Here is a 72,089-nt window from a genome sequence, read left to right as displayed (position 1 = left end):
TCATGAATTAAAGGACCTTCAACGGAGGAGAAACATGGTTTTTCAACAGATCAATACAATTAGACAGCAACTGAGTAATACTCTTAGCCCAAAAGATTTCATTAAGGTTGGCAAGATCCATGAGAAAGATTTTAAGTTTGTTTTTTCAATAACCAGGAAAGTGCATGTAGACAAGCTAGAAAAACTTAAATTTGAGAAATATGTTACTAGGGTTACACATAATCCTAGAGTGTCACAAGGTCCAGCAGTCATCAATTTAAGTCAACAAACATTTGACCAAAAGAAATTAGACATTCTTTCAAAAGGATGGGAATTTTCTATCCCCCCAAACATTTACCAGTAGAAGAAATCATCTCCAATGTAGAGTCAGCTTTAATTCTAAACAAGAAAACAATCAATGTTGATCCACAAGATATTAGAAGCTTGGTTTATAATACCCTCAGAAAAGCTTTGTCCAAAAAGAAACATATGGAGGAGAATCTAACAAGAGATGAAATGAAGGTCCTCACAGATCTCAAAAAAGATACCAACATCATAATTACCAAAGCTGATAAAGGTAATACAATAGTAATCCTCAATGAGACCGAGTACGTCAGCAAATCATTAAGCCTCCTGAATAACAACAAAATACATGAAAAATTTAATGTCATTGCTGTAAAGGTTGCTTATTATATTATAAAAAGACCTTTGGATAATCTTATTCTCACAAATAGGATTAATGATCAACTTTATCAGACACTCAGTCTTGTCAAACCGGTCATTCCTAGATTTTACGGTGCACCCAAAATTCACAAACCAGACATTCCCCTTAGACCTATTGTGTCAACAATAGGTTCAGCTACACAAAAGTTGGAAAGGTATTTGGCTGGTATTTTAAGATCCATAACTCTTAGCAGTCAACACACAATAAGAAATACCAAAGAAGCAGTTGAAAGGCTAAAAAGCATCAACATCTTGGATAATACCACAATGTGCAGTTTTGATGTTGTATCTCTGTTTACTAGCATACCCTTGCCCCGACTTATACCAGCTTTACAATCAGCTTTGGAAAATGATGATTCCTGGAAAGAACTGACCATCTTAGACACCACAGACATCATTATTCTCACGTCTTTATGTCTGACCAATGCTTAATTCACTTTCAGGCATCAAACCTACAAACAGAAGTGGGGCATACCTATGGGATCAGCCTTGGCACCAGTTCTTAGTGAGGTGTTTCTACAATATATCGAAAATAATATCTTCAAGCAGGACTTCAAGGATCTCCAACTCTACATGAGATATGTAGATGATTGCTTAATAATTTGGAATGGGACAGAAGACAAATTAAGATCCTTTCTCAATACTTTTAAACAGCAGGATCCAGATATAAAGTTCACCATTGAACTTGAAAATAACCACAGTTTACCGTTCTTAGATGTTCTCATTACCAAATGGGAAACTAGGTTTGACTTGAGTGTACATAGAAACCCAAATCATAGTGATAGATTTCTGAGATATGACTCTTATAACCATCCAATAATTAAAAATTCTGTAGTCTATTCTCTGGTTGATAGAGCGTTTATAGTGTGTTTCTCTGATTTGGAGCTGAAGGCTGAACATGATTACATAAAAGATGTTCTTATAGGCAATGGCTACCCCCAATAAGTCATTGATAAGGTTATCTCCAGGAGAAAGATTAGCACAAAAACCAAGAGCTCCCCTAAGACTGAAGAAGATAAACCCTTTTCGTCATTACCTTATATTAAGGGGATTACTGACATTTTAAGCTCCAAACTCACTAAGCTAGGCCTTAAGGTGTTTTTTCCTTCTGGAATGACCGTCTTCTCCTTCTTAAACAAAGGCAAAGATAAGATCACTTCAGATTCACCAGGAGTATAAGAGATTCTTAGCAGTTGTGGTGATACCTATATAGGTCGTACCATGAGATCTCTACATCACCGATTAAAAGAACATGCTGATTCCATTGATGCCTGCCTCAAAAAGACAAAGCTTAAGGAGGAAGATAATTTTTCTGCACTGGCCCATCATATATTTGAAAACCCTTCTCATTCCATTGATTTTGACCAGGCTCAACTTACTGCTATTGTTCCACAATTCTTAAAGCAGAAAATGAGAGAAGCTCTGGAAATTGCTAAAAACAAACCAGCACTTAATAAGGACTATGGAGAGTTTCGCCTCAGTGAAATTTTTGAACACATTACCCATAGGCTAAGAACTCACAAAAAACACCACCCTACTTCTATAGATCCAAACTTTTTGAAACATAATAGGATAGCAGCCATCAATACCTCTACCAAACTCCGGGCCATATTACAACAATAATTCCTGGTTCGACTTATTATTAGTGTTTTCCAGTGATTTTAGTTTTATTTTATTTAGAGATTTTATATTCTGGCAAGAGTCTTGAATTTGAACCTGATGATGACAGGCACAGGTCCTGTCGAAATTATCGTTCCAAGATAACACAATACCTGACATCCATAGCTAAGGTAAGCTTATTACCATTATCATGAAAAATAATAGCCCAAATCAAGATTAAATTCCTCAAAGATTTTGTCCGTATTTTTGCACATAATGTCTGACAGAGTTAACACGTCACTCGACAAATACAGCTTGCAGTATTCAAACCCATTTTTACACCCTCCTTCTGCCCAAACTGTTTTTAGCACAACTGTATTCATCGGAGGTGCAAATACGATCATGAAGACTATCGTAAAACGATTCAATCGATGCGATAGTTTCCTCGGCAAATCTCGACATGGAACAATAATAATCATATATATATATGCCCTTGACTGTCAACATATCGTATAAACCATTTGGAAATTGTTGCTTGAGAAGGGGGAAAGCATTGCAGCCGTCATCGTTTTTCTGCACTTGAATAAATTAACTGAATGATTTAGGAAAAAAACTGTAGGAATCTAAGAAGCGAATTTTATTCGTGTACTCAACGTCGGCTTCAACAAATTTCCAAATGAATTCCAAAACAAGCAACTTTTCTGATGATTTAGGAATGATTTTGTACGTAAAGCTGGCTATCACCCATGCATCATCCACTCTTCCATTTCTTTGAAGATGTGCCAATGCTGGTAGCACATACTTCAGATCGTAGTTAGAGTTATTTATAAAAACCGGAAGAAAAAGTTGATGTTTAATTTTTAAATTACATGAATTGTGAGCCCACCCCCGAAAGTTACTTTTTCCCGTTGAATTGGGATCAATAAGGGGGTCGTGATCCTAAACTGCGTCTTTTGGGGCAAGAACACTTCTACAAACCCAGCAAATCGTCCCCTTTTCTAATGCCAGTTGCTCTTTATCCGACAATGTCATTTGGTAGTTGGTGTGACGTAATCGTTAAATTGTGCCATTTGCTGTTTCTATTAAAGATACCAATAACTTTTCCATGCTACCCTCCTCATCCATAGCCAAAAAAAACTTTTCCAACTGCATTTTATTGTTGGAATCGCGACGGGCGTGTGCGTAGGAACACGCAACTAGTTTGTGTTCCTTGACTATATTTGGCCTTGATGGGTCTGATACCTCAACCAGTCTTGATTCACAATCTAAAGATATTTTATCAACTTGTAGCAGGGATCTTTGAAAATTTTTAAATTATAAAGTATCTTTGCCTACTATCGGCAGTTCAAGTCGTTGAGTGCCCGGATTTTTGAAATGGCTCCTTTGGTCTAAGACTATTTATTCAGTTTTAAATGGAGAAAGGCAACTGTAGCAAAAGAGATGTTCCCCTTTTTTCACACATAGAGCTCGGAGTCGACTTATTGCTGTAACGGGAAAAAAATGACCATAGGAATTTACATCTTTGGGAGGCTCGTAAATAAACCAAACCCAACTTTTAACGTAATCCACCATCGATGGATCCTCACCGAATACAAAACCCCCTTTTTATTTGGTTTTTTCCCCCATCTACAAATTCAGTGTCATACTGGAGAACACCCCCCCCCCCCACAAGAATTTAATTTTCGTTCACGAAAATTGTTATTTATTTAAAGGACACCCGAAACATACTCTCTAAACAATAAAAATTTAATTTAGGGAAATATTTTCCGCCATTATCAGCAAGGCTATCGAGATTTTTCATAGACGATTCTTTTTTTAATGTTTTATGGGCTGCTGCTAAAAATACATATTTAAAGCATTGTAGCCCCGTGTCAAAATTGAAACCCTGAACGCCTTTGGTAGCCGAAAAATTAGGGTGACAATTCATTTTGTTACCCCGCCCTGCCCCCCTTCAAGTAAAGTTTTTTTTTTTAATCTACTGAGATTCAGATCCGTATGTTCAATCTATAAAATTTTGGGCCCGCTCCCCCTCTCGTTGAACGTGTCCAAAGTTGATATTAATTTATTTACCCAGCTGAAAAAGTTATCCTCAAATTCGTTTAGAGATCGGTAAAAAGTCTGGTTGCCAGTAGAAAAATGAAAATAAAAAATATCCCCAGATGCTCCCTTTTGTGAATAAACTTTTTTATTAACTCATGCCTTAACCCCTCTTTGGACCCCCCCGTTCTGAATCTGAATCTCCATTTGCGCTTAAATTCTGTCGCGGTCGCTAGGGAGAAAATTTACCGGGGCAGCTAAAATAATGCCCCCGTCAATCGCGTTTTCCTCGGGAGGGTCAAAATCTACTCTATATGTTTGTATGTGACTTAGAGCAGAATTTAACAAATAAAATGCACGTAATTTCGAGGACTTAGCACTATTTTCACGTCCTGTGCCATTTTTTACGGGACCCAATTCATTAATAGTAAAGTTGTCGTCAAAAATGTCCCCAGAAAATTTAGGCTTAACAATTTACATTGTTTTATCATTAAGCGGAATGGTGGGGGGTGACATAGAATTGTCAATACCTCCAGTCTGTTCAACTGCAATGGTTGCAGATGGCATGAGGTCCCCTAGTACATATTCCAAGGTGTTTGGGGACAATTGATCAAGCCAGCCTGTATTGTCCTGCGAGGTAATTTCTTTATGAGGATCCCGTTCACTTGCACTAGTAAAATCGCCTACATTTTCATGCATAAATCTATCTACCCAGTCTAGATCTTTTATCACATAGATATCACAAGTTAAATCGTCTAAGCTAACTATGTTTCGCAAAGAACGTCGTTAAGAAAACCCCCTTGCCATTCCATATTATCTACAACTAATGTAGGTTCGTCTGTGAGTTCCATTGGCGGTGATAATATTGGTTCTGTAAATTCAGTTGTTTCATCATCCAAGGGCAGTGCTATTTCATGAATTTCTAGAAAAAATGTTTTATTTTCTATGTGAAATAACCATTATTTTTATAAAGTTAATAAACTATGTCAATTTTTCATAGTCATTGTCCCACCACCTGAACAATTAAAAGAAGAAAAAAAAAGTTACATTGGCATATGGTTTTCATAATGACAACTGAACATGTTAAAAATATATATTGTTTTAGTCAGGAAAATGAAGTCTTATTCTTAGAGGATAAGTTAGAACAAGAGAATGATGTATAAAACTAATGGTTTTATTCAAAAAAAAAAATTTCAGAATAAAAATATAAAATTGGGATCCAACTCTAAAGCCTCTCCCTCTTGATTGTAATTATCAATAAAACCCGAACATCTCTCAACCGATGCAGTATATTCTATGAAGCACTGCTCTTCAGCTCTAGTTAATCGGCATGCACCCCATATCTTGGTTGCTGGTGTTGGTGTAACTTTCTCGACAATCCATGTTTTCCAATGTCCTTTGGCAAAAGATTTGATTGAAGTGCTGGACGTAGTTAACCTTGACTAAATAAATCATTGTAAGTGAAGAACTTTTTTTCTCCTTCTATATAAACAATTAAAGTGCAATGAAAAAGATGGATGGTCCTTTTGAGAGCTCCGGGGAGGACCTTTGGGGATCGGGTGCGTCCTTCAGGGTAGTAGAATCGGAGCCCCCTCGAGTTGGGGTAGAGTACTTCACAACACTGTTCAAATAGAACTTGTTTGTTATAACGACCCTAGAGTTTCAGCCTCAAATCATTTTTGAAAACATATTCTAAAATCATCTTTTAAAATGTCTCTAACTGTTTCGCCGAAATAGTTGCCTAAAATGTCTAAAACGGTTTCATCCAAATGATGTTTTTGACAACACTGCGTTGTCACATTTTAAATTGTTAAGAATCCTTTTTCCTGTGTTAATATCTCTTCATCTAAGATAAAAACATCCGGTTATTTGAAACCCACTTTGTAACGAGCGATTAACATTCAAATTATACCTGTCGTATTAATATTCAACCTTCCCGATGGCTTATTTTGATAAAGGATTAAATATACACAAAGCTAAGTGCAAAAACATATCCCAGTTTAAGAACGTTTGTTCAATCGTCAACTGTGAAATAGTGATTTGTTTATATATAGAGTTTGCTTAATGAAATAATTGGATTTTTGCATTGAAAACATCTTGCTTAAAAGAGAAATTAGAGGTAAGGTTTATAAATCTATAGAAAAGTATGATAAGCTATTTGCTACTTCTGTATTATAGCCACTCTTATATATACTGGTAATTTGGTTAATGGTAGTAAAATAGGATTATTATAGAATAGTTTAGAAACAAATTTAAGTTTTACTTATCAGAAGTTATGAATTTGAGAAAATTTGCCTTATTTTTGAAAATACGGAAAGAAAAAAAAAATATACATTTACTAATTCTGACTGCACTTGTACATCTGAAGTCCCTGGCAAAGCATGAAGAGGAGTGTCCTCCCGATCTTGACCAGATGAGATTGATACATTATGAGAATCTATCCATTCTCTCTTGAATTTTCTGCCAGGTTGCATAGAGGTTTGTGCAGAGCTGACACTGGCTTGAGAGGCTCCTGCCTGGTCCATCGAACTTGTATTGGAACTAGCATATCTGATGACTGATGGTCTTACAGCTTGCATCGTCGTGATATCATCCCATCTTGGTCTCTTTTCGGAGTGAGGGTAATTGCATGAATCCACTACGAAATTCTTAAAAAGAAGAAAAATTTATAAATGGAATATTTAAAATGAAAAGGCTTAAAAGTAAAATTTTAGAGAATTCTGAGTTTCGAGGGAAGGGGGAATTCCACAACATCCCCCCCCTCCCTAGCATATATTTTTATAAAAACCGCTTAATCATCTGCGAACTCCATTTGCTTTCATCAAATACAATTGAAAAAAAATATCCGTCCAATTTGAACAAAAACAAACTAAGAACACCCAGAATTTGGCATCATTCCATCTTGCCCCCTGTCAATTCTGAGTTTCCGACTAGAATTAGACAAAGCCCCCCCCCCCGTCTTAATCACAAACCTTTTTTTATATTAACTCCGATAAGACGCATGTCAAATGTTGTTTTGCAATTATAGCCTCTTGTAAAAAGGTTAAACACAGGTGGTTATATTTAAGCTGATAAAGAAAGCTCATTTTAAAAACACGATGGGAAAATGACATTTTTTTTTTAGTGAAAAGAACTGTTTCAAGACATTTACAATCGTAACCAAAGGAGAGGGGAGGAGAGATTTTATTTAAATGGAAAAAAATAGCATACTTTGCGTTTTCTGTCGAATATATTCATTATATTTTAAGATTTTGTATTGTTGGAGGGGAGGGGGGCTAAGTCCCTCTGAAATTTTGAATTTATTAGTAAAACGATTTTTTTTATGCAAAGCTTTTAAAACTTATCTACCTAAATTACGAGATACTTAAGATCACAGAAAACGTAAGAAAAAGACTCCTCGACATAGCCTAAACTAAAAAATATTGAGTATATAAAGGGTTCGTCCTCTAGCCTATATCTCACCCTATACGCTTAATTTTTTTTTAGCATTTTCAAAAGAGTCAGAATATTAACGGAGGGCATTAGGCCTTCAATTCCATAGTATCAAACAGGAAAAGTTGACAATTATATATTTTTTTATATATGTAAAGATTTTAAAACTCATGTACCTAAATTACGAATATCACGGTACTAAACCCCCAAAATTTCAAATAAAAAAATGACAAAATTTAATTAGCTAGCTCAATTCTTACTTATTCAGAATATTAACGGAGGGCATTAGGCCTTCAATTCCATAGTATCAAACACGAAAAGTTGACAATTATATATTTTTTTTATATGCAAAGCTTTTAAAACTTATATACCTAAATTACGAAATACTTAAAATCACAGAAAAAGGAAGAAAAAGACTCCTGGACATAGCCTAAACTACAAATTATTGAGTATATAAAGGGTTCGTCCTCTAGCCTATATCTCACCCTATACGCTTAAGTTTTTTTTTTGCATTTTCAAAAGAGACAGAATATTAACGGAGGGCATTAGGCCTTCAATTCCATAGTATCAAACACGAAAAGTTGACAATTATATATGCAAAGTTTTTAAAACTTATATACCTAAATTACGAGTATCACAGTACTAAACCCCAAAAATTTGAAATAAAAAAATTACGCAATTTAAATAGCTAGCTCAATTCTTGCTTATTCAAAATACTAATAGAGGGTATTGGACCCTCAATTCTATAGTATCAAACACGAAAAGTTGACAATTATATTTTTTTTTATATGCAAAGCTATTAAAACTTATATACCTAAATTACGAAGTACTTAAAATCACAGAAAAAGTAAGAAAAACACTCCTGGACATAGCCTAAACTAAAAATTACTGAGTATATTTAGAGTTCGTCCTCTAGCCTATATCTCACCCTATACGCTTAAGTTGTTTTTTTTTAGCATTTTCAAAGGAGATATCTATTCTACCCCTCTTTTTTTTGAATATTTACTAAAATTGAAATACATGGACTGTTTAATATTTGAAATAATGAATCTTTTTAAAAGAGCTAACAGCACAGTGAAAAAAAAAGCGTAAGCATGGAAATTCTTCATTAACTTAATGACGAGACAAAAAAAAAATAGATTTCTTTTTATTATAATAATGAGAAAATTTTACTCACCAGAAGTCGCTTAGAATATTCCATATCTATGTAATTGATTGCAAATAATTTCTGAGACCACACTGGCTAATCATAATAAACAAAAAATCGCGAAGAAAGGAAACGAGGACAATTAACAGCCAATGAAAAAATTGAAAAATTATGCAAATATTTCGGTCAAGACCTCCGCTTGACCGTCCTCAGTGCAGAATAAAACTGATAAAAATGTAAAAACCAAACCTTAAAATAAAAACACCAAACTAAAATTGGACGACCCTTTCCTAGTAACGGTGAAAGGGTAACTGAGTTACCCTTTTACCGTTACTAGGAAAGGGTCGTTCAATTTTAGTTTGGTGTTTTTATTTTAAGGTTTGGTTTTTACATTTTTATCAGTTTCATTCTGCACTGAGGACGGTCAAGCGGAGGTCTTGACCGAAATATTTGCATAATTTTTCAATTTTTTCACTGGCTGTTAATTGTCCTCGTTTCCTTTCTTCACGATTTTTTGTTTATTGTAATTGATTGCAAAAATATTGATACTGGTAGAATGAATGAACTATTCAAACTGTAGAAAATTCTAATCTGAAACTTGAATATATACAAAAAAATAATTGAATATATTGGCTGCTAAACAAGACGCACCGGTTTTCTGACACGCATAGCTCTGAATCTCTTTGAAAAGGTGTAGAGCTTCTATAGAATAACGTAGAAATTGCTATATGTCTCCTAGAAGTATAAGGCCATGTGGGAGGATACTCACTCTCTTTGAAAAGGTGAAGAGCTTCTATAGAATAACGTAGAAATCTCTATATGTCTCCTAGAAGTATAACCTTGATTACTACTCACAACCAGACGGGTTTTTGAGGCGACACCCATTTTTGTAGGGTCAGTCAGAGAGTGCGGAGGTTACTCAATATACGATAACTTGATTGGTAATCGGATACGAGTAAAAGGAGTGATCTTCATTCGCCCTTGAGATTTTGTATATACCTGACATGCGTTATGATTAAATTTTCATAAAGTTCTAAGACACCATGGATAATGCTTCTGATATTATTTACTTGGAAGCTTTGGCTACAGCTATTTATAATGTGAGTTCGGTTTAGTAAATTTTCGTAGTTTATTTCCAAATAAAATCATTTTACATATTCACCCCTCCAGTGAATTCAAACTCAGGGTATACCCCTCCCCCCTCCCCCCACAATACAAACTCCACTATATGATGTTTATACTCGAAAGAAAGCGTAAAATACACTATTTTTCCATTACGTGAACCCCATCTTCCATCCCCCCTCTGTTTACGACTTTAATTCATTAATTAGAAATAATTCTTTCGCTCAAAAATGTCATTTTCCCATCAGGCATTTAAAATGAACTCTCTTTGCAGTCTAGATATGACCATGTGTGTTTAATTTTCTTACAAGAGGGTGATTTTCATAAAAAAAACTTCACACGCGTGTTATCGGAAATGATTAATGCCACATGCTTTTGCGTGATTCCAGACGGTTTGAAAAAGGGATGAATTATTGTAAAATTCAACGAGATATTCTATTTTCAAGTGTATTTGATGAAAGCAAATAAAGTTTCAGTTAAATCTTCAAAGTTTTATCTTCACAGAAAGGAAGGGGGAGGGGGTTTAAGAAAAAGATACATAGGTTTATTATGCGTAAATTGAATAGCATTTTTACCTATGATCGCAAATTTTAAGCCTGTAAGCTTTTTTATCTTATTTAAAGCCTATAGACTGGAACATTTAAAAAAAAATTTCTAAATGGTAAAAAAAAATAGAAACATTGATCTCTATCCTAAGACTACAGACTACTGTTTGTCAAGATTTATTTTTCACAAGTCATGCAATAAAACGTTTGATTTCTAAGCCTTGTATATTTCTTGCAAATTTTTACTTTTTGCTTTGCTGAAAAGAGGGGAGAGGCTTCTTTGCGATAAATGCTTTCTAGACAAAATTCTGGTTATGGGGCGTAGGGGGGGGCACTAATTTCTCTTCTGTAAAAGAGGGATCATTATTTCATACTAAATTTTTCTTCTTTTTTAAGGAGGATTCCGAAATACTCTACCCCCGAAAAGAGAGCCAGAGGGGGCGATGCAAAACCGATATAAGCTGCAAGGCCTTCTGTCATAAAACACTCTGGTTCTTTTCCAGAGGCCTTAAGCCACCAATTGGCCCCTCACCTTTTAAGAACCGACGCCTCTCTCTCCAGTGCTAGCTCTATGCTACCTGCGCAAAAACATGTGCAAACTGGCAGAAAACTGAAAAGAGAGTGGGCGGCTTCTCATAATGCCTCAGCCCCGTCTACTCAGGATCGTTAGGTTGCCCCCCTTCATGCTTTGCCAGTGCCTTCAGGCACACAAGTGCAGTCTGAATTTGGAAATGTAAGCAATTTTACCTCTAGTTTCTACCTGGTTATAGAAATATCTACCTTTTTCTTTCCAACTTTTTTTTTAGCCTTTTTTTTCGCTATTTTTTCAACACTGTAAAAGTGTATGTCAGAGATATTAAAATTTTATTTTCGCTATAATATTAATCCCTCACCCCAACCATTGTTTTAAATTTCTCTGATCCCCCCCCCAGAGATACCTAAATATAATGTAATTTTTTTTTGCTTGTCAAAGGAACCACTCTTTTGCTATTAGTCAAAACATTGCATTGTCTATGCCACACCAAACCAGCGAATATTCATTGGGGGGAGGGGGCTTTTTAGGTGTTCATTTTGTTTAGTGTAATTAAAAAAAAATAACTAAGTTCTATTTTGGCTACTTTATATGAAGTGTGGGGGCAAGTATTTAGTTAAAATAAAGCTAGGAGGGGGAAATTAAGTTTTAAGGGAGGTGTAAAAATGCTACTTATTTAATACCCCGGTAAACATCTGAATTGAAATGCTTCAGGATAAATAGGGTATTGCTTCTTTCTGAACTTTCTGGGGGTGGAGGCAAGTATTTAGTTTAAATAATGCTAGGAGGGGAAATTAAGTTTTGAGGGGGGGGTGTAAAAATGTAAAAATGATACTTATTTAATACCCCGGTAAACATCTGGCTTAAAATGCTTCAGGAGAAATAGGTTATTGCTTCTTTCTGAACTTTCTTTGGGTGGAGGCAAGTATTTAGTTAAAATAAAGCTAGGAGGGGAAATTAAGTTTTGAGTGGGGGTGTAAAAATGATACTTATTTAATACCCCCGGTAAACATCTGGCTTAAAATGCTTCAGGAGAAATAAGGCTATTGTTTCTTTCTGAACTAATCACAGTTCCTTGACACATATTTTTATATTGTACTTTACATTATTGCTATTACAAATAGTAGATTTGTAAACGGGTAGATTTGTAGGAAAAGGAATCTGCTTCTAGTCTGATCGCTATTTTTTATGGATGGCTAGATTTGTAGGAAAAAGAGTCAGTTTTTTTTAATGAGTTATTAATACAATAATTGAGTTGATATTTTTACAGTATTTTATTGCTATTAGTCAAACGTTGCGATGTGTGCGTGAGTTTGTGTGTGAGCGTGTGCGTAAGAGTCAGTTTTTCAGTTTTTTTTAATGAGGTATTAAGAAAATTATTGAGTTGATTTTTTTTATGTATTTTATTGCTATTAGTCTAACGTTGCGATATGTGTGTGAGATCGTGTGCGAGTGTGTGTGTATGTTTGTGTGTGTGTCTCTCCGTGTGTCTGTGTGTGTGTGTGTGTGTCTGTGTCTGTGTGTGTGTGTGTGTGTGTGTGTGTGTGTGTGTGTGTGTGTGTGTGTGTGTGTGTCTGTGTGTGTGTGTGTGTGTGTGTGTGTGTGTGTGTGTGTGTGTGTGTGTGTGTGTGTGTGTGTGTGTGTGTGTGTGTGTGTGTGTGTGTGTGTGTGTGTGTGTGTGTGTGTGTGTGTGTGTGTGTGTGTGTGTGTGTGTGTGTGTGTGTGTGTGTGTGTGTGTGTGTGTGTGTGTGTGTGTGTGTGTGTGTGTGTGTGTGTGTGTGTGTGTGTGTGTGTGTGTGTGTGTGTGTGTGTGTGTGTGTGTGTGTGTGTGTGTGTGTGTGTGTGTGTGTGTGTGTGTGTGTGTGTGTGTGTGTGTGTGTGTGTGTGTGTGTGTGTGTGTGTGTGTGTGTGTGTGTGTGTGTGTGTGTGTGTGTGTGTGTGTGTGTGTGTGTGTGTGTGTGTGTGTGTGTGTGTGTGTGTGTGTGTGTGTGTGTGTGTGTGTGTGTGTGTGTGTGTGTGTGTGTGTGTGTGTGTGTGTGTGTGTGTGTGTGTGTGTGTGTGTGTGTGTGTGTGTGTGTGTGTGTGTGTGTGTGTGTGTGTGTGTGTGTGTGTGTGTGTGTGTTTGTGTGTGTGTGTGTGTGTGTGTGTGTGTTTGTGTGTGTGTTTGTGTGTTTACGTGTGTGTGTGTGTATACGTTTGTGTGTGTGTGTGTGTGTGGGTGTGAACGTGTGCGTGTGTGCTATTAGCAAAATTTGTAATTTATTATGCTCATGTTTTATAAATAATGCTATAAGCAAAAATTTGTAATTTATTATGAATTTGTTTGATAAATACGAATCCAATTAAGAAAAAAACAACATTTGTTTCATAAATAATATGAATACAAATCCGACTAAGAAAAAAAAATTGTGTGCTATAATTGTGATACAACTTTCCTCAAAGAAAAAAAACTCAATCCATTCATTTTAGTTTCAGGGGGAAGCTACAAAAACAACTGCCTTCCCTGGCCCAGAACTTCAAAATACCATGGGTAATTGTCCACTGTCGCCGGATGATTTTAGTGAAGGTACGTCGTGTACTATTCCCCCGGATTTCCAGCTTACAATGGAAGAAACGAATAGCCTTATGGAAATTGTTGGATCTAATGTTTCCGGGGACATTTTTGACGAAGACTTCATTATTAGTGAATTAGGTCCTCTGCAAATAGGTGCAGGACATGAAAATAGCGTAGCGTCCTCAGAACTACATAATTTTATTTGTTGGAATCTACTCTTGGTCACATGTAAACTCATAGTGTATATTTTAATCCTCCCGAGGAAAACATGATTGACGTGGTTGTCATTTTAACAGACTCAGTAAAGATTCTTCATACATACATCGACCTAATTTGAGCCCTTATTGACATTCAGATTCAGAATTGGGGGGGGGGGGGGGTCAGGGAGGGCTTAAGGCATCAGTTAATAAAAAAGTTTATTTACAAAAGGGGACATTTGGGGACATTTTTTATTTTCATTTTTCAACTGGCAACCAAACTTTTTACCCTGGTCTAAATGAATTTGAGGGTAACTTTTTCAATTGGGTCAATAGATTAATATCAACTTTGGACACGTTCAACGAGAGGGGAAGCGGGTCCACCATTTTATACATTGAAAATATGGATCTGAATTTCAGTAGATTAAAAAAAAACTTTAGTTTAAGGGGGGCGGGGGTGTGGAGTAGTCAACGAATAAAATGCCACCCAGATTTTTCGACTACAGGGGGGGGGGGTTCAGGGTTTCAGATTTGAAACAGGGCTGCAATGCTTTTAATATGCATTTGTAGCAGCAGCCAATAAAAAATTTAACAAATATTTAACAATAAAAAATATTGACGGACTTGCTCGTAACGGCGGAAAAAATTTCTATAAAGTACATTTTGATTGTTTAGAGGGAAAGTATCCGGTGTCGTTAAAAGAGATAGCCATATTTGAAAAGCAAATGAAAATCTTGGGTTAGGGGTGGTTGTCCTCCAGTATGACACAGATTTTGTAAATGGGGGAAAGAAACCGAATAAAAAAAGGGGTTTTATATTCAGTTAGGATACCGTTGGTATATAATGTTATAAATTGGGTTTGGATTATCTATGAACCTCCCAAAGATATAAATTCCTACGGTCATTTTTTCCCCGTTACGGCAATAAGTCGACTCTTATCCCAAGGAGTGAAGAAAGGGGAGCGTCACTATTGCCCCATGTGTCTTTCCCCATTTACAACTGAATGAACATTCACGGATCACATGTGATATTGGAAAGTTCATGGCAATCAAAGAATAGAAATGCCGGCAGAAGGCAAAGATACTTTACAATTTAAAAACTTCCAAAATTCCCTGCTACAGGTTGATAAAGTATCTTTAGATTGTGAATCAAGACTGTTGGAGGTATCGGACCCATCAAGGCCAATTATAGTCAAGGAACACAAACTAGTTGCGTGTTCCTATGCCCATGCCCATCGCGATTCCAATAATAAAATGCAATTGGAAGAGTTTTTTTGACTATGGATGAGGAAGGTAGCATGGAGAAGTTATTGGTGCGTATAATAAAAACAGCGAACGGTGAAATTCCACGATTGCGTCACACCAACTACCCAATGTCATTATCAGATAAGGAGCAACGGGCACTAGAAAAGGGGACAATTTGTTGGGTTTGTAGGGGTGCTCCTGCCCCAAAAGACGCTGTCCAGGATCATAATCATCTTATTAACCCCAATTCAACGGGGAAAAGTAACTTTCGGGGGTGGGATCACAACTCATGTAATTTTAAAATTAAACAGAAACTCTTTCTTCCGGTTTTTATACATAACTCTAACTACGATCTGAAGTATGTGCTACCAGCAATGTCTTCAAAGAAACATCTTCAAAGAAATGGAACTGTGGATGATGCATGGGTGATAGATAGCTTTCCCTGCAAAATCATTCCTAAATCATCGGAAAAGTTGCTTGTTTTGGAATTTATGTGGAAATTTGTTGAAGACGACGTTGAGGACACGAATAAAATTCGCTTTTTAGATTCCTACAGTTTTTTCCCCAGATCATTGAGTGAATTAATTCAAGTGCAGAAAAACGATGACAGCTGCAACGCTTTCCCCCTTCTCAAGCAACAATTTCCAAAAATTTATATGATTTGTTGACGGTCAAGGGCATATATCCTTATGATTATTAATGTTCCATGTCGAGATTCGCGGAGGAAACTGTTCCCTCGATCGAATCGTTTTACGACAGTCTACACGATCGTTGGTGGACCCCTGATGAATACAGTTTTGCTAAAAAAGTGTGGGCAGAGGGAGGGTTTAAAATGGGTTTGACTACTGCAAGCTGTATTTGTCGAGTGATGTGTCAACTTTGTTAGACATTATGTATAAAAATACGAACAAAATATATGGGGAATTTAATCTTGAGTTTAGGATATTATTTTTCATCTCCTCATCTGGTAATGGACATCCTCCTAAAAGTTAGCGGGGAAAAAATCGGGCTATTCACCGACATCGATCAGCACCTTTTCATCGAGAGGTCAATGAGGGGTGGATACGTTTTTCACGGGGATCGTATCTTGGAAACTTATCCAACTGGAGAAAAGACGGGGAAAAAATCAGATGCAGTTTTCCTTTATATGAATTCCCTCTACCCCTCGGCCATGTCCCGTTATGCGCTACCCTGCGATGACTATAAATGGCTCAATGACCCTCAAGCCTCCACTTTCCCCAATATTGACAGTGTTGAGGAGAATGGGCCAGTCGGATGTTTTTTTATATCGATGGGGAGATACCAGTTGAGCTTCACGATTCGGTAAAGGACTTTGTTGTTCCATGCATCAATAGATCTGTGTCCAGGGACTCTTTGAGCCCTCGCAACAGACGTTTGATTGAGGTGGACGGATTGCATTGGTCACCTTCAAAACAAAACCTTATTGCCGACCTTCTGCCGAAGAAAAATATTGTTGTACATCATGTGGCTTTAAAATGGATGTGCAACATCAGTTTCAACGTCACAAAGGTTCATAGAGCCCTCCAGTTTAGTCAAAAACCCTATCAGAAAACGTTTGTTGACACTTTTGTCAAGAAACTATCTGGAGCGCGGACAAAAGCCGAAAAAGAAATCTATAAGCTCATTTTAAATTCGGCTTTTGGTAAAATTTGTGAAAGTGTTCGCAATAGGAATTGTTGTGACGTCATGACCGATCCCGAACAATGTGCTCGAATTATTGCCGATCCAAATTACACTTCCTTTACAATCATTGGCCCGGTCATGGTACTATTGAACAGGAAAAAAAGAAGCATTGTCCTAAATAAAAATATTGCTGCAGGCAGTGCAATCTTGGAGATCTCTAAAAAGCTAATATTGGAATTCTACTACAATGTGACTAGGGTACAGTGGCCGGAGAAGGGGCAAGTAGAGGTCTGCTACGGGGTTGCAGATTCTCTATTGCTAAAAGTAAAAACCCCAAACCTACTTGATGATTTGGCGCACGGCGAAAGCATCAGCTCACGGATAGACTACACCAATTGGAGTAGGCTTTAACCAGAGCTAGTGAAATGTCGGGCACCAAATCAGCTTCTTTTTTTTAAATCAGAAACGGGAAGCGACATGATTTCCCGTGGTAAGTTTGTAAGTCCGAAGGTGTTACTTTATACAGGCACACGACGAGGAAATCAAAAAACGTTGCAAAGGAGTACCCACGCGATATGTGGATAATAATTTCGACTTGGACATCTATAGGAATTGTATTGTTGAAAATACAATTCCACGAGCAAAATTGTTGGCAATTCGTTCGCTGAACTACAGGAACTTCACTGTAAATATATAAAAAATTGCCATGAGTACTATTGCTGACAAGGTCTATGTTTGTCAAGACGGTGTGACTGCCCTCCCCCTGGGGCATTATTTAACTTCCGACCGAGCCGAATGTGTTAGCCATAGGGAAAGTCTCGGTTTGAGTAAAGTACAATAAATTTCCCAAAACCTTGGGGGGCCTGCGGCATGGGGGGGGGCTCGTGGCCGGGGGGCTCGTGGCTGGGGGGGGGGCGCCAGGCTGGCCGACAGCGGGGGGGGCGCCACTACCAAAGGTATTTCTTTTTACTTAGAGCAGATTTTTTTTAAATATACATGTTGCATTCAAATTAAAAATAATTTAAAAAAGGGATATTATTCTAAGTGTATTTTTTCATGAAATGTTGTTTTTTTATAAATAAAGTATATTTATTAAAGTGCTTTTTCTAGTGCATTTTTTAAAGAAATGTTTTTTATTATAAATAAATTAAAAAAAAATCAAGTGTATTTTTCTGTAATGTATTCTGCCCTCGGTTAAATTTAAAGAAAGCTTAGATATTAGATTAATAAATTCTTTTTCAATGCCATGTTTGAGTATGGCTTTCCTAAGTAATGGTTTTGAAGTGCTTAGAACGGAAAATAAGTGTCTATTTTCATGCAGTTTCTTCCGTGTCATGCTGGCAACTAATAGCTTTTTTTACTGTTCAACAGAAGATATACTGTAATTTCATTGTCAAAATATCTTTGAATACCCGCAAATCCTTGGGTGCATCATAGGCAGCGCAATCGCGCTGCCTAAGTAAAGAACGATGTTGGCATAATGTATTACTTATTTTTTCTTCCATACCAGAGCTCTTCGTATCGAAGGAGTTGTCATAGAAACTTCGAAAAGGGCTCATTCGGTTGGAAATTGTAATGGCTAGTGACCCTTTTCAATAGTCGAAAATGACTGGAAGGCAGCTAACAACCCTTCCACGCCAACCATTTCCCCTAACACATCCAATCAAAATTTAGGGATAGCCAGTTTGTTCAGCGTAGTGGATTTCCAGATAAAAAATGTGTTTTTGAGGAGTACACTCCCCCACAACCCTCAGGGCAGGGATTGTAAGTTATGCCCTGGGGGCATATAAGGTTTTATATAAGGCGTTGTCGTAGAAACTTCAAAAAAGGCTAAATTCGATTAAAAATTCAAAGGGCTAGTGCCCTTTTTAATAGACGAAAGTGATTGGACTATTAAAAAGGGCACAAGCCACTCCAATTTTCAATTGAATGAGCCCTTTTGGAAATTTCTACGACAACTTCTTCAATACGAAGTTCCCTGGTCTAAAGGAAGAAATTATAAATAATACATTGTGAGAACATCGTTCTTATATGGCCCAGGGGCATAGCTTAAAACCCTTTTTCTGAGGGCTATGGGGGAATATCCTCCTCAAAAACATAATTTCTATCTGGAAATCAACTACGCTGAACAAAATGGCTATCTCAAAATTTGTATTGGATGTGATAGGGGAAATGGTGGGCGTGGAAGGGGTGTTAGCTGAGAATTGGAGTGGCTTGTGCCCTTTTTAATAGTAGAAAGTGATTGAAAGGCAACTAACACCCCTTCCACACCCACCATTTCCCGAAACATATCCAATGAAAATTATGAGATTGCCATTTTGTTTCAGCGTAGTTGATTTCTAGATAAAAATTATGTTTTGAGGTGGAAACTCCCCCAGAGCCCTCAAGGCTAGGGTTGTAAGCTATGCCATGTGGGAATATAAGGTTCTTATATAAAGCGTTGTCGTTAAAACTTCAAAAAAGGGTCATTCGATTGGAAATTCAAAGGGCTGGTGCTCTTTTTAATAGTCAAAAGTGATTGGACGGCAACTAACACCATTCTCAAGCACATCCAATCATAATTTTGAGATAACCATTTTGTTCAGCGTAGTTGATTTCCAGATAAAAAATGTGTTTTTGAGGAGTACACTCCCCCACAACCCTCAGGGCAGGGATTTTAAGTTATGCCCTGGGGGCATATAAGGTTGTATATAAGGCGTTGTCGTAGAAACTTCAAAAAAGGCTCATTCGATTGAAAATTCAAAGGGCTAGTGCCCTTTTTAATAGACGGAAGTGATTAGACTATTAAAAAGGGCACAAGCCACTCAAATTTTCAATTGAATGAGCCCTTTTGGAAATTTCTACGACAACTTCTTCGATACGAAGTTCCCTGGTCTAAAGGAAGAAATTATAAATAATACATTGTGAGAAAATCGTTCTTATATGCCCAGGGGCATAACTTAAAACCCTTTTTCTGAGGGCTATGGGGGAATATCCTCCTCAAAAACATAATTTCTATGTGGAAATCAACTACGCTGAACAAAATGGCTATCTCAAAATTTTATTGGATGTGTTAGGGGAAATGGTGGGCGTGGAAGGGGTGTTAGCTGAGAATAAGAGTGGCTTGTGCCCTTTTTAATAGTCGAAAGTGATTGAAAGGCATCTAACACCCCTTCCACACCCACCATTTCCCGAAACACATCCAATGAAAATTATGAGATTGCCATTTTGTTTCAGCGTAGCTGATTTCTAGATAAAATTATGTTTTGAGGAGGAAACTCCCCCAGAGCCCTCAAGGCTAGGGTTGTAAGCTATGCCATATGGGAATATAAGGTTCTTAAAGAAAGCGTTGTCGTAAAAACTTCAAAAAAGGGTCATTCGATTGGAAATTCAAAGGGCTGGTGCTCTTTTTAATAGTCAAAAGTGATTGGACGGCAACTAACACCATTCTCAAACACATCCAATCAAAATTTTGAGATAGCCGTTTTGTTCCACGCAGTTGAAAGTTCTGAAAATTATGCCCTTGAGCAGGACACTTCCCCACAGTCTTCGGTGCAGGAATTTTAAGTCATGCCCTGGGGGCATATAAGGTTTTTATTGAAATCTTTGTCGTAGAAACTTGAAAAAGGGATCATTCGAATAGAAATTCAAAGAGCTAGTGCCCTTTTTAATAGTCGAAAGTGATTTAAGGGCACCTAACCCCCCTCTCAACTCAAGCCCACCTTTTCCCCAAACACATCCCATTACAATATTTAGATAGCCATTTTATTCAAGGTAGTTGAGAGTTTTGGAAATTAGGTTTTTAAACATGACAACCCCTCCCCCCCCCCACAGCCCTCAGGGTAAGAGTTGTAATTTATGCCCTGGGGCATATAAGGTTTTTGTAGAAAGCGATGTTGTAGAAACTTCAAAAAGTGCTCATTCAACTGGAAATTGAAAGGGCTAGTGCCCTTAATAGTCCAATCAAAATTTTCCACAACCAATCAAAATTTTGAGATATTTATTTTGTTCAACGGTGTTGAAATTTCTGGAAATTAGGTCTTTTAGGTTGATAATCCCCTCAGAGCCCTTAGTGCAAGGCTTGTAAGTTATGCCCTGTGGGCATATAAGGTTTATATAGAAATCTGTTGCAGAAATTTCAAAAAGGGCTCATTTGATTGGAAATTGAAAGGGCTAGTGTCCTTTTTAATAGGCGAAAGTGAGTGGAGAGAATACAACCCTCTTTTCACGCCCACCATTTCCCCAAAACCTTCAATCAAAGTTTAGAGATAGCCATTTTCTTCAACGAAGTTAAAAGTTCTTGAAGTTATGTATTTGAGGATGACAAACCACCAAAGGGCTCCCAGGGCAAAGGTTGTAAGTTATGCCCTGGGGGCATATAAGGCTTTTATAGATGGCTTTGTCGTAAAAACTTCAAAAGGGGCTCATTCAATTGGAAATTGAGAGGGTTAGTGCCCTTTTTAATAGTAGAAACTGATTGAATTGTAACTAACCCCCCTCTCACGCCCACCATTCCGCCAAACACATCTAATCAAAATTCTCAGATAGCCATTTTGTTCAAAATATTAGAAAGTTCTGGTAATTACGTCTTTGAGGATGACATCCCCCTGCCCTCAGGGCAAGGGTTATAAGTTATGCCCTGGGGGCATATAAGGTTTTTATTGAAAGCGTTGTCGTAAAAACTTCAAAAAGGCTCATTTGATTGGAAATTGAAAGGGCTAGTGCCTTTTTTAATAGTTGAAAGTGTTTAGAGAGCAACTAACGTCCCTCTCACGCCAACCATTTCCCCAAAAATATTCTATCAAAATTTTGAGATAGCTATTTTGTTTAACTTAGTTGAAAGTTCCTGACATTAGGTCTTTGAGGATGACAGCCCCCCTCACAGTCCTTAGGGTAAGGGTTGTAATTTATGCCCTGGGGGCATTTAAGGTGTTTATTTAAAGAGTTGTAGTAGAAACTAAAAAGGGCTCATTTGATTGGAAATGCCCAGTGCCCTTTTAATAGTCAAAAGAGATTGGAAGGCTTGGCATTTTTATAGTAAAGATCGATGTGAGTACAATATATTATTTTTTTTTGTTTAGACCAGGGCACTTCGTATTGAAGAAGTTGTCGTAAGAACTTCGAAAATGGCTCATTCGATTGAAAATAGAAAGGGCTGATGCCCTTTTTTATAGTGGAAAGGGATTGGAGGGCAACTAATCCCCCTCCCGTGCCCACCCAACCATTTGCCCATTATGTTTAAAAACTAAATGTTTCCATAAGATTAAATCAAAATGCACTGTGTTAATGCTAATTCCCAGTAAGGCATCTAACCGGTATCTCAAGAACGACTGAGGGTATTATGTTCAAACTCTTGGGGCTACTTCTGCTCTTAAAATTTAACCAAATCAAAATAGTGTAAGTGTATCCAAGCTATCAAAGGAAGTAATCAGATTTTTTTGTGAATGATATCAAGTTTTCTACTTCAGGTCAAGTAGAGGAGATATGAAACTAAATTAAACACTACTCTTTGTGTCCAGATTTTTAAAAGGGTGTATGTTGTTAAAAATTGCTGAAACTTTTACTCCAGCATACAAATAGCATGCCAAACTATAAAGTCTTATAAAAAAAGAAAATATTTAAAGTATTATTTTCTTTTTCCCTGAAAAGACTATGTTAATATAAAACGAACAGAAATTAATTAAAAAAACTTTTTCCACTAAATAAGTTTTTCAAAGAAAAGTAAAGAAAACCAAAAATGAGCAAAAATAAAATCAAATAATCTATTAAGCGTAAAACTACCACAAATTAGCATCGGTAAATAAATGAAACCCGAAACGAAAATAACCGGGTCAAACTCGAAACGAGCAGAAATTAACATGAGTTGGGCTCTAAACCCCTATGCCTTCTCAAGGCAAGAACATAATTTGCACTTTACTGAAAAAATATAAATGAATATGCATTATCAGTTTAACATACATATACTGATATTTAGTAATCAAAATGTTAATATTATTTCATTTATTAAAGTTATAAAAGTAAAAACATTTATATTTTTCAGTAAAGTGCAAATTATGTTCTGGCCTTGGGAAGGCATAGGGGTTTTGAGCCCTACTCATGTTAATTTATGCTCGTTCTGAGTTTGAATCGGTTATATATTGTAATTTCTGTTTCGTTCTGGGTTTCATTGAGAGTTTCTTTGAGATTTCCAATATCGAACTGCCACCTGCAATACTTTATTTAGAACAACATTTCTTTTCTTTCTATGTAGAAAGACAATATTGGACTCAATGACAGGGAATTTTTCTGGAGTTGGGATCGGCAACGACGCGAGCACATTCTTTGGGGCTGATTACAACGTCACAACGACTCCTGTTTCGTGTGCTTTCACACATTTTCTCTGAAGGCTGAATTTAAAAAGAGCTTATAAATTTCTTTTTCAGCCTTGGTTTTCGCCTGTGAACGTTTACTGACAAAAGTGTCAATAAAAGTTTTCAAATAGGGCTTTTGATCGAATTGCAGGGCTCTGTGTATCTTTGTGACCCTGAAACTACCGGCTACCATCCATCGCGATAGCACATGATATACAACTATATTCTGTTTCGGTTCAAGGTCGGCAATTAGTTTTTCCTTTGAAAGGGGCCAATGCATACCCATATCCTCGACCAAAGACAAATTATATGGACTCAAAGTGTCCTTGCTCACAGGTCTATTTATTCATGGGAAAATAAAATCTTTTACCGAGTCATGGAGCTCCATTGGTATTTGACCGTCAACTTAAAAAAACATCCTTATCTACCATTCTCCTCAACAGTGTGAATGTCGGGGAAATCTGTGTGCACGAGGATTTTCAAGCCATTTTTAATTACCACACGAGAACAGTAGTGAGACGTTGCCGAGGGGTATAGAGAATACATATCTAGCAAAACAGCATTGGACTTTATACCGTCGACAGCCTTCTGCCCAGCTGGATCAGTTTACATGACGAGGTCCCCCTGAAAACATACCCTCCTCTCATAGATATTTCTACAAATAATTGCTGATCCACATCGGTAATCAGACCAATTTCTTCTCTACTGATTTTTAGAACTAAATCTATCCCCAGGTTAGACGTTGAAAAATAATAACCTATATCCAACCAAAATTCCAAAAAATTTTTATCCGTGTTCTTGCAGACAATGTCCAAAAGAGTCAATACATCACTTGCCATGTGCATTTTGCAATAATTTCATCCATTTTTATAGCCTCCCTTGGTCCAAACCCTCTTGGCAAATTCATAGTCACCGGTGGTGCACTTAGGTTCAGTAAGTGAATAATAACATAATTCAATGGGCTGAAGTTTCTCCTTACTTAGCCTCGAGCTGGAGTTGTAGCAATCATATACATATATGGCCTTACACGTTAATAAATCATATATTTCATTATCCGGAGAGCGCTGTTTAAGGAGGGGAAAACTATCGAAATTATCACTTTTCTGTACTTGAATTAATTGGTTAAGGGATTTGGGGAGAAAGCTATAGGAGTCTAAAACACGGATTTTATTCCAGCAAGTATATCCGTTATCTAGTGTTGTCTATTTGAATTCTATGAGCAGCAACTTTTCAGATGATTTGGGTATAACATTATAGGAAAAAGCCATCTATCCATGCGTCATCTACAACTTCACCTTTCTGCATACGTGCCAATGCTGGTAAGATAAATTTCAAATGATAATTGGAATTGTATATAAAAACCGGTATAACGTACTGTTGCCTTACGTTTATACTGCGCGATTGATGTGCCACTCCACGGAAGTTATTCCCCCTGATGATATCTCTTGCCATAAATAATCATGGCCGTGGACTTTCCCTTTACCCTCTTTTCCCTTACCCCTTTCCCTCCCTCTTCAAATTTCTGCTTACAAACCCAATATATTTTTATTTTTAACAGCCAGCCGATCCTCTGGTGTTAGAATCATAAAATAATTTGTGTTCCGCATCCGGGGGATTTCCTTGTTTACTGTAATGATTAGTTTAGTCAATGCTGTGACCATGCAATTACCCGTCGAATGTCTCAACTACATCTAACAGTCACATAGTATTACTAGAGTCCCCTTGATTGTGGACGTAAGACACTGCAATAGTTTGATTTTCTTTGATATAATTTGAATTTTGTGGGTCGTTCACATCTGTGAGTTTAGCCTCACAATCCAAGTTGATCTTATCACTTTGCAAAAGTGTATTCTGAAAATTTCTAAACCTTAAAATTGCCCTATCACCGCTGACCGTCTCTACAGACTGATATCCATGACGTTTGCAGTGTTTCATGTGATTCTTTAGGTTTAAATTGCTACTAAATCCGGACAGTTATGTTGGACAATAGTAACATACCCCACGCCTCTTCTTTCCCTCACATAACACCTTACTAATATCTGTAATTAGATTCAAATTTCCAATTGATTCATGTTGTGTAGGTGGTGTCTACAGAAGCCAGACCTAGTGTTTCACTGATTCAATCGACGAAGCCCTCACTAGAAATATTACTCCTTTTTATTACTGCGCTCTTCCTCCTCAAATTATGTTTCATATTGTAGTACCGTAACACTAATCTTTAAACTTAGGGTAGTCCGTTGAAAAGTATCTATTCCCTTGAGTGTTACAGGATATTTACCTTTTAAACAACTGAAATCTACCTTAGGCAAATCAGACCCCTCCCTCCCATTAGCTGCCCAATCGTCCAACTTTGTTTAGTAGCACTCTCTGTCAAGGGTCGGAAGGCCGCTATAAGAAACACGCACATAAAACACTGCTGGCCGGTTTTGAAACAGATTCCTTGCACGCCCCAACATAATTCTAAATAAGATTTATATTTTAAAACTATACCCTCCCCCCCTATGGCCGCCTCTCAAAATAATATCTTTATTAAATTTACATATATTTACACTTGAATTTTCAATAAATAAAACCACTGACCCACTTTATTCTCATTAATATCCAGTTTTTTTTACAACACTATTTACCAATTCAATAAATACACCCTCTTAATTTTCCAAATGTGGGTGAAGGACTAACACTTCAGTGTGCAGAAAATGTGAATAAACTTCACCAGCATTTTCATTGAAATAAAATATTTTGAGTGCTATTGAGGCTTTCATGCGGTCCCGACCTCCCCAAAACCCGAATTTGTCGCTCAAGAAGGGCTCGAATCTTGCCTGCGTACGTATGGACAATATTTATTGGATCTGTTATAATATCCCCTGCCATTAGCGAATTAAATGGATCCCCAGATATGGGTGTATAAACATCTATTGTATTCAAGATAGAGTTTTTTAAATTAAATTCTGGCAATGTTGGAGAGATTTGCATATCCCCATCACCTCCCCCATTCTATTCAACCTTAACATGAGGTTTGATGCGTGGAGTAAAATCCCCCAGTTCGCTCATAAAGAAAGAAAAACGAGCAAAAATGGGGTTTTTATAGGCCAAATGACGATACTGAAAAAACAAAGCGAATATTTCGAGAGGACAAACGCCTCTCTTCTTCAGCGCGAAACGAAACGATGTATCAATAAAAGCCAAAAATTAAAAGAATTAAAACCAACTACATAACAACCATAAAAGCGAGTTATTCGCCAATATCTGTGATTTGCACAAAATCCAAAAAATCATGAACTGCCATCGACGGATACTAGCGAGCAACAGACAAATGAAAGGAATCAATTCATTCACTCGAAAAAACAAAACGAACCAGCAATTAAATAAGTTGGAAAACTATGTCCTTTGATTTCGGATTTTAATTAAGGCATTTCTTGCAGACACCCTTTGAGACCTAAGGGGTTGTTCACGTGTTTGATTAGATAACTGGGAAAGTAGTTCAAAGTTTATTTAAGGGATTACTAACGTATTGGCTTCTCTTTTGAGAAAACCTAAATATGACTCGTTTATTCTTAAATCACCGGAATCTCTGTTTAAAGCTAGACCTAAATGTTGGTATTTATAAATTTCAACAGCTTCTCTGTAGTGCTGGACAATACCTTTATCATGCGAAATAAGACTAGCTTGACTAAACAAAATAGTATGGTCTGGTTTTTCAAAAATGTGCTCTGCAAGGGCAGAGTCAAAATTTTCTGGTTTTTTTCCGCTTTTTAAGTGTATTATTAATTGAACTAGAATGTTGGGTTAATCTATCTGTTAGTCACTGATTTGTTCTTCCGATATACCAAAGACCACACGAACAAGGAATTCTGTAGACACCGGAGTTTTCACCTATCGGGATAGGGTCTTTACCTTGATAAATTTGGGACCTGATAGTTTTTCTGGGTCTATAATAAGTGTAAATGTTATTTTTCCTTTGATTTTTTGAAATGTGGTCTGAAATCCCTTTAATGTATGGGAGACCAAGATAAACTGAATTTTCTCTTTGATTTGTGTTTTCTGTGGAGCTATCTGATAATCTTTTAATGCGTTTTGTAATTACAGAATTTATTAAACTAATTGGATAACCATTCCCAAATAAAATATCTCTAAGGTGGTTGAGTTCTAAATCCAAGAAACGTGTTGAACAAACTTTCAATGCTCTATCAACTAGAGAAGTGACAACTCCTCTTTTCACAGCAGGAGAATGATTGGAGGAATAACTTAAGTAACGGTCATCAGGAATAACTTCATAACTAGTTTGCTCATCATAGCTTCAAGTGTGTTCGGGCTACGAGAATCTGCCCAATCAAATTTATTTTGTTCTTCTTCAATTACACTCGACTGAATTGGGGCTATGTCCATTAACTCAGTGGGGGGAGGGTTTTCATTTAACTCTCTAAAAAAATTATCTAAAATTCTACAAGTGCTAGGACTTCTCAGATCTACCCAACCGAAATCGTCCTCTGACACACCTTGATCTTCAAATGCATATGGTTGGGCACAACTAACTTCTCAGTTCTGTTCAAATGCACTACCCCATCCCAAACTTAAATCATCTTTAAATTGAATTATAATACTCTGCTTTTTGGAAAACCTTGTAACATACTTTCCCCATCCCCACAACAAAGTAACATCTTTCCCCCTCCCACTGTAATAAAACATTTTTTAACAGATATCAAATTGCATAACTTATGAATGATGCTCAATTGATCGTGGAGTTTATATGTTATTCCCAACACGCATAGTTGTCTGAACTTTTCAAATATTACGATGGCTATGTCACTGCTGAATTATTTTCTAAGCAGTGCACTAAAATATTAAGTATACCATCATAGTTTTCTAAGATAAGTCCTTCCACGCTAATTGATCTATTGGAAAGAAAAAAAAAATTATAGCGGCATACTAAAAGCAGCGCTTTTGCGCTGTCCGAAAAAATTCTCCATTTTCATGAAGAAACTTATAAAAAATTCTTTGAATTGAATTATAAAAAATTTTTTAATCATTTTCGTACATTGTTCAATGAAATTTAGTTTTTCTTTTTACATTGTAAAACATAATAAAACAACAGTAAATATAATTTTTTCTTACCCCGTACGTTGACGATTCATAGTTTGGAACATCATATTATTGTCCTGTTCCGTCATCGCAGAAGTACTGGCAACTTTTTGTCTGCTAGGGGTGCATATACTATTTAAGATGGTCTTGTAGGTGGTGATAATGTTTCCGTTTCAATGGAACTTGATAATTTTGAACTCTTTAGCAATGGTTCTCCAGAATATCCTTAAATAAAAATTATATTTCAGTTTTACTAATAATTTTATTCTTAATAAGTTGGACGTCTCCCCAACTTCCATCCCTCCTCCCCATTTACATCTATGTAAAATCATTTAATCAATTAGCCCCGATATCTTTTAAAACAAGGAAAAACAAGTCTTTTTCATGCCTCAATGAAAACGATAGGGGATTAGCAGAGCGGAAGTTTAAAAGGGGGCCCCCTTAAAAGTCACGCTCCAACGAGGCTATCTATTCAGACTGGGATGCAGAAATATTTGACATTGCGGTCAGTTCACATAAAAACGTCGTGTTATTAAGACGCAATGGAGATTTGGCGTTTTAGATGGTTGTTTAAGATTCTATGAAAATGTGAAATACAGTTTTTTGGATAAAAACGATTGTTGTCAATGTTGAAAGAAGTCATTATGATGCTATCAGATAAAAACCCAAAAAGGAGATAAGTTGAAATATAATCTTCTTTTTTCACAAAGATTCTTCAAAAATCTCCTTAGATAAAATTAATATTTTAGCAAAGCCGTGGTTTCTAAATGAATTACAATATTTAAACGATTATTTTTTGGGGTTTAAGTGGGAAAAAGGTACCTAGGTTAGGTTAGCTCACGTTATTTTACATAATATGCTATGCTTGACTTATATATTAATTGGCTATTTAATTATATATAAAATAAATTTACATCGATGAATTTATTAATGTCATTCTGATTCTCCATAATGTCAACTTTATATTGTTAAATCAATAAATGATAAAATCAATAAATGATCAATAAAATGATACAATATTACAGATGTACGCTATATTTATATATTTGAATTCAAAGGAAACTATATTAAAAATAGAATTTCTGTCATATTCCATCTAACACTTTGGTAGAGAATATTCGTAGTGACTCCATATTTGGAGTCCCGATATGTTATCGTCATAGGCTATTTTTAGATCTAGGTTCGGAATATAGAGGTGTTGCTCTGGCTCAACTTCAATTGTCTCCCAAAGAAGGACTCCCTTCCTCAGTTATTAGGCTTATACTACTAGTAAAGGGCGAACCACAGCCTATAGTAACCAAAAGTTAAAAAATGCGTTTAGAAAAAAATAGCTAGTGAAAAACTATCTGACACTGAGTCCGGAATGGTAACTATTATTTTGGTTCGTCTTAAAAGTAAAAGTTTTTTGCGAAAAGAAATGTATGGTGATTTCGAAAAAAATTCTAACGGTGCATATTTGCGAAATATATGAACAGAAGCAGGTCTATTTGCACCCCTCGAAAATGGCTTCTTGTCAAAATGAAAAGTATACCAATGGAATCAGCACAGTCGAAAAACAATATATGAGAAATCAAAGTCCCCTCATTTTATAACAATGAAAGTTACTTTTTTGCATGAGTAGCACTGATATGTCTCCCGTTTTTTTTGTTTTTTTTTGTTTTTATTTTTTTTGCTAGCAAGGCTACGGAGTGACCAAAACATCATAGAGAGATGCATAATAGCGCATTTGAACGGAAAATTAATCTTGCTAGTACCCTTTTTTAAGTGACCAAAAAGATTGTAGGGTAACTGGCCCCCCTCCCTCAAGGCCCCCTCCCCCCGAAGTCATCCAATCACAATTTTGAGATGGCCATTTTGTCCAATATAGTTCAAAGGTCGAATATCTTTGATTTTGGTGATAGTAAGACCCTCCTTAGTCCCTGGGGAAAGGGCTACACACTGTATTAGTATCGGAAATATTGCGTATCGGTATTGGCTTATTGCTTGTTATTAGGCGTATTGGTATCGGATGTATCTAGACAGATTTTTAATATATCATATAAAAGATACTGCTAATATCTACGTCCTTCCTATAAATCCAACCATCAGCAAGTTCCTAATGGTACTAAAAAGGCACTTTTGGTGCCATGTCTCAAGTGGAAAAGCCGGGGCTAGTGGGCTACCAGTACTTTTAAGAGTGACGTTTAATGGCTCATGTGAAGCTATTGCTCATATCTACGTGATGTTTATCAATTCTACCATCCGTAAGTGTGATATAGCACTAAAAACAATACTTTTCGTGTCACTTCTTAAGTAGAAAAGGTTGGAAGTATAAAACGAAATCATCATTGTAATAATTATGGTCCAAAACCCGTAACTGGAGATTTGCAAGAATAACTCTCGTATGTTCTGTTGATAAAGCGTTCGACTTCGAAATTGAGTGTCGCGTTCGATTCCTGCTTGAGTATTTTTTTTTCAATTATGGTTTTCTCCCTTCTATACGATTATTTTCAGATATAATCACTGTTTTTGTAAGTAGTAAGTATCTATTGAATTTGCTTACGCCCCCGTACCAAACAGGTTTCTGGTAGGTATAATCTGGTTTGGTAGGTACAATCTGGTTAGGTGGGTATAATCTGGTTTGGTTCAAGTTTTTCTGACACAATTTGCCGGATTTCTATTTCATGATATACAAGTTTTTTTTTAGGTTAAATCCGTGTCAGAAAAACCGGTGTGTCTTTTTTAGTTGCCAAATTGGACGAGCGAGGATAGTACGAATTGCTTGTGAAAAACCCCGGATGAATTAGTTGAAAATAAAGTTTTAACGGACAAGTTTTTCTGACACAATTTACAGACCAGATTTCTAGTTCATATATTTTTTGATAACTTGATGGGTGATTTGAATAAAAGGAATTCAAATATTTTGTCTATGAAATAGAAGCTAACTCAATTTGCAAAAAGGTATTTCCATTTGCACAACTCTGATCTGATTGAATTGTCGCCGACAATGAGATTTAATCACTGCTAAGCCCATTGTTATTGCGAGAGAGTTACTCAATTTACAGCTTAGTGTTAACTGACAGAGTTCCAAATACGAACATTTTGAAAAGCAGACAAAAAATCGGACATTATAATCAGAATTATTTGATTAACATTTAAAAAGGGGTAATGAGATATATGATCTATATAATACAAAAGTGATGTTTGATAAGTATTGTCAATTTAAAATAGGATCTATGCATTTTTTCTTTGCATGGTGTTCGTTCAATTGAAAGCGAGGATTTCTGTTAAATAAATAATTCTTATATTTTTTCCGTTCAATTGAAAGCGAGGATTTCTGTTAAATAAATAATTGTTATACCTTTTAAAATAGCTTTACGGGGTTTGAGGGATTCTGTTGTTTTATTCCGTGTGATTTTTTATTTACATGGTGTTCGTTCAATTGAAAGCGAGGATTTCTGTTAAATAAATAAATAATTCTTATATTTTTTACGTTCAATTGAAAGCGAGGATTTCTGTTAAATAAATAATTGTTATACCTTTTAAAATAGCTTTACGGGGTTTGAAGGACTCTGTCGTGTTATTACGTGTGATTTTTTCTTTTCATGGTGTTCGTTCAAAAAGCGATGATTTTTGTTAAGTAAATAATTCTTATATTTTTTCCATTCAATTGAAAGCGATGATTTCTGTTAAATAAATAATTTTTATACCTTTTAAAATAGCTTTACGGGGATTGAGGGTCTCTGTCGTTTTATTCCGTGTGATTTTTTCTTTAGATAGTGTTCGTTCAAAAAGCGATGATTTCTGTTAAGTAAATAGTTCTTATAATTTTTCCGTTCAATTGGAAACAAGGAATTCTCTTAAATAAATAATTACTAGACCTTTTAAAAGGCAAGTATAAGATTTGAAAGAGGCTTTCGTTTTAGTTTGTGTGTTTTTTTAATTTAATGACGCTGGTACAAAATGCGAGGATTTCTGTTAAATAAATAATTGTTATTAATTTTAAAATATATTTACGGGGTTTGAATGGCTCTGTCGTTTTATTCCGTGTTATTTTTTCTTTACATGGTGTTCGTTCAATTGAAAGTGAGGATTTCTGTTAAATAAATAATTATTATATTTTTTAAGTTAACTTGAAAGCAAGGATTTATCTTAAATAAATGTTTGTTATACCATTTAAAACAGCTTTACGGGGTTTGAGGGACTCTGTCGTGTTCTTACGTGTGATTTTTTCTTTAAATGGCCTTCGTTAAAAAAGCGAGGATATATTTTAAATAAATAAATATTATATTTTTTACGTTCAATTGAAAGTGAGGATTTATGTTAAATACATAATTGTTATACCTTTTAAAATAGCTTTACGGGGTTTGAGGTGCTCTGTCGTTTTATTATGTGTGATTTTTTAATTAAATGGTGTTCGTTCAAAAATCGAGGATTTCTGTTAAATAAATAAATAATATATTTTTTACGTTAAATTTAAAGCGAGGATTTATTTTAAATAAATAATTGTTATACCTTCTAAAATAGCTTTACGGGGTTTGAGGGGCTCTGTCGTTTTATTACGTTTGATTTTTTATTTAAATGGTGTTCGTTCAAAAATCGACGATTTCTGTTAAATAAATAATTATTATATTTTTTAAGTTAAATTTAAATAAATGATTTTTTTTAAATAATTAAATGTAATAACTTTTAAAATATCTTGTCTTGTGGTTTGTGTATCTGTTTTTTTTTTAAGTTTTATATTTTCTTTGCAGTGTTTTCGTTCAAAAAGCGAGGATTTCTGTTAAATAAATAGTTATTATATATTTTTACGTTCTATTGAAAGCGAGGATTTCTGTTAAATAAATAATTTTTATACCTTTTAAAATAGCTTTACGGGGTTTGAGGGACTCTGTCGTTTTTTTACGTGTGTTTTTTTCTTTACATGGTGTTCGTTTAAAAATCGAGGATTTCTTTTTAATAAATAATTCTTATACCTTTTAAAATAGCTTTACGGGGGGTTTGAGAGACTCTGTTTAAATATTTATCGGGGTTTTATTTTTTATGTTAAATTATTTTAAATGTAAGCCAATATAATTACCACATTCTTTTATTCTAACTTAACTTGTAGGAATAGAGTTTCGGTTACTATTGAGCCTTACATGCCTGAAATCATGAATTAGAATGTTTAATTAGCTGTTTGGGTTTTCAGACATAGTTTTTTAGATGGTCATGGGTGTTAGGTTCCTGGAGGGTTTTATGACTCCTCCCTCCAATGAATTCAGATGGTTTTAGGACTCATCCTCCTAGCCATAACTCCATTCAACCTTGAGCGAAGATATAAAAGTTTGATGAAGTATTTTTCTACTTAACAACTACATTAATAACTTCCAAGATGATAGTACTGTATGACACAGAATTTATCAGTTACCGAGAGTTCAATGACTCCTCCCCGCAATGAATTCCAGGGGTTTTATGACTCCTCCCCACACTGAATTCAGGTGGTTTTACGACTCATCCACCTAGCCATAGCTCCATTCAACCTTGAGCGAAGATATAAAAGTTTGATGAAGTATTTTTCTACTTAACAACTACATTAATAACTTCCAAGATGATAGGACTGTATAACACAGAATTTATCAGTTTGAAAAAATCATCTTGTGGTGTTATATTTGAATATGCATTTTTATTATAGTCTATGGAACTCGAAGAAATTGACTGTTATCATTGGATAGTGAACTATAACATGTTTGAGTCTGATAAAAGCTTGTGGAGTACTACATTACGTCATATAAACAGACTGGGATTCTACGATAGAGTAATACCACCACTTAATAATGCTGGTCGGGAACTGAGAAATGTTCAGGAGGAAGTCAGTGAAATTTTCAGTTTTTTCGGGGTTGAAGCGCTCTACGTAAAGGGCAATGTACCTACAGACGAGGTTACGTGCGCGCACGTAACCTCTTCTAAATTAACCTTAAAAATAAAATAAAGCTATGTCAAATTTGCATGTCTCTCTCACTATACATGCACTTTCATGGCTTGTAACCACCCACCAATCACGTTATTGTATATTGAGTGGACCCTATTGTTTCTGATCTGCCCCTAAAAACAAGAGGTGTCTATGAAAATATTCTTGCTGAAAACGTGGAGTTTTCGGATTGCACACTTTTTCGGGATTGGAGGACCTAGTGGGGGATCCCCGTCCATTTTGAAAGGTACCAAGGAAAGGCATGCAAATAGCATGTAGTTTCAAAACGTGTTTAATCATGTTGCTTGAATGAAGTATCTGTACTGTATATTCAAGAGGTGAAATCAATAAAGAGCTTGTTTCTTACTTACAAATATTTTCATAATTTCTTGAATGAAATTTTCGTATTGTGTATCCAAGAGTTGACTTCAAGAAAGAAATTGTTACTTACTGAGAATTTTTTCATAATTTCTTGAATTAAATTTCTACATCGTGTAGCTAGGTGAAAATTGTTTGTGATAAAGAGAAAAAAGTTACTTACTTACGATTTTTTCATAATTTCTTGAATGAAGTATCTGTACTGTATATCCAAGAGGTGAAATCAATAAAGAGTTTGTTACTTACTTACAAATATTTTCATCATTTCTTGAATGAAATTTCCGTATTGTGTATTCAAGAGTTGACTTCAAGAAAGAAATGGTTACTTACTGAGAATTTTTTCATAATTTTTTGAATTTAATTTCTACATCGTATATCTAACTCGTGAAAACAATAAAGAGTTTGTTACTTACTTAGAATTTTGTCAAAATTTCTTGAACGAAATGTCTTTTTGTTTATCCAACAGGTGAATTAAAGAAAGAATTTGCTACTTAGACTGAGAATTTTTTCATAATTTTCTTGAATTTAATTTCTACATCGTATATCTAACTCGTGAAAACAATAGAGAGTTTGTTACTTACTTAGAATTTTGTCGTAATTTCTTTAACGAAATATCTTTTCGTTTATTCAACGGTTTAAATAAAGAAAAAATTTACTACTTACTTAATAATTTTTCATAGTTTCTAGAATAAAATTTCCGTATTGTGAATTAAATAGCATACTTCAAGAAAGGAATTGTTACTTACTTAGAATTTTTTCGTAGTATCTAGAATTAAGTTTCTCCGTACTTTAGGTAAGTGAAAATTGTTTGTGATAAAGAGAAAAAAAAGTTACTTATTTGCGTTTTTTTCAAAATTTATTGAATGAAGTATCTTTATTGTATATCCAAGATGTAGAATCAATAAAGAGTTTGTTACTTACTTACAAATAGTTTAATAATTTCTTGAAAAAAATTTCCGTATTGTGTATCCAAGAGTTGACTTCAAGAAAGAAATGGTTACTTACTGAGAATTTTTTTCATAATTTCTTGAATTTAATTTCTACATCGTATATCTAACTAGTGAAAACAATAAAGAGTTTGCTATTACTTACTTAGAATTTTGTCATAATTTCTTGAACGAAATGTCTTTGTTTATCCAACAGGTGAATTCAAGAAAGAGTTTCCTACTTAGTTACAATTTTTCCATTATTTCTTGAATGAAATTTCCGTATTGTATATCCAAAAGTTGACTTCAAGAAAGAAATTGTTACTTACTGAGAATTTTTAAATAATTTCTTGAATTAAATTTCTACATCATGTAGCTAAGTGAAAATTGTTTGTGATAAAGAGAAAAAAAAGTTACTTAATTGCGATTTTTTCATAATTTCTTGAATGAATTATCTTTATTTTATATCCAATAGGTGAAATCAATAAAGATTTTGTTAATTAATTAAAAATATTTTAATAATTTATTTAATTAAATTTAAGTATTGTGTATAAAAGAGATGACTTCAAGAAAGAAATTGTTACTTACTGAGAATTTTTTAATAATTTTTTGAATTAAATTTCTACATCATGTAGCTAAGTCAAAATTATTTGTGATAATGTGAAAAAAAGTTACTTACTTGCGATTTTTTCATAATTTCTTGAATGAAGTATCGGTTCTGTATATCCAAGAGGTGAAATCAATAAAGAGTTTGTTACTTACTTACAAATATTTTCATAAATTCTTGAATGAAATTTCTGTATTGTGTATCCAAGAGATGACTTCAAGAAAGAAATTGTTGCTTACTGGGAATTTTTTCCTAATTTCTTGAAATAAATTTCTACATCATGTATCTAAGTCATGTAAACAATAAAGAATTTGTTACTTACTTAGAATTTTGTCATAATTTCTTGAACGAAATGTCTTTGTTTATCCAGCAGGTGAATTCAAGAAAGAATTTGCTACTTACTTACAATTTTTTCAAAATTTCTTTAATGAAAATTTCTGTATTGTGTATCTAAGAGGTGACTTCAAGAAAGAATTTATTACTTACTTACTTACTTACAATTTTTTCATAGTTTCTTAAATGAAGTTTCTGCATTGTGTATCCAAGAGGTGACTTCAGGAAAGAGTTTGTTACTTGCTTACAATAGAACTATGCTAAAGAATAAAGACGGGTTCAGCTTAAAGATATTTATTGCTTAAACGTATTAACAGATTTTTTTTTGAAAAAAAAACAACAAATGTTTACATAAAAATAGTACTTAGAGTTCACTCTTAAACATCCACAAACGATGGTCCCATGATATAGAATAGTTTTTAACATGTCTTATTGATTTATCACGATCAGGTATGTTCTTAGGTATCGACTGTGCGAAGAACCTAATCTCGTCTTCAGGACGGTGATAACCCCCTTCAAATTTAGGACACAAATTTAGGAAACTCTTCTAGATTGAAAAGTGGAATCCTAGGGTCACACTTTTGAATTAAAACTTTATCTGTAGGTACATTGCCCTTTACGTAGAGCGCTTCAACCTCGAAAAAGCTGCAAATTTTACTGACTTCCTCCTGAACATTTCTCAGTTCCCGACCAGCATTATTAAGTGGTGGTATTACTCTATCGTAGAATCCCAGTCTGTTTATATGACGTAATGTAGTTCTCCACAAGCTTTTATCAGACTCAAACATGTTATAGTTCACTATCCAATGATAACAGTCAATTTCTTCGAGTTCCATAGACAATAATAAAAATGCACATTCAAATATAACACCACAAGATGATTTTTTTAAACTGATAAATTCTGTGTCATACACAAGATGATTTTTTCAAACTGATAATTTCTGTGTGATAGAGTCCTATCATCTTGGAAGTTATTAATGTAGTTGTTAAGTAGAAAAATGCTTCATCGAACTTTTATACCTTCGCTCAAGGTTGAATGGAGTTATGGCTAGGGGGATGAGTCATAAAACCATCTGAATTCATTGGGGGGAGGAGTCATAAAACCTTTGGAAGACATTGCGGGGACGAGTCATTGCACTCTCGGTATCAGATAAATTCTGTGTCATACAATCCCATCATCTTGGAAGTTATTAATGTAGTTGTTAAGCAGAAAAACACTTCATCAAACTTGTATATCTCCGCTCAATGTTGAATATAGTTATGGCTAGGGGGATGAGTCCTAAAACCATCTGAATTCATTGGAGGGAGGAGTCATAAGACCCTCCAGGAACCTAACACACATGAACATCTAAAAAACAGTGTCTGAAAACCCAAACTTTTAATCATATATTCTAATTCAAGATTTCAGGCTCGTAAGACTCAATAGTAGCCGAAACTCTGTTCCTGATAGTTAGGTTATAATAAAAGAATGTTGTAATTATATTGGCTTACACTGAAAATAATTGAACAGAAAAAATAAAACCCCGATAAATATTTAAAAAGAGTCTCTCAAACCCCCCGTAAAGCTATTTTAAAAGGTATAAGAATTATTTATTTAACAGAAATCCTCGTTTTTTTAACTAAAAAAATTTAAATAAAAAATCACACGTAATAACACGACAGAGCCCCTCAAACCCCATAAAGCTATTTTAAAAGGTATAACAATTATTTATTTAACAGAAATCCTCGCTTTCAATTGAACGGAAAAAATATAATAATTATTTATTTAACAGAAATCCTTGCTTTTTGAACCAACACCATGTAAAGAAAATATCACCCGTAATTACACGACAGAGTCCCTCGCACCCCGTAAAGCTATTTTAATAGGTATAACAATTATCAATTTAACATACATCCTCGCTTTAAATTGAACGGAAAAAAATATAAAAATTATTTATTTAAAAGAAATCTTCGCTTTTTGAACGAACACAATTTAAAAAAAAAATCACACGTAATAAAAAAATAGAGTCCCTTAAACCCCGTAAAGCTATTTTAAAAGGTATAACAATTATTTATTTAACAGAAATCCTCGCTTTCAATTGAACTGAAAAAATATAAGAATTATTAATTTAACAGAAATCCTCTCTTTTTGAACGAACACCATGTAAAGCAAAAATCACACGGAATAAAATGACAGAGCCCCTCAAACCCCGTAAAGCTATTTTAAAAGGTATAACAATTATTTATTTAACAGAAATCCTCGCTTTCAATTGAACGGAAAAAATATAAGAATTATTTATTTAACAGAAATCGTCGCTTTTTGAACTAACACCATGTAAAGAAAAAATCACACGTAATAAAACGACAGAGTCCCTCAAACCTCGTAAAGCTATTTTAAAAGGTATAACAATTATTTATTTAACAGAAATCCTCTCTTTCATTTGAACGTAAAAAATATAAGAATTATTTATTTAACAGAAATCCTCGCTTTCAATTGAATGAACACCATGTAATGAAAAAATCACACGTAAAAAAACGACAGAGTCCGTCAAACCCCATAAAGCTATTTTAAAAGGTATAAAAATTATTTATTTAACATAAATCTTCGTTTTCAATTGAACGGAAAAAATATAAGAATTATTTATTTAACAGAAATCCTCGTTTTCAATTGAACGAACACCATGTAAATAAAAAATCACAATGAATAAATAGACAGACTCACTCAAACCCCGTAAAGCTATTTTAAAAGGTATAACAATTATTTATTTAACAGAAATCCTCGCTTTTTGAACGAACACCATGTAAAGAAAAAATCACACGTAATCAAACGACAGAGCCCCTCAAACCCCGTAAAGCTATTTTAAAAGGTATAACAATTATTTATTTAACAGAAATCCTCGTTTTCAATTGAACGGAAAAAATATAAGAATTATTTATTTAACAGAAATCCTCGCTTTTTGATCGAACACCATGTAAAGAAAAAATCACACGGAATAAGACGACAGAGCCCCTCAAACCCCGTAAAGTTATTTTAAAAGGTATAACAATTATTTATTTAACAGAAATCCTCGATTTAAATCGAACGTAAAAAATATAAGAATTGTTTATTTAACAGAAATCATCGCTTTTTGAACGAACACCATGTAAAGAAAAAATCACACGCAATAAAACAACAGAGTCCCTCAAACCCCGTAAATCTATTTTAAAAGGTATAACAATTATTTATTTAACAGAAATCCTCGCTTTAAATTGAACGGAAAAAATATAATAATTATTTATTTAACACAAATCCTCGCTTTAAATTGAACTAACACCATGTAAAGAAAAAATAACACGGAATAAAACGACAGAGTCCATCAAACCCCGTAAAGCCATTTTAAAAGGTATAACAATTATTTATTTAACAGAAATCCTCGCTTTCAATTGAACGGAAAAAATATAAGAATTATTTATTTAACAGAAATCCTCGCTTTCAATTGAACGAACACCATGTAAAGAAAAAATGCATAGATCCTATTTTAAATTGACAATACTTATCAAACATCACTTGTGTATTATACAGATCATATTCCTCATTACCCCTTTTTAAATGTTAATCAAATAATTCTGATTATAATGTCCGATTTTTTGTCTGCTTTTCAAAATGTTCGTATTTGGAACTTTGTCAGTTAACACTAAGCTGTAAATTGAGTAACTCTCTCGCAATAACAATGGGCTTAGCAGTGATTAAATCTCATTGTCGGCGACAATTCAATCAGATCAGAGTTGTGCAAATGGAAATACCTTTTCGCAAATTGAGTTAGCTTCTATTTCATAGACAAAATATTTGAATTCCTTTTATTCAAATCACCTATCAAGTTATCAAAAAATATATGAACTAGAAATCTGGTCTGTAAATTGTGTCGGAAAAACTTGTCCGTTAAAACTTTATTTTCAACTAATTCATCCGGGGTTTTTCACAAGCAATTCGTACTATCCTCGCTCGTCCGATTTGGCAACTAAAAAAGACACACCGGTTTTTCTGACACGGATTTAACCTAAAAAAAAACTTGTATATAATGAAATAGAAATCCGGCAAATTGTGTCAGAAAAACTTGAACCAAACCAGATTATACCCACCTAACCAGATTGTACCTACCAAACCAGATTATACCTACCAGAAACCTGTTTGGTACGGGGGCGTAAGCAAATTCAATAGATACTTACTACTTTTCTAAATGTGATGCACTCATTTTTTAAAGAAAGTCCCAGGAAGGTATTTGGTCAAGCATTTTGATTCAAATGGGTATAGAGTTCATTTCGTTCATGGTTTGCAACGACATTTTGAGTAGATCTCTAAACCCATACCCCAACGAATGCCGTAATTTTTTCAAAATCTTGTGGGGGGAAGGGGTAAAATTTGGAGCCGATTTTTCCAAATCAAGTGAACATGACAGAGAAAACTGAAAAACTAGTCATATAGTAATAAAAAGGGTAAAGATGTACTAAAGAAAACTGACCTGTTTCAGTATATGCTTGAATTATGCAGGCTTATCTTAGTTTTGACATCATTTTTGGATAAATGAAATTTCAGAGGGAGGAGGGAAGGGGGACCAAACTGGGGTCTAGAGAAAAATCGAGGTCAGGGAGGGGAAGTTACCTCCTCTGACCCATAGCAAATTACGCCCCTAACCCTTACACCTTTCTACTAAGTGGTTGGAGAAGTGTAGGCATGTGGTTCTGGAACCACTCAAAATTATATATTAAAAGAAGGATTACTTATTGTTATGCTTACTTATTCAAATTATTTACTTGACAATTCCACCGTAACATTCTCTCCACACGTAAGATTGTGCATCCAAAGAGGAAGAAAGACAAATGAAAACAGTTCTGTAGGAGAATTCAGGTATTCTTCCCAAAATTTTGAAATGAAAACAAAGTTAATTTGTAATACCATTTATCGTACCTACACAAGAAATTATCTTTTTATGGAATATCCGTTCATTTGTGGGTAATGTTTGGCTTTCTAAGCCACTCATTCCTAAGCCTAAAGGCACATCCCTAAGCCTAAAGGCACATTTCTGTTGAGCTAGCAAAATCTTCCGCAAGTATGTCGATCACAGTATACAAATAATAGACAGTATGAGCGTTCTCTATCGCACCCATTATAAAAACCCAGACCGAGGTGCGAGTGCTCCGGAGAATGTAGAAACATAAGCGACATTAAATCTTTTCACGGGTAGACAAGTCAGATTTCTCTTGAACGTGAAACTTGGTTTCAAAGTTGTAACACTGTATTTTAAAAAATCTAATTTTAAATTAATATTTTCCAGTACATATATGAAAATCAGTAATTAGGAGTGCAATGTTATTATTAGATGTTTTTACGGATTACAAGTATGTTTCGAAGTCTCGAGTTGGTTTCAAAGGCATTTTGAGAAAGTTTCTGCCAAAATACTTGTTCCAGGGTAATTGGACCGCTGATGGCAGATCAAATGAGAGGAGCTGTTCTTACGCGCCGATATATATAAGAATTTCGTACAAAAACTTTCATACACACCAAAACTAGCTCTTATCTCGGCTCTCCTCCAAAACAGGTAATTAGCCTTTTTCAAGTCACACACGAACTATAATCTGAGAAATTATATATCACGACATGAAAATATAAAAAAAATGATAAACCATCACAGGTATCAGTGGCGGATCCAGGATTTTTTTTAGAGGGGGGGGGGGGTGCAACTAGATTACTATCTAAAACCACAGACTATTGTGAAACCTAATTGATAGTCTGTGCTAAAACTGTTAGGTTGCCCCTTTATGGTAAAACATTTTGTGTCAAATTTCAAATACTCCCGCCACTTCGTGGATCCCTCTCCACTATGAAATTTCGGCTACTTCCCTGTTGCAGTATTGATCAGAAGTTAACATTAGAAATTCCCTTGTTTTCAAAAATTTCAGCAACCCCTTGTCCCCCTTTTTGGAAATCCTACATAGGCCATTCAGTTAAGTCCACTGTATATAAATAAAAGATTAAGTCATAATTTGTATATAAATTAAGTCATACCTGTGAGATGGGACAGTTGCAAACCACTTCGGCGGCTCACCAAGTTTCTTTCTGCTTTCGCAATTACGAACAATATAATTTTGAACCATTTTTCATTGATTGACGAATATATACTAACCCGCTAATGCAATAGGAAGTGGGAGGAGCTGTTTGTGCGCACCAAGAATGAAGAGCCAGAAATCATTTGCGGTAAACTTACTACTAATTATCTTTATACAGTGATGTCGATATACAAACCTGTCTGCTCAGTCAACCTTTTGTGTCGAAGCTGCTCGCCTAGAACCACTTTGTTAAGTGTGACTATATTTATTTATTTTTTAACAAAAAATTAAAGATCTGTTTCTTCTTCTATTTTTTTCTACGAAAAGAAACGACACTATGTTTTGATTTTGTTTTCCACTCTAAACGTGTTTTTTCATTCAATTCTTGTATGGTTTCTTAGTTCTGCTCCTTAATAAAGGTTGAGATGTCTTATCTCCCCTAGATTGGAGGTGATTAGAAATTGCATAAAAAAAAAAGTTTTCAACTGAAACTAAGGACCAACATTAAAACTTAAAACGAACAGAAATTATTCCGTATAAATAAAAAAAGTCAAGGCAGTGTTGTTTCTAAATTAAATTTTAATCAAAGACGAGCATAGATTAATTTAAAAAAAACACAAAGTTTTTCGAGGGAAGTAAAGAGCGAAGTTGAAACTTGAAACGAACAAAAATTATTAATTCACAGCCTATCTAACATACATCAATAAAACTAAGGCAAATAAATCAACTGGTGATACTTCCTAATGATTGTAGGATTACAGAGACCTAGCACTTTACTGAAAACACAAAAGCCAAGCATAAGAACAATAATGCTGATTTAGGAGTCGAAAGTAAATACGTAGCCTCACATCAAAACACTAATCTATAACGCTTCTTGTAGTATTACAGAAGCTGTGGTGTCAATAACTTTCAGTTTGCAATTAAAATTATCTTAAGAGCCTCGCCAGAAAAATAATAAGTTTAAAGTAATTAAACTGCCTATAAGATATTGGATTGGTTTATCAGATAATATCTTGATTTCATCTAGTATTACTCGAAATAAAGAACGTATCAATCGTTGAATGGGCTCTGGAAATCCAGTTATTTCTCTCTATAAAACGGAGGATTTTATGTTGTGATTAAATAAAAACAAGTTTTTTTAACTGAAAGTAAGGAGCGACATTAAAACTTAAAACGAACAGAAATTATTCCGTGTATGAAAGGGGTGGTCTCTTCCTCAACGCCTCGCTCTTTACGCTAAAGTTTTTTATTGTTTTAAAAAACAAATTTGTGAGACACAGTCAAACTTTACCGTAAAGAGCGAGGCGTTGAGGAGGGGACCACCCCTTTCATATACGGAATAATTTCTGTTCGTTTTAAGTTCGTTTTCTGATCGCATAACTTTTAATAGGTGAGATTAAAATTGATGAAACTTATATATTTGAAATCAGCATGAAAATTTGATTTTTTTTCATGTATCTATCGGTATCAAGACTCCTTTTTAGGGTTTCAGTTACTATTGAGCCGGGTCACTCCTTACTTATAGTTCGTTACCACGAACTGTGTGATACAAATTCTAAAGCGAGTTTGTAGTCCTAGTACTAACAAGATTCCTTCACTTCGAACTTGTCTATAAAATAATCATGAAATGTCCTTTTCAGATCCAAGACGACAGTCGGTCATTGAACTGAGCTCATTGTGCAGAAGTGATGCCAAATTAAACGAAAATAATAAATAAAACAACTATCTCAATATGCTTTACTTTTATGATGTTAAAAGTGTCCTTAAAAGGTTTACCTATGCCGCACAAAAATTCCTCTATTGTTTTGTGTTTTCAGTAAAGTGCCAATTCTCTGTAATCCTACAAACACAGGGAAATATGACCTATGGTCGTGCTTGCCTTAGTTTTATCTTTACATGTTAGATAGGCCTTGAAGTAGTAATTGTTGTTCGTTTTAAGTTTCCACTTCGCTCTTTACTTCCCTTGGAAAAACTTTGTCTATTTTTAATTAACAGTTATGAAAAACCACGATAGATACTATACATTTCCTATGCGCTATAAAATGTAGCGTAGTAGTTCTGCTGATAATTGTAATCAAAAGAACGTATCTATATTCAAAAAATGGTGAACCGAAATCACTTATAGTTAGTCGCCTGAATTTTGTTTCTTGTCGAGCCCAAAGTAGCAATTAATTTTATAGAAAACATTTTTGCCTAAGCTAAAAATGTTGATTCTAAAAAATTGCAAAAGTGGTTTGTAAAAGTCAAAGCCAGTTGCATTACTTTTAATGTGGAATTAAATTAAATATAACCTATCATTAAAACATAGACTTACTTTACATAAGTCTATGAAATTTAAATATAGACTTATTTTACAGCAGAAGTTGATCTTTTTATTTCTATAATTACGAGGACCTCGGTAGATGTAGTTTTTTATACATTTCTTACACACGTAAGAAATAATTAGAGCAGTAGTTCTGTTATACTAACTGTCGAAAGGACGTATCTGCATTTAACAATGGTAAACGGAAAAGGCTTCCAACTAGTTAGTCACCGGTTTCCTTTCTCGTCGAGACCCGGTGAGAGATGCAAGCCAATTTTTTTACTGGACATATGATTATGTCGGAGGTTAAAAATGACGTCACTTACGCATTTTTGAAGGGTCGCAATATGTGTGTATATCAATGCTATTGGTCGAGAAAGCATCCGGCCACTTCTGTTTCCCGGAGAATCCGGGAGCCTTGTGAACCAAGGTCGTGCTTATGACGCAGCATGCTTCTTTTATATACCTATTTTCTATACAATTCAGGCAGTTTATCTTGTGAATTTGATCTATTTAGACTTTAATATAGTTGAAGAGGTAAAAGAAAAAGTGGTTAATTCAAACATTTGGGATAAACGATGGATAGTTTGAACCAATAACTTAGGATAATATTCAAGTTTTCTGGTAAAACATTCCTGTCAGGGTTACTATCAGTGGCGTAATTTCGTTAAATTCCTGGGGAGGGGGGGGGAAGTTGGAACCAATTTTCCCAAATCAGTTGAAAATAACATTGAAATGAGCCATATTGTACCATAAAGGCAAAGAAATACTTAAAAAAAAACTGACCCGTTTCTCTGGATGCTTGAATTTTGCGGGCTTATCTTAGTTTTGACAAGATTTTTGAAGAAACTAAATTTCAGCTGAGGGAGGGGGGACAAACTGGGCAAAAAAATAAATAGAGGGGTGGGTGGCAAATAGGTGTCTGAAGGGGACAGTTGCCCTCCTTCCCCATAGCAAATTACGCTCCTGGCTACTAAAGGAAGGTTTTAGAACTTTGAAAAGGCCGTAGTATAGGTACCTTATAAGAATTTAAATCAGATTTATTTTAAAGACATTTTACAAGTTAGATCTGGATAGTGTGACCCTTTTAATGCCAAATTGTACCAAAGGTCACAGAGCCGCTTCTTACTAAGAGCTATACCCTACCCTACACAGTTACCTTCCGTATTTTAGAATAGTATCAATATTTAGATAAAATTTAGCAAATCTTTTAGGCAAAAGCAATTATTTGCCCTTTAAAGATTCCGTGCTTTCTTTAAAAAGTTTGTATTAATTTTTGCAAATTGGATTTGGATTCCAGGTTTTAATGTTTTTCCTTTTTATATTTACTAAATTCCTAAGACTGAAATTATAATTTTAACTATCGTTTTACTGAAAGATATTCGCTCATAAGAATATGTTGTGTGTAGTTTAACTGCTTGAAATATTAATATTGATTAAATGGTTTACTTCCAGTATGGATTCTGGAATTTAGTGTCTTATTTCTTCTGACGGGTCTAAAGTTTCTTTCTAAGCTGTTAGTCTTAATATTATAAATAAATAATCACTTATTTTTTAAGCTTACCCAGATCACGAAGGAAAGAGTAATTGATTTCACCGAAAAGCCCTAGAGATCATACGATAAATGTTTGCAAATAGAGTGGTAGTTTTGAACCTTAGTGCCAATGTAGAATAGGATGAATAAGACGAATTTACTCACCCTAACATAAAGATGCTAAATAATAAATTAGACTGAACATTCCAGAAGTCACACAAGAAGAGATCGCTCCCGCATTCTGTAAGACCTAACAAGGCCCTAGCCAGGATTTTTTCTGGAAGGGGGGGGGACTTTGCAAAACGCATCAAAAATTTGTTTATATATGTAGTTTTGTTACGTTTTTACGTCTGACAGAGCCTGACACAAATTTCGAGGGGAGGGTCAAACCCCTAACCCCGATTACTGGATGCGGCCTTGCGACCTAGCCGCAACTTCAAGAACGCAGTGAATGACAAAAATTAACTTTCAGCTATGTTTTAGCATTCGTACTATCAAAGTGACAAAGAATAATATAAGTTCAATTTGGTACTAAACCTTCTGTTGGTATACGATACTAAATGAAAATAATTTAGCATGATGACTAATGATTCCATTAAATAAGCAGTTGAATTTTTATTTCTTTTTTTCCCTTCTTGTTATCTACAATTTAGTACAGACAATCTATATTGAACTAAAGCAATTAATTGGTCAATGATAACTCTACAAGTCTTTACTTTTACTTACTGCGTGTCTTATTACCTAGTTAAACATATACCTAATTAAACGCAGAAATTCTCTTCTAGATTCAAGTTATGCGAGTTTTTACTATTTTCGCCCTTGGGTCGTTAGTGCTGGCAGCTGCGGTAGCAAGTCCAGTAGATGACACCGACAGTTCCATTCGAATAAATGATGTCCAAAGCTGGGTTGATAACATTATGCCCTTACTTCGACGCTTCTTAGGCGCATCTGATCGTCAAAGTAATATGGGTGTTATTGCGATGGCAATCCAAAGGATCCGTAACCTAATTGGTGAGTCATAATGTTACAATTCTTTCATTAACACGAATATATCTTGATTAGTCCGTTAAAAATTGGGAAAATCCAAATATATTGGGGATTTTTACATGAATGTAATTGTTTTCTAGCGTAAAAATAAAAACAAAAAATTATGTTTGATTCTTTAGTATAGAAAATGTGTTCAAATAAATTTTAGGAGCAGCTTATTCAAGTCGGCTTCTATAAAAAAGATATATATAAATCAATAGTCATCTGTTTGTGCTAATTCTAATTAATAGAGTATCCTAATGAACCTAAAAATCCAAGCTCTAGTCTAGTGTTTTGACGCTAAAACCCTGATATTCCGAAAAATTAACTTAATTAAGGTGGCATATGAATGGTTCAAATATCTTTCCTTTATAATAGAAAATGGTTTTTTTAAATCAACAAATTAAAAACAAACCCAACGCTTATAAACTTGTATGGGTAATCATTACCCTTTACAAAACCCTACTTACTATCCCCGAATTTTCGGGGTTTCCCCGAAAATCGAGCAAGAAAGGAGCAGTAAAAATGATTGGGCCTAGAAACGTCAAAGCTCTGAATACGGCCCTGACTACCAGCCATTCTTACACCCCCTTAAAAAAAGAATTAGGTTCTTGAAAAGTTAATGGGATATTCTCCTTTATACTTACTAAGCCGATTTTACCGTTTTCGATGTACAATAAAAAGATAATAAAGTTTCTTAGATTTTGATTACTGATTAATTCAATGTCATGAATTGCATTAATATTCCTTATCCTCCAAGGAAATTGCCAAATGTCATTCATGCTTTGTTTACGTCTCTTTTTGTAATACTGTATCACCTTCAAGGTGGCTGGCGTGTCACTAGTGAGAGTGAAATTTTCCGGAGATCTGAGTCACCCCAAATCGCCCTTTTCCAATCCTATTAGCATCAGTCACCACGCACAGCAGCAAAAAAGTAAGCCTTGGCATTGGAAAAAGAAGCAAAACTTGTTTTTACTTTCGGTACAATGACTCAAAACTGGTTGTTTGTTGACAAAAGACTGACAGAACCAGTTTCTTTGTTCTCGTTACCCAGTAACAACTTGAGATGTTTGTACAAGAGCAGGAAAAAAAAACAACATTAGAATTATTTAAACCCGTAAAATTTTTAAGACAAGGTAAGGTAATGCTTTTATTCTAAGTAACGGAAATCATCGATTTAGCACCACAAATGACTTTAAAAGGGTGGGGGCGGGGCGGGGGTAAACTGTCCCCGGTGCCTTGACTGGGGATCGTAAATATAAAAATAATTTTTTACTTATGTTTAAGTTGGGAGGGGGTGCCGTAGCTAATTTTGCCCCGTGTGCCCCTTTGTATGACTCAGGTCAGGTCCTTCCCTAGCTTCACCGGTTTAGTCTTCCTGAGCCTCCACAAGCCCAGAAAACTGCTGAATAATATTTAGGCCTACTTTTATTAATGTCACTAACTATTTAAGAAGTTTCTTATTTGGGCTCTTGCTCTCAAAACAGATTTGGGTCATCTTTTTCATGGAATCCTGGCTATAGAGACGTACCTAGTTGATGGGGGGCTTAGACTTCCTGTATTACATTATTTTCCCGAATTTTTGACCGGTTTTGTCAGGTAAAATTACTTGATTATTAATTAAAATTAGTTTTTTTCTATTTTTGGGCCCTAAAAACTTCCTCCGCACTTGTCTCTTGGCATCTTGGGGAGATGTCGTGCCAGATCCATATACTGGAGGGATTGATATACGTGCCAGATAGATATACTGGGAGGGAAATATTCAGATTTTTTAAAAGAACTGTTTAAAACTATTCTTCCACGAAGCAGAATCGACTAAGCGAGATCGAAAAAGGGATAATTTTTAATCTATAAAATATTTAAAAAAAGTAAATCTTATCTTATTGGCATGATTGCAGTTGTATGTTCTAAAATACCTCCGGTTCAGGATCTATAACTTCAAGAAATGTCTAGTCAGGGCTACAATTGACGAAAATGAAGGGGAAAGGAAGGGATTATTCTTCATTTTTAGACGTGAAGATAAAAATAAACAGTATATCTATGGGGGTGGCAATTTTTTCCGATTTTTTTTTCAATGAATATACGAAAAAGATTTTTTTCTGTTTGGTTGAGCGCATCCTGATTCCCCTCCCATGCCTATTACCCCCCCCCCTCCCCTGTGTCTAGTAAAAAATTAAATTTTGTTGTTTCTACAATAGTAAAATTTTAAGTGGAGTCTATCAGAGTATGGATTGAATACAAATTTAAGACTCATGAGACTGAAATTCTTTTGTTATCTTTGCTAAATTCTTTTTTACTAATATTCAAAATTTCAATCTCTAGAGAAATATGCACCAATTGGAGTATCTCATCGAAGCTCTCGAGTCCTGAAAGATAACTCAACATATACAACCAAGGATTTGTTAGCCGACTTCGGAACAACGTTAAAAGATTTTGAAGAACATTTGAACGAAACATCTTCACAAGGTCGACAAGCGAAATCATTGTTCAAGAACATCAACTACAAATGGCTTCTATACCACACAAGATTTGCCAATAAAGTGCAAGCCAGAATGAGCTCCTTGATGAATGGGCCAGAAGCTGAAAGCTTGGCTGTAAGTGGAGGCATTGCAACAGGAATTATGGGTGTTACTGGACTCGGACTCTTACTTTCAAATGCAAACTTTCTCCGAAGTAAGTATGCTATTGTTTAGTAGCTCAATTATCCTCCAAGGGGGGACTCAACATATCTCCAAGGGGAATATGATCTTAAATGATAGGGCGTATCTCACAATTTCATGATTTTACAGCTGAGCGAAAATAAAGATTTATGGTTTTCATGAAAGCAGTAACCTGTCAATTTTCAGTAAGACAAAATTTTAAAAAACTGTGTTTAGCCGAATAATTTAGTCGGATGATTTTTTTTGTCCCAATATTAGCTGAATGGGCGTCATCAGGGAAGGTCTAAAGGGGCGATGTCCTCGTGGGAAACAAGATGACATCTGAAAATGTACAAAAAGAGGAAAATGAGAAATACTCCAATTTATCGTGGTAAAAACAAAACTGCTAGTACTTGGTCTTCCAGGAACTTCCTTTCGAACTTCCTGTGAAGCAAACACGTATCTACAACTATAACGATATAAAATCACTACATGATTTTTCACACTTTCAAACCATTTCCTGGAATAAAAATTGTGAGGTAGACCTGGTCGTTGTTTAGTGAATGGTGTAAACAATAAAAAATTTCAGCACAAGCAATATTCTGTCAAAAAATATGGCAGAATAAAACGTCTTAACCATAAAATTGGGTGCTAAACTTTGCTTCTGTTGCCAGGGATTCTCTACTAGGGCACGTCTGAATTCTTTTAAGCACAAACCTTCAATACTGCCATTGAAGAAAGTAGCCTTTTTTCTCGTTGGATTCTTTTTGCACAGTTAAAAGCGTAAAACTTTTTTTTCAAAACTTGTCAGTCACTTTCTAGAAAAACAACGCAATTTTGTACGTTATTTCCCTACAGTTTAAATGGGAAGGGAGTGGAAGGTGCTTTGCCGCCAACCGGTAGCATAAGAAAATATAAAATCTGAATGAAAGTTAAGAAGGATATGGCATACCAACCAGGAGATATTCCACATGTAAAAGAAACAAGAAGCGCCAAAATAAAATTATCTATATTTTCAAATTTTCAGAGATAATCTTAGAAGCTTTAGTGTAATGTACTCAATATTTTAGGATATGTATATTAGATAATTAATTTTATCAAACAATTACTTTTCCCTGTTCCTTCTGTGATATTCAATGATATTATATGAATCCATTGATTAGTTTAAGATTTTTCAAATGTATGACAAATATTGATAGCTTTTATTACAATAAAAAACAACACTTAGAGACCAACAGTTTTTTCAATGAAATTTCTTACTAGATATATATTACATAAAGTAGGTAGACCAGAGATGTCGTTTTACTTTTTTCTGTAAGGGGTGTAGTACCAAAAGTCAAGAAGCTTTCTGGGCTCCTGAAATTGAATGCAAACCCTTTCACGAAGAATATTTAAAAAATTCCTCCTTTGTATATGTTTTATCGATTTGTAAATTGTAAGTCTTAAGGAAAGATATGGGCCATGATACCATCGGCTACATAGAACTGATTTAAAATGCTGATTTTTATTTGCAAGTTTTTTAGTCTTATATTGAATCCAGCAGAATTTATTTATAAGGTAAAACCTACATTATTAACTTTTTTAAGGACGGGGGGTGGGGTGTATTTTCAAAGGCTTAAAAACTTTGCTCCCGAAGAAGTCTAGTAATTTTTTTTAAACTAGAAAATTGTATATTTCCTATGTATTTTTGGCCTTGCCGATAGGGCTACCGAGAAACAAAACTGGGTGTCGGATTAAATTAGTTTCTGCCTTCCCCTCTTTTTTGGGCACTACAAAAACGCGGTATCAATACACAACATCATTCCCCCTCTCCTGCAATTATAATATTGGGCCGAATACTACAGCTTGTTTTCTCAAAGGTTTTGGCAGAAGGTCCCTTCGGATTTTCAATGTTCAAATTGATGGAAAAAAGACGCCGTACACAATCCTGAGACAATTAGTTTCCATTGCGTATTAAAGCAAAAAATTATAACATAGATTTTCGAAATGAAAAATAAAAAGAACTTTTGTTTATTTTGGGCGGGTCCCCGGAGTTCATCTGGCTCTCCATAATTAACCCTACTTCCAAGGGATACCTGCCCTCTGGACCTCTGCTGTTGGTGGTTTTACATCTAATTCAGATATATTTTGATAACAGATAAATTTTTTTCTGCAGGATCTGATGCCGAAGGGAGGTCTTTTTCTAACTTCCGCAGTTGGGAAATTACAAATGAAATCGAAGAAACCTTCCCAGTTGTTTCATCATTAAAATCTGCTTGGAATAAGTTTGATGATTTGAATAAAGGCAGATCATTTGTCGAGAAGTTTGACGAAATATGGTATGAAATAAAAAACTTCTTTCTTCAATACGGCATAGTCCGAAGAGTTGACTCTCTATATAGGAGTGAAGCCGTCAATCCAGCGTCAATTTATGGAGGAGTTGGAGCCGGTCTTCTAGGTGCTCTTGGACTCGGTCTATTGTTTGGTGGAGCAAGAGAGGGAAAGAAGGCAAGGACAACAGGACGTTCTCTAAACCTTGATGATGATAACTCCAAAGAAGATGAAGTAGTAAGTACTCTTTCTCTCTCTCTCTCTCTCTCTCTCTCTCTCTCTCTCTCTCTTCTCCCTATCTCTCTTTACCCTTTTCACTCTCTGCATTTTCTCGTCTTTCCCTTTTCAATAATGCTTCCACGTTGGCATTCTTTTAGGGTATGTGACTAGTTTATATTACTTGCTTATTTTGCTATAACTTATTCTGCTCGTTATGGGGTGGTTTTTCGGATGATATATTTCTTCTTTAAACTGTCTTAATTATAATAATAAATGCAACATTTTTGAAAGACTTCGGGTTTTTCCATAGGAAGTCAAAAATATGCTGCGTTTTTCTTCATCCTCCCAATTTCTATGCTATATTCAATACCTTAATCTATTATAACCCAATAATTTTTTTTTTGTTCGCAACAAGAATGTTTTTATTCTTCGGCCACGAAGATAACAAATCAAAAGAAAAAAAAAGGAGATGCATTACTGCTCCCTATGCGAAAAAGTGATTTTCCTTATTGCTCAAAATGTGGGACTCTGATTCTCATTTTTTGGGTTTTTGGCTATGGTGATTCCAATGGTGCAGTTTTTTTTATTTCGATTCGGCACTGTTTTGAGTCGTTTCAGGTTTTCAGAATTCCTATAAATTTGTTTCACAATATACTTTAACCATTAAGGTTAATCGAGACCTTCGTTACCATTCACGAATCAGCTTCAAATGATGACTCTTACTCACTCGATCGTTTTTTTTAAAAAGCGTTTTTAAAGTTTCGGTTACTATGGGGTGGACTTCGTTCTTTATTAGGTTGCAGCAGATGCTGTAACCATGATCAAATTCAAATGATACAAACATTGAAATTACTGTTTGATAATAAAACGTAAAACAACATGCTGAATATGATCAAATGTTCGTCATTTTATTTCAAATGAAGTATGGCCAGCTATTACAATCTGGATGTACCAAAATGGTATCAAGAATAAAGAGAAAGTAACTATTCCAGAATTTGAATATGAAAAAATAAAATTAAAGTTTAGTTGACTATAGGTCATGTTTTATTGTGGAAAAAGGGATAACGTTTATTTTTAATTATATTACATTATTAAATTACTTCAGTGTTAAAAAATCCGCTTGTTTTCCTGCGCTTTGGAAACTTCTTTTCTACAAATTTGTTTCAAAAGTACAATACTGGTGTCTTCTTGACGGGAAACGTTTGAAATTTTGTTTTAAAATTGTAACCATCTTTTTTTATTACTTATAGACATCTATTTTACAGCCTCAATACGTCCTCGACAGTATAGATGGTATTTGGTCATCTTTTGTTTCTGAACTGAACGCAACTGCCGAAAAAGAAATTGAAAACGAAGCAAGGACAACAGAACTTACAGCTGATGTAGGTGAAGAAGAGGATAGAACATTCAAACGGCCGTCACTGCCAACTGCCTTGACTAATTTCATCCAGAAACATGGCCTTAACACAAAGGTAGTTTTTCATTACTTTAATGAATAAGCCTTTTCCATATAATGATTGAGACTCTGTTAAACATTCATCGCAAAATATGTGAATTTTGGACATATCGAGAAACTTGATCAAATGGTTTAGTTATAACTGGGAAGCATCTAGTTTTTCGCAAAGTATTCTTTTACGAACAATTGATGTCAAAGAATCTAAAACTATCCTAAACGATTAGATTTCCATCAATAGAATGGATTCACGAGGAATGTGAGTTCCCTTCGTTTTCCGTAATTTCCCTTTATGCTGCTTTTTTATGGCTTATTATTTCAAATTCGCCGTCTGTGCTAATGTTGAAAAGAAATTAAAGTCAAGAGCTTTTGCTTCATAAGAAGTGATGCTATCGCTAATTCGTCACAACTTTTACTGAAAATTTGAAAATATTCTCTTTATGTCTCAATTAATATTCTCTCTATATGAAGATTTTCTCTATCTTTTCCCCATTTTCCAAAATTTAATAAGAGCTCGAGGCATTTTTTTTTTATTATTTTGTTTGATTAATTCTGTTCAACTATTCTCCAAGGCCATTGTGGGGTTGTTCTTTTTTAATCCCTAAATCGTTTCTTTGTTTAATTTGTTGGAGTGATTTTACGACTTTCTTTGTTTATATTTTATGTTCTTAATTTAAAGGGGAACAAAGAAATTATGAGAATCAATACTGATAAATAGGTGAACCTGTTTCCTCCATTTCACTCGGCCCGTTGTTTCAACTTTGGCTACCTCCCAAGATATATCCTAGTTTTTTCAATTTTTCATAATAATATCCCAAACTAATATTGAAATTAGTCATCTCTTTCTTACTTGCAGGCTATTCAGTAAAACCATTTTGGACTTTAGTTATCGGAGGATGTGTCTAGCTACATTTTTAGTTTTTTTTTATAATGCACAGTGAGTGGGCTTGAGCCATCTTGTCCCTAAGGAACAGTGTTTGATACCTCATATCAAAATTTTATGCCTGAAATTATGCTCCTGGAAATACTATGAAAGCCACAAACAATGATATACGTCATAAGCGCCAGTTGAACCATTTACCTATAAATATAAATAAACGTCATAAGCGCCAGTTCAAGCATTTACCTATGAATATAAATAAACGTCATAAGCGCCAGTTCAACCATTTACCTATAAATATAAATAAACGTCATAAGCGCCAGTTCAACCATTTACCTATTAATATAAATAAACGTCATAAGCGCCAGTTCAACCATTTACCTATAAATATAAATAAACATCATAAGCGTCAGTTCAACCATTTATCTATAAATATAAATAAACTTCATAAGCGCCAGTTCAACCATTTACCTATAAATATAAATAATCGTCATAAGCGCCAGTTCAACCATTTGCCTATAAATATAAATAAACGTCATAAGCGCCAGTTCAACCATTTATCTATAAATTAAAGAGAAACAGATTAGGTGGTGCATAAATAATCAGACTTGGTAGGGGGATGCCATAAATGATAAAGCTGTTTTTTTTCACTTTCAGTCCATACAGTGCAGTCTTTCTTCTCTTTACCTTTCTTTCAAGGCTTGCAACTTTTAAAGTAAATTAATTTAAGAGACATTTTCTTATGATAATCCATCATCACACAAGGATTTAACACATTTGTACACTTTGTACAAATATATTTGTATTTTAAAGTATAAAATGTTTGTACTTTAAAATACAAATATATTTGTACCAGTCTAAAACGAGTGAAAAGGACTGTAGATACTTATTTTATTTTAACACAATCATAGCTCTGATAGTTTGGCTAGTTATTGACTAAAACACATTTTTGTTTTATCACTTATTTTCCATTCTAGATAACTGACAGAATTGGCACCATATTTAAAGCCAAAACACCATTAGCTTTGGCAGGTGGTGCTACTGCTGCTGCAGTTGGTATTACTGGCGTCAGTCTTTTGGGTGCCGCTATAGCCAGAAAAGACCAACTTGGATTTCGGGGTAAGTGTATTGTCATCTTTTCAGCGGATTATTTATTAGAACCATTGTTAATCTGTTAAACTAATATTTAAAAATTATAAATTCGATCTGATTGATTCATAACCAGAAGAACAAAATGGAACAAAAACTGCCATTGTTCGTCAAAAATCACATGTCTCCTTTCCTCCTCCTCTCGAGAACTAAAAGTGAATAACATACCTACCTAAATTCTCAAAATATCCTAGCCACACTCGTAGCTGTGGTCAGTGGCTTAGCCCTTCAGCCCTTAGATGGCGTGTCTTGACGTCATTTGAAGTAGTCTGGATTACTTTTGTCAGTTATGTTTTTTCATGATTTGTATAGCATATATACATTCTCATGGCCTCAAAATTATTCTGTAGTATTTTAACGTGTCTAGCTTTATTCACCTAACGTAATTTTGAGGGTACACACACACGTACACGTTTGATTCTATCTGTATAGATAAAATGTCATCATCATAGTATAATTACTAATCTGTTCTAAATTAATTTTTTAATGGTCCTAAAACCACTCTGCGTCTCTACTGATCGCTTATAGTTAATTGATTTTTTTTTTTTTTTCTTCTTCCTATTTAGATTAGCACGGAAAAGCTTTCATATAATTTCATCACTGGAATCAAATTCCAGGCCCTGCAGTTGGGAACTATCTAGAAACTAGAAAATTGAACTCGTAATTAAAAAAAATGAGATGAATTGGCTATTCATTGAAACTATGTTCACTTTAAATCATGAAAAATTGTTCAGGGAGGGGTAAGGGGAGATTTTTGTTTTCTTTTGGAAAGCCTTAGCTATTTCAAAATGTAGAATTATATTTTAATGAAAAGAAAACTCTGTTAGTTCACCTACTTAGCATTAATTTTAAACCGGAAAAATTTTACATTAAATATTTATTTATTCATTTTAAAGGTTATAACCAGATTATGTTTGCATTCGGATATGGCAATACTAAATAATTATATTAACACCTTTCATTTGTTTATACAAAATTCTACGATAAAGAGCGACCAATTGCACACTCAGTTAAGAAAAACAGATTATTGTTACTGAAATTTATATTTCTATTTCAGGTGGTAACCAAATATATGCTGACGAATATGATCCATCATACTACCAGTCATATTATTCTAACTTAGCACCACAATCTGTTAAAAGTCAACAGCCTCAATACTTCGTTCAACAAATTGGCTCGCAGCCTCAGCAGGTAGCAGTACGACCACAACGTAATTTCCTGGCACCTCAGTATTCTAGCTCACAGCAGAACACGCAAGTCCCATCGCAACAACAATTCCAGGTAGCAAACTATCAGCAACAAGCACCACAAAATGCTTTGGTTAAACGTCAGCCTTCGCAACAAGAGCAATCGTTCACACGTCAGCCTGCTTTGCCAGAGCAATCTTTCACACGTCAACCTGCTTTACCAGAGAAGTCATTTACAGAGTCATCTGGATTTTTCGCTTCCCAACCAGTATACCAACCTTTCAATGAGGCTATACAGAAACCTTTGCAGCCTGTTCAGCAGGTTTTGGCAACCACTACTCAAGCTCCAATTACCGAGACGGTAAGTTTATTTTTTCTTGTAGAAGACTGTTAAATTATACTTTAACTTAAAAAATCGGCATGTATTTTTTTGAACAATTGAATACCTTATATAAACATTTTTTTTAAATCGTGAAAAAAAAAATTATGAAGAATTATTTAGTACAATTCTGTATCATTAAGCTGAACGTAATAAGTACAATTCCATCCCTAATATAAAGAAATATGAAGATTTATGCAGTCTTGAGTTAAAAAAATATTTCTTGCCATTATATCATCTTTCTCAGTTAATGAAGTCGAGAAAGCCCAAGACATTTTATTTCCGATTTGTCCAAATTCAAGATTCACTGTTTTCTTAAATTTTGAACAATTTGTACCCCACAATAAAAAGAACAGAGAAAAAAAATAGAAGTAATTACCCGTAAGAAAGTGATTACATCTATAAATTTAGTTTTTAAAAGTTTATATATGCTATTCAGTTTTTTTTTTAATCAATTTAAAAGTTGTGGAAAACATAAACGGATAGAATAAAATTAGAAAAATAGAACAAAATTTTAAAGTTAAAAAATGAAAACAATACAAATGAGAAAGAAACGAGTAAAAAAATTAAGACGAAATGAATAACTTGTTTGGCGTTCCTCCGTAATTTTTCTTTGATTTCTCTAATTTTGGCTGTTACTTTTCCTTGTCTTTCAATTGTTCTTAGTTTGATTTTGTTCAGAGATGTGCATTTCTATCATTTATACTTTATGTTAAAAAAAATTTTTTTGAAAAATTACTGTATATCAGTATGGTATCACATATAGTTAAAGCATGGCTGTTTGTGTGTATTTTTTAGTCAATTTCAATTAAAAAAAGTGGAAAAAGTCAACTGTGGAATTAGCAAAGTTTGGTTTCAGCTGCTCACTTCTTCTGCGCGGATATTAAAAAAAAAGTTATCGTAAAGAAGTACAATTTAAAAAATTAATCTTGTTCTGGTATTTGGTCTCTTATAACTTGATAACTTTCTCTGTCATTGAAATTTGGAATTAGGGTCTCCTCATTTTGGTCAAAGGCCTGGTCCGCATTCCAAAAATAAAACCTCAATAATCCATACTTTAATTTGAATTTAAGAGTCAGGGCCGTAAGTTTGGTCAACGGAGTGGATCCCCTTCCTTCTCTTAGGAAGACCTAATTTAGATATTAAGTGTAAAATTTCGTAATTTTCTAAATGATCAGAACACTTTTTGGAAAACATACCTTTTTTAGCCATATCTTAGCCATATCTTTTAGCCATCGTTCTTGATTGCTCGTCCACTCTAAATACTTTGCCGAATGTGTCCTTGTTAAAAGTACTGTCCTATTATATATATAATATATAGAATATTATATTCTATATATTCTTATAAATTCTTCACCTTTTCAGCAAGTAGCATTTCTACGCTCAGTTATCATGAAAATCAGTGAAGGAACATGTAGTCAAGCAATGATCTGTATGAGTCTCTCTGGAGATCAACCCCAGCTCGTTCAATTAGCTTATTTAGCCAGGTAAGTCATGAATTACTATTGTGTGCTCATAAGATGCTACTAACTTATTATGTCTAATACCACTTATAATCAGATTTTCAGTTAATATATCCAAGATGTTTCTAATAATAAATCGATTATCTATAATTTTGGGGCCTAAATATTCATTAAAAAAATTTATTCCACTGTCTTACAAAATGAATTCCCTATTGTTCTTCTTGTTTTTAATGTTTATCATTGAAAGGCAGTGTTGTCTTCGTCGCTGTTTTTATGGTACATTTTGTGCTGCCTAATGTTGATTAACATAATAAGAGACAAATCACCTTGTTCAAATTTATTTTGTAGATTATGTATTTAAAGAGCATACTGGTCCATTTGCTTATTAATTAGAATTCTGTGCACAACCCTTTCCTCTGGATGTCTTACTTACTTATCCCACATTGAACAAATGTATGTCACAGATAGAGCATATCATATTGTTTAGGATTCCTAGAACGTATATGTGAAGAGAAAACAAATATATTGTTTTTGGGTTGTTTCACGTCTTGTGAAGCTAATAATGAGCTTACGGAACTTATTTATCTTAGATTCCACTAACAATGAAATTTTACTAATGCTGGGATTTAGCGAGTGCTACTTTGAGCCAATCAATCCAGACGCTCATTAACCTGAAGTTTTCATTTCCTCTTGGGAAAAAGGGGCTTCGTATGCTTGGTATCCTGATCTGTCTATGTCACTGTATGTAAATAATGTAACAGTAAGATCACGGCTTAGTGATTTTTGGCTAGTACATCCTCGGCGCATGCAAATAGCTCCTCCCATTTAATCTGCCATCAATGGTCCAGTGTATATTACTGGAACGCATATTTTCGCAGAAACTTTCTCGAAATGCCTTTGAAACCAACTCGAGGCTTTGAAACCTTCTTGTAATTCCTAAACCACCTAATAATAACATTCCTCTGCTAATTATCGATTTTTATATATGTATTAGAATAAATTAATTTAAGATAAGATTCTTTAAAATTTAGCACTACAAAGGTGAAGCCAAGTTTCGCGTTCAAGAGAAATCTGACTCGTCTACCCGTGGAAAAATCGAATGTCGCTTATATTTATACTTGTTTAAATGTTCTTCCGAGCACTTGCATCCCAGTCCGGCTTTGTATAATGGTTGAGATAGGGACAGATCATGCTGTATTATATTTATATACAGTGGTCTATGCCAAAAGTGGGTACTCGTCTATTCTTTTAAATCTTTACAAGCTTTATATCAGTTAAATCAGACATTCCCCTAAGTGTAAAAAATTGAAAATTTCTAAGACTGAAAACTTAGTTCATTTTAATCTTTTGTAAGTCTTTAGGACATAATAGCAAGTATTTTCGTATTTCATCCTCAAGTAACAATTCAAAGTTGTAGCACTTCATGTTGAGACTACGCCTATCGTTAATTCAAACAACCAAAAGCGATAGTATTTCTCTCTATATGATAAATGCAATACTTGTAAGGGGCATAATTTTCGTTTAATATTTAATCTTTGAAGAATTTACCTCGATTGATCGCCTAAACGGACAAAGTTAAATGAAGACATTTAAAAATACTCCGTATGTACGTTTGAGAAGCAAACTTTTTAAATTTTTTTCCATGCTTACTTAAAGTTGACTGTTACAATAAATATTTTGCTTGTAGATCTTACGATGATCAACTTGGAGCTTACAAGACGCCTCTGAAATCACTAATGAAGGCCGCAAGAAGAAGAGATTGCACTGCCTACAAATGTTAAGTAAATCTATAGGAAGTGAAGTGTGTTTCACCAGTGAAGTAAATTTTTGACGGTAATTTTAACCAGTGCTTGCTTAATTTATAATATTTATTTTTGTAGCCGCCATGCGGATGTAAGAGAATTAAAATTATTTTGTATAAGAAATGGTGTTCAAATATTGCTGTTTTTTTGTATAACAGTTTCTGGAAAGCAGAGAAACTGCGTGTTAGGTATGTTTGTAAGAATGCAAATGAATATGCTAAAAAAATGTGCTTTTCGCAATATATTATTATTATTAAAAGTAGGAAAAGCGCCCGCGGGAAAGATTATTTTAACCATGAGCCCTCGTGAAAGCTTTACTCATACAGAAAGCTCCAATTTAAAGTTTGACAAAACACAATTTGAACAGCCTATGTTTATAAAATGAGTCATTCCTCACAAACATTAAATAATCACGGAAAAAGCAGTACCCATGGAAAAAAAGTCAAAGAACGATAAAAAAACAAAATAAAACAATTTGGCTTCATATTTTTTTAAACGATTTAGTTTGGTATATGCGTTTCTATCAGTTGTTAATGCTTAAATTATTAAGTCAATCGATATTTCTGATTACTCGTTTTCATATATGAAAAAATTATTGGTCTGCACATAGGCAGTTGCTCGTTATTTTGTTTAATTGTTTGTTTGTTTCTTATATAATTTTCAGCCCGTCTGCTGTTTCCCATTCTATGAATTTTCTTGTATTTTATTTATTTATTATTACCATAACGCAGACAATTTTTGCAGTAACTCTGATTTTGTTGCTTTATTTCCATACATATTCATTTCAGCGTTATATAACATTAGCACATATCAGCAATACATTTGACAAAAAAAGTTCCGTAAAATTCCTTGAATTGTGAAAGTCTTTAGGCCAAGGGACCCCAATGAAGCAAAAACTAATTGAAAAAAACTTGGTTTGCCTGTAAGTGGGTTCCAAAAAAAGCCAAGAAAATTCCTTTTTTTATGAATGGCCTGGGATTCACACCCATAAGTGTTTGGGCCAAAGGGGTCTTAAAGTACAAAGCAAATTTTAGCTAGGGGATATCCTAGCAACAGCGGGACCAGAAAAAGGGTCAATGATTTTTTTTCGATCGGCTTGAAACTTAATCCCCAAGTTCTTGGGCCAAGGGACCAAACAGATCCAAAGTTTGAACAGCTTGCCGAACAGCATGAAACTTAACTTGTGAGTTCCTGGGCGAAGCGAATTCCAAAGCACAAAAATAAAACGGCCGGTAAATCTGGCCAAAAAAAATAAACCACCAAAAATCAAGGTTGGGGAAAACGGTCGTAAATAGGCCAAATACTTTTATTTTGATCGACTTGAAGCATACAGCTTTAAGTCCATGGGCTTCCAATAAACTAGTGATGGCATAACCCAAGCAGCCTAGGGGGGAAGGGGCCCAAGCTATGGAAATTGTTTATTGTTTGTGTAAGTATGGTTTTGCAGTATGAAAAAGCCAGGCATGTTTAATCTTGGTTGTCCCATGGTCCTAGGGATAAGGGATGTGTAAGACGTCTGACGCTTGAAACTTAAACGTTCAAATCTCTGGGCCACTGAAACCCTAATATAAAAAAATGGTCTTGGGCTAAGGGCTTCTATAAAATGATGAATGAAAAAGGGCCAAAAGGTTCTTTTTCCAATCAGGATGAAACTTGTGCTTCTAAGTAGTTCTTGAGCCGAGAAAATAACAAGAGGCCATGCAAAAAAAAGAGGGTCTCCCAAAAGTAGTGCTTAAATAAGTTCCAAACAACTTTTTTTCCGATGGGCTTGAAACTTGCGTAAGCTACTGGGCCAAGGGAAACCAAATACACACGAAAAAAAATTGGGTTGTGGGCCACCTAAATTTAGGGCCCGAACATAGACAAAGAAACTGTTTTTCAATTTGCTTGAGCTTGTATTTGAAAGTTCTTGGGCTGAGGAGGTCCAAACACCCCCAAAAATTTGTAACTAATTGCTTTGTATGAGAATAGGGCCCAAGAAAAAGCCAAAAAACAGTTGTTTTTTTCGGAAAGGCTAGAAGCTCACATCCGTAAAGGTAAAACGCGTGCATCCGGGCTCAAAAAGACCAAAATGCAGAGAAAAATCTCGCTCCCCTGAAAATAGGCCCCTTTTGCCATCTTTAACCATGTATCTCTAACTCTTTTGGCCTAGCAAACCCAAGGCACAAAGTTGTTTGCAGGGAAATAGGGTTGGCCCTGACCGTGGGGCTGAAAAGAGGGCAAAAAACCAATTTTTTGAACGGCTTGAACCTAAACACCATGAGTACTTAGGCCAATATCCTTACATACAAAAAAAAAAAAAAAAAAAAAAGGCTGGGAAGATTCGGCTCCCTGAAAAGGGCTCGAGAACTGTATTTCTTTCAATCTACTTAAAAATGTTATCCATAAAACACTGAACGAAGAGGAACCCACAAAATTTAGCAGGAACGGGTCTTAAAATAGTTGTTTTTTTTCAGTTTCCACAAGACTTACATCCACAAAACATTGGGCAAAGGGGAACCCAATGATAAAGAAAAAGTTTTCCCGTAATTAGGGGCAACATAATTTTGGACGAATCGGCTTGAAGATTTTAGGGATTTTTCCCTGGGCCAAGGAGCCCAAGGGCAAAGGGTTATGTAAGGGGTCTGAAGTTTGAAACTTACACACATAATTCTCTTAGCCACTTATGGGCCTGAAAAAGGACGAAAAAGGTTTTTTTGATTGGAGTGAAACTTGTGTTCTTGGGCCGAGACATTCCCAAGAAACCACAAAAAATTTATAAAAGTGGTTCTCTAAAGAAAAGCCACAAAAAACGCCAAACAAATCTTTTTTTTGCCACGTGCCTCCGTGAGCTTTTGGGCCATGAAAAACATGATTGGCAAAAATAAATTTAGGTTCGAGCACGGGCCCCCAAAAAGAGGGGCCCAAAATTAAGCCATCAAACCACTTTTTTTTATTTCACTTGAACTTATATTCGGAAGTTCTTAGGCTAAGGAGATCCAAGCATTCAAAAATGTTTGTAACAAATTGCTTTGCCTGATAATGGGGCCAAAAAAGGAATAGAATTTTTTTTTTTTTTTAGAAAGACTAGAAAGTTACACTGTAAGCATCCGAAATGTGCCTTTGGATTAAAAGGGACCCGAATACACAAAAAAAGAGAGACAAAAAAATCTCGTCTCCTGAAAATGGGTTCAAATTTTTCTTTTGTCGAATTTAAAATTGTATCTACAACACCTTGGGATATGGAAATCCCAAGGCACAAAAAATTGAATAAAAATTGCTTGGCCCTGAAAGTAGGACCAAAAAGAGGGTTAAATCGTTTTTTCTTCTGAACAGTTTGAAACTTACCATCGTGAGTCCTTAGGCCAAGGTAATTCTTGCGTACGAAAAAAAATAGGCTAGGGGGTTTGGGCCTTGTGAAATGGGTACCAAAAGTATTTTTTTTTATTTAGTTAAAATTTATTTCTATTAAACATTGAACCAAATGGAACCCCCCAAAAGATTGCAAAATGGGTCCTGAAGCCTTTTTGTTTTCTATCTAACCAAAATTATATCCACAAAAATTGCGCCAAAGGGAACCCAGCGAGAAAAAAAAAATACAAATAATAGTTTCCCTGCAAATAAAAGACCAAAAACTTTTCGACCCCCCCCCCTCCATTGGAATTAGAAATTAAAGTGAGACCTAAATTTTAAAACTCACAGACATAAGTTCCTGGACCCCGTAAACCTTAATATAACAAAAATAGTTTTGGGACAAGGACCAACAGGGGTTGGTCCGTGTCCCAAAAACAAGGCTCAAAAAGGGCCAAATTTTCCTTCTGAAAGGGCTTACATATATGTCCTTAAGTAGCCCTTGGGCCAAGAAAATCTCAAGGGACCAGAAAAGGTTGCAAAAAGTGCATTTCCCAAAACTAGAGCCTGAAAAAGGACTAAAGACCTTTTTTCCCAAGGGCTTGAAACCCGCATTCGTAAACGACTTAGGCCAAGAGGATCCTCACGTATAAAAAAAAATATACCAAAAATTTTGGGCCCTCTGAAATAGACCTAAAACCTTTTTTATTCAATTGAATTAAAAGTTATATCCATAAAACATTGGACCAAGAGAACCCCTAAATTTGGCAGAAGTATGCCCTAAAATTGTTTTGTTTCCAGTCTATAAGTCTTAAGAATTATATCTACTAGGGACCAGAAAAAGCTTACAAAAAGCGGTTCTCCCAAAAATTAGAACATGTAAAAGGGCTAAACAATTTTTTTCCGAAGGGCTTGAAACCCGCATCTGTAAACAACTGGGCAGAGAGAAGCATGTTGCAGGGTAAATAGTTTTATTAGCCTGATCCCTTAGGCCAAGAGGATCCAAACATATAGAAAAATATATGCTGAAGATTTTGGGCCCTTTCAAATGGACCTAAGAGCTTTTTTTCATTTGACTTAAAAGTTATATCCATAAAACATTGGACAAAGAGAACCCCACAAATTTGGCAGAAGTAAGCCTAAAATTGATTTATTTCCAGTTTGTCCAAGACTTGTATCTACAAAATTTTGGGCCACGGAGACCCCAATGAGGAAAATAAATACAAAAAGAATGGTTTCCTAGAACATGGGAGCCAAAAATTTAGCCCAAGGACTAAGAAGGGTGTAAGGAGTCCGTACTTCGTTGCTTACAGACCTAAGTTCGCGGACCATAGGAGTTTTAATGCAAAAAAATAGTTTCCAAACGAGCCCCCCCCCCCCAAAAAAAAAACAGAACCCTGAAAGGCCTAAAAGTTTTTTTTTTATTGGATTGGATTGGATTTTGTCCTTAACAAGTCCTTGGGTAAACAAAATCCCCAGGGACCAGAAAAAAAACACGGTTTTCCCCAAAATGGAGCATTCTTGAAAGCTTAGGAAACTTGAGCATTCTTATATTAGAAGTTCTTATCTCGAAAATTTGTGGGCTACGGATATCCAAGGGCCCAAAAACATTTGTAACAAATTGCTTTGCCCGAGAATTGGCTCTGAAGAAAGACCAAAATACCTTTTTTTGGTAAAAACTATAAACTTACAACTGTAAGGGTTCGAAGTGTGCATTTGGGTTAAAAGGGATCAAACTGCGTAAAAAAATCTGGCTCCCCTGAAAATTGATCCTAATCTTAATATTAACATTTTTATCGAAATGCCTGAAATGTACCTCCGTTAATTCCAGGACCAAGGGAATCCTAATGTAACAAAAAAGGTATAGATTGGAGAAAAAATCCCCCAGCACCCAGAAAGGGGCCCAAAAATTGACTAAAAACTTCTATTTGTTAGTAAGCTTGAAATGTACATCTACGAGTAATTGAAAAAAAGGGTGCTTCGAAGTAGAAAAAGTGGGAAAATATTGGCTCACCAGATAATGGAGGTCGGCTTAGGGCCACATAAATTATTTTTTCCGAACAGTTTAAAATCATTCAATCACTGGGTCAAGGGGCCGAATACACATACAAATTTTGGAAAACAAATTTTGTTCACTTGAAAATGGACCAAATTACTTTCTTCTGATTGGCCAGGATACTTATTTTGAACATTATTTTGTTTTTATTTGCTGTTATATCAACAACAAAAGCAAAAAAAGTCTTTCCTATTTACGATTTACGAATAAGAACTACGACCAATAGAACGTTGGCTACTGCCCGCACAAACTATTTAAAAGACCAATGCCAATGGTACTTTGTCAAAAACCATATTATTTTGATTATTGTTTATTCATTTGTCAGTTAATCGAAAAAAAGTTTTATTTTTCTGATGGAAGTGAAGAGTGGAGTTGAAACTTAAAACGAACAGAAGTTATTGCTTCACAGTTTATCTAAGATATATCGGCAAAACTGCTTGCTTATAGAAAATGACTCGTGATATTTCCCTGTGTTTGTAGAATTCTAAAAAACTAGTGCTTTACTGAATCCACAAAAAAGAAAAAAAAAAGAAAAAAAAAGGATTAGGAGCAAAAAAATCCTTAAGTAGCCCGCTGAAAATAAAAGACTAATTACAGCTAGAGTAGACTAGAAATTATAGAAGACTAAGTCTTTCACCTGCCATGAAATCAATAAATATTAGTATACAATTTTAACTCTCTAGAAAACTCAAGCAAGCTCAGTTTTCAACAAGTTGCTAGTTTTATAGAGTCCTGAAAATACATGGAGATATAACGGGTCAGTTTATATGAACCAGTTTTGCAGATAAATGTTTCATAAACTGTGAAGCAATAATTTTTGTTCGTTTCAAGTTTCAACTTCATTCTATGCAACTATCAGGAACAAATATGTTTGAAATTAATTTCTGTTCGTTTTCTGGTTTTAAAAATGCACGCAATAAACCTTACAAAAAGATGTTTGTCTAACAAATGTAAAGAAACTAAAGAAGTCAACAGGAGTTCTTGAGTCATTATAAACAGGTTTCACTGAACACCTCTCTTAATACTGTCTTATATGAATATTGTCCTAATGAAGCATGTAGAGATTTTAGAAAACCGAAAGACATTGGTTAATATAAGATTTTTCGTTAGTACAATTTAAGGAAATTCGTGTTGGTATTATTGCGATTTTTCTGCCGCAATGCTGCAAACAATTTTAAACTTCTCATAAGAAAGTCAGCTTCCATTATTTTGCTTCTTGGAATTCTGACATTTTAAAGGAACAAATAAAAATAGATCATATTATTTTGAAGAATATAAAGTTAGAAAAAGAAAATTCTTCAAATTGAGGGGGTGGTGCCTTTATCCCGACCAAAAATGACGGACCTGTGTATTACATCAGAACCAGTGACCAGTTCATGCACACCTTGACAGGAAAGGAGAAGTAAAGCTCTTATTGTGATTAAATAAAAAAAAACAAGTTTCATTAACTGAAAGTAAGGAGCGACGTTAAAACTTAAAACGAACAGAAATTATTCCGTATATGAAAGGGACTGTCCCCTCCTTAGCGCCTCGCTCTTTACGCTAAAGTTTGACTTTCCCACAACTCTATTTTTTAAACAATAAAAAACTTACGTAACGTAAGTATTTTTATTAGTAATAAATATACGTAACTTACGAATTAACATATGTAACGAACTTCTGTATTCGTATATTTTTATTACGTATATAAGGAGGTTCTCTCCCTTGTTAATACCTCCCTCTTTACGCTAAAGTTCGAATTTTGTTCCGGTTCTTTAAAAATGACCCTTAATCACAAAGGCCGTTACTTAGAATAAATAGCTCTTATGAAAATACAAAAAAACTTTAGCGTAAAGAGTGAGGTAATGACTAGGGGCGAACCTAATCATATACGTAATAATTTCAGTTCGTTTTAAATTTTGATGTTGATCCTTACTTTCAGTTGAAAAACGTTTTTTTATTTAATTTCTGATCTTTTTTTTTAATAATGCTGGGAAAGCCGGCGCCCCCTTCATAGAAATGTCTCTTCCCACATGAAAACTTCCTCCATGTAAAGATCCTCCCACATAACCCCCGACCCATCCCCCCCCACTACCAGAAAAAATCCCCCCGAAAACGTCTGTATACTTCCCAATAACCAATACTATATGTTAACATTGGGTAAAGTTCATAACTTTCAGTCCTCCCCCCGGCAACTTTGGGGGATTAAGTCATCCTAAATGAAATAGTTATCATATTTTCGACCATGCTGAAAAAAATGGCTATCTCAAAATTTTGATGGGTGACTTTGGGAAAAAATCAGCGTGGGAGGGGGCCTAGGTGCCCTCTATTTTTGGTCACTGAAAAAGGGCACTAGAACTTTTAATTTCCGTTCCAATGAGCCCTTCCACGATATTCAAGGACAATTGGGTGGATACAGTCACCCCTGGGGGAAACAAACAAACAAAAAACAAATAAACACGCATCCCTGATCTTTCTTCTGGCAAAAAATACAAAATTCCACATTTTTGCAGATATGAGCTTGAAACCTCTAGAGTCGGGTTCTCTGATGCGCTGAATCTGGTGGTGTGATTTTCATTAAGGCTCTATAACTTTTAGGGGGCCTTTCCCCCTTTTTTCGAAAATCAGCCAAATTTGATCAGGCGCGTAACTTTTGATTGGTAGGATTAAACTTAATAAAAACTTATATATTTGAAATCAGCATTAAAATTTGATTCTTTTGATGTATCTATTGGTATCAAAATCTCATTTTTTAGAGTTTCGGTTACTATTGAGCCGGGTCACTCCTTACTTACAGTTCGTTACCACGAACTGTTTGATAACCTCGTCTGGTTACTCATTTCAACGCTCCTACGAAGTAAGGGTCTTAAGCTCTTTTTTGAAAATTTAATCTTGCATCCATTTTCTACTGTGAAGATGAACATAAATAACAGTTGTTGCTATTCCAAAAAACTAAAATATAATGACTTTTTTTTATATGGCTTTTTCTTTTTTTTCAGAACCAGTTCCTTAGTTTTCACTTATTAAGGGATCCGGGAGGGGGAATTGCAAGAGAAGGAATTATAAACCTTCAGTTAAAGGGTTATAACCATGCAAATTATCTTGGCACCCTTATTATTTTTCCTAGTCTTTCAACTCCAGAAGCGGCACCAAAAAGTGCTATGCGAGATTATGATTGCAAGTTGTGGCAGACTACAATGGTGAAACAACAGGAATCTCTGCAGCTATGTAAAAAGGCAGCTTGGCCAAAAATAAAAAAGCACTGATGGATAATGCTGGTCTCTCGTAGGAATGGAATGAGGGCCTGGGTCCTCAAGGTATATCTGAAGATTTCGTCGGTAAGTTTGTGTCACGCCTTCGAGCTGGAGAAATCAAGTATCCTTTATTTTTATAGACAGTTTAAAGAAGCATGTGGAGAAGAGAAATGGAACCTACCATGGAGAGCCCTTAAGAATTATTTGTGGGCGCGGGCCAATTGTATACCACTGCAAAAAAGATAGTGAGAGTTTTACGATTGAGATGGCTCAGGAAGTAGTTGTGCTTATCCCCACTAGGGGGGGTGGCTGGAAGGCTTTTTTTGTAAATGCCAAAGACTGATGAATTTAATTGATAAATGTTTTTGAGGGTATGTACCGCTGCTCCTGAATTGGTCAGTCAACTGGAGCTTTCAATAGACTTAAGCCCATTTGGAGAAGCAGCAAATATTCCTTGCGCGTCTCTTCAGTAGACGTCTCTTCACTTGCGGAAACGCGTCTCTTCACTTGCGGAAGGCAGTGACTTATATTTGTTGATTGCTATTCCTTTTCTTGTTTTTGTTTTTTCGTTTTTCGGCTTGCTTTTGCGTATATGGCTGCTGGCTTTTAGATACCAGCATGTATGTATGGTACTTTACGACGATGTTATTAGGATCAATTAAACAGTTCTTCGTGACAAATTGTGTAAGGAGCGACTCGGCCCAATCGTAACCAAAACTTAAAAAAAAACAGAATTTTTATAGCATTAGATACATCAGAAGAATTGGCTTTTTATCCTGATCCTAAATATAAAAAGTCATTAATTTCAAAGATATCAATCAAAAGTTACGAGCATGAGGATATTTGTTTGATTTAAAAAAAAAGGAGGGAAAAAACCACAAAACATCAAGGAATCTTATAAAAATTCTATACTCAGGTTCAACGTATCAGGGAACCCTGATGAAGAGGTTTCAAGCTCCTATCTGCAAAAATGTGGAATTTTGATTTTTTTTTTTTTTGCCAGAAGAAAGTTCCCGAATGCATGTTTATTTGTTTTTTTTTCTCCCAGGAGTGATCGTACCGAACCAATGGTCATAAAAGATTGAGAGAGTGCTTAACCGAACAGAAATCAAAAGATCTAGTGCCCTTTCTAAGTTATCAAAAAGAATGGAGGGCAACTAGTCTTTTCCAATGCCCCTTTTTCCCCAAAGTCATCCGATCAAAATTTTTGACATAGCCATTTTATTCTATATAGTTAATATTTCACTATTGTAAATTTTCACTATTTGAAAAATTATTAAAAATTAAATAAAATAAAGTTTTTTCAACTGAAAGTAAGGAGCAACTCAACGCTCGCTCTTTGCGTAAAAGTTTGACACTTTTGTCAAAATTCTATAAAAAAGACTGCTCAGATTCAAGGAGCGTTTAGGGTGCTAGAATAGGTTTGAAATTTAATGTTAAGAAGACTAAGTAACTAAGGCTAGGAATAAGTGAAGATGAAAAGTTGACGTTGGGTAGTGAAAAAATTGATCAGGTGGGCAGCTTCACTCACCTTGGTAGTATTATTAGTAAAGATGGTGGGAGCAGTGAAGATGTTAAAAGTAGAATAGCCAAGGCTCAGGGTGTTTTTTTACAGTTAAAAAAGTTTGGAAGAATAGGAAGGTAAGTCTGCAAACCAAGATTAGAATATTAGAAGCTACAGTGATGACAGTAGTCAAATATGGCTCTGAAGTATGGGCGCTCCGAAAGGCGGATGAAGATTTGCTAGATATTTTCCAGAGAAATTGCTTAAGGATTGTTCTGGGTACCCAGCTGACTGACTGTATTTCAAACAATTTGCTGTACGAAAAATGTGGTTCAATGCCGCTCTCTAGGGCTTAACATTAATTTTCAAACCTACTCTAGCACCCTGAACTCGCAAAACCTCTAAAAGTTCATTCAATTTGTTCACACTTTCATCTAGGATGCTTAAATCATCATCATAAACTAAGTCCATGAGACCTTTTCCTCCCCACTTGATTCCGTGTTCTCCCATTGCCATTCCTGTGCTCCTTAAGACAAAGTCCATAAAAATAATCCATAAAAAGGGAGATAGAACACAACCCTGCTTAACTCCTGATTTAATACAGAACCAGCTGCTAACCTCATTTCCTACCTTAACCACGGCAATATTTTTCTCGTACATGGCACTAATCACTTTAATGTATTTATCTGGTATACCATACAAGGATAAAACCTTTACTAAAGCTCTTCTATCAACAAAATCGAATGTTTGCTCATAGGCTAATCTATAAAACTGAGGACCAAAGGTGTTTGACAACTCAGGCACTTCTCAATTATTAGCCTAAGAGTGAAAATTTGGTCGACACATCCTCTACCTTTTCTATAACACTGTTCTTCTCTTAAAACGTTGTCTACGGCATCTCTCAGTCTAAAAAGTATCATATTACTAAGTAATTTGCTACCTACAGAGACCAGACTATTGCCTCGATATTTACCACACTCACGTTTGTCATCTTTCTTATAAAGTGGCTTAATTAAGGTTTTCCTATAATCGTTAGGTATTTCCCGTTTTTCAAAAATCCTATTCATAATCTTCAGTAACTTATTTCTAACCCCAGAGCCGACAAATTTAAGAAACTCCTTCGTGATTATGTTGCCAACTCCAATTTCACTCACGTGGTTCACAACACCAATATTGGGGGAACCCCCCAATATTGACACCATTAAGTCTTTTGTTTCTGTTTTT

The 72,089-nt window shown here is 34.9% G+C and overlaps 3 protein-coding genes across 3 annotated transcripts; all 3 read left to right on the top strand.

Annotated features, from left to right (window-relative positions):
* The first annotated feature begins 306 nt into the window (after positions 1–306).
* LOC148950230 (uncharacterized) lies at positions 307–1,134 on the top strand. Its single transcript, XM_089091808.1, has one exon. It carries the CDS (start codon positions 307–309, stop codon positions 1,132–1,134), a length of 828 nt encoding a protein of 275 aa, XP_088947934.1.
* A 45-nt stretch (positions 1,135–1,179) lies between these two features.
* Positions 1,180–1,647, top strand: LOC148950229 (uncharacterized). Its single transcript, XM_089091807.1, has one exon. It carries the CDS (start codon positions 1,180–1,182, stop codon positions 1,645–1,647), a length of 468 nt encoding a protein of 155 aa, XP_088947933.1.
* An 11,995-nt stretch (positions 1,648–13,642) lies between these two features.
* LOC148950228 (uncharacterized) lies at positions 13,643–60,859 on the top strand. Its single transcript, XM_089091806.1, has 10 exons — positions 13,643–13,843; positions 45,188–45,238; positions 47,021–47,246; positions 49,584–49,934; positions 52,056–52,447; positions 53,695–53,901; positions 55,740–55,881; positions 56,969–57,459; positions 58,843–58,964; positions 60,628–60,859. The coding sequence occupies exons 1-10, from the start codon at positions 13,643–13,645 to the stop codon at positions 60,719–60,721; spliced, it is 2,277 nt and encodes a 758-aa protein (XP_088947932.1). The 3' UTR covers positions 60,722–60,859.
* Positions 60,860–72,089: the final 11,230 nt, after the last annotated feature.

Source organism: Artemia sp. Qi Xiang Cuo, chromosome 7, assembly GCF_049724085.1.
Source record: "Artemia sp. Qi Xiang Cuo chromosome 7, ASM4972408v1, whole genome shotgun sequence".
Classification (NCBI taxonomy): Eukaryota; Metazoa; Arthropoda; class Branchiopoda; order Anostraca; family Artemiidae; genus Artemia; species Artemia sp. Qi Xiang Cuo.
The sequence above is the reverse complement of the archived record's forward strand: the minus strand, read 5'-3'. Positions and strand labels throughout refer to the sequence as shown.

What these genes read in the sequence shown, in the direction of transcription:
- LOC148950228 (XM_089091806.1), top strand. Translation starts at nt 13,643, where the DNA reads ATGGGTAATTGTCCACTGTCGCCGGATGATTTTAGTGAAGGTACGTCG. An exon ending in AAATGCAAACTTTCTCCGAA is followed by an intron (nt 49,935 to 52,055) that starts GTAAGTATGCTA and finishes TTTTTTCTGCAG; the next exon opens with GATCTGATGCCGAAGGGAGG. An exon ending in CAATTAGCTTATTTAGCCAG is followed by an intron (nt 58,965 to 60,627) that starts GTAAGTCATGAA and finishes TTTTGCTTGTAG; the next exon opens with ATCTTACGATGATCAACTTG.
- LOC148950230 (XM_089091808.1), top strand. Translation starts at nt 307, where the DNA reads ATGGGAATTTTCTATCCCCCCAAACATTTACCAGTAGAAGAAATCATC.
- LOC148950229 (XM_089091807.1), top strand. Translation starts at nt 1,180, where the DNA reads ATGGGATCAGCCTTGGCACCAGTTCTTAGTGAGGTGTTTCTACAATAT.